Raw genomic sequence first — 71794 nt, 5'->3', positions numbered from 1 at the left:
ATCAGTCCTTCCAATGAACACCCAGGACTGATCTCCTTTAGGATGGACTCGTTGGATCTCCTTGTAGTCCAAGGGACTCTCAAGAGTCGTCTCCAACACCACAGTTCAAAAGCATCAATTCTTCAGCACTCAGCTTTCTTTATAGTCCAACTCTCACATCCATACATGACCACAGGAAAAACCATAGCCTCGACTAGACGGACCTTTGTTGGCAAAGTAATGTCTCTGCTTTTGAATATGCTATCTAGGTTGGTCATAACTTTCCTTCCAAGAAGTAAGCGTCTTTTAATTTCATGGCTGCAGTCACCATCTGCAGTGATTTTGGAGTCCCCAAAAATAAAGTCTGACACTGTTTCCCCATCTATTTGCCATGAAGTGATGGGACTGGATGCCATGATCTTCATTTTCTGAATGTTGAGCTTTAAGTCAACTTTTTCACTCTCCACTTTCACTTTCATCAAGAGGCTTTTGAGTTCCTCTTCACTTTCTGCCATAAGGGTGGTGTCATCTGCATATCTGAGGTTATTGACATTTCTCCCGGCAATCTTGATTCCAGCTTGTGTTTCTTCCAGTCCGGCATTTCTCATGATGTACTCTGCATCTAAGTTAAATAAGCAGGGTGACAATATACAGCCTTGACGTACTCCTTTTCCTATTTGGAACCAGTCTGTTGTTCCATGTCCAGTTCTAATTGTTGCTTCCTGACCTGCATACAGATTTCTCAAGAGGCAGGTCAGGTGGTCTGGTATTTCCATCTCCTTCAGAATTTTCCACAGTTTATTGTGAATCACATAGTCAGCTGTACTCCAATATAAAATAAAAAGTTTTCAAAAAATTTAAAAACAGATTTTATTCTAAATAGTTGTCATTAGATCACGAGGGTTACTTACAATTAGACAACCACCAGTGTTAAGTGTGTGTTGGAGGTCGGGGGCTGAAATGCTTTTTACATCTATGCTAGGGATCGAGATGCTACACTGCAGAGTACTTAAACATGATGAAATTTAGCTTGACATATGGGGAACAGTCCAAGAAATGGTTGCTGGTGCTTTAGTTGTTGTTTTGTAGTTTCTATTCCTACCATCTTTGGAGTTTGATATATGTGGGTCCAATTTAAGACTCTGCAACCTGCTACATGACCTTGGCGAAATTATATAACATCCCTGGGACTCAGTTTGCTCTTCGGTCAAAGGTTGACAAGACCACCACCTCAGGAAAGTGTTGTGAGGATGCTGTGGAATGGCTCAGGGACAGAGTCTGGCAGAGTCTTGTTGATGGGAGCTCAAAAAGGGCACTTGGGTTCCATTATCCTGAGCACCTCCCTTGAAGCTGAGCAGCTCCTCCTTGGGTAGGCCATGGTAAACCCTCCACTGCACCACCTCCAAGTCCAGCCCTCACCCAAAGATCAAAATCATTCTCAGGCTAGGAACTTGGAACTGCAAGTTTGTCTCTTCATCGCATTCAACAGCCATTCTCTGGAGTGAGTCATACCAACACCTCCCTCCCAGTGGGCCCGGCAGAATACAAGTATTTTGCTACCGAGTGGTTACAAATTCCATCCGGGTCAGCGAATTACAGGGATTTCATCTTAGGAAGAGGGCCCAGCTCCGCAAACTGCTCCGGGTTCCCCAGCATCTCCCAAAAAGAACCTCATCTCCAAAAACTCAAGGCTAGAGTCACGTGAATGCAGAGTTCCAAAGAATAGCAAGAAGAGATAAGAAAGCCTTCTTCAGCGATCAATGCAAAGAAATAGAGGAAAACAACAGAATGGGAATGACTAGAGATCTCTTCAAGAAAATTAGAGATACCAAGGGAACATTTCATGCAAAGATGAACTCAATAAAGGACAGAAATGGTATGGACCTAACAGAAGCAGAAGATATTAAGAAGAGATGGCAAGAATACACAGAAGAACTGTACAAAAAAGATCTTCACGACACAGATAATCACGATGGTGTGATCACTGACCTAGAGCCAGACATCCTGGAATGGGAAGTCAAGTGGGCCTTAGGAAGCATCACTACGAACAAAGCTAGTGGAGGTGATGGAATTCCAGTTGAGCTATTTCAAATCCTGAAAGAAGATGCTGTGAAAGTGCTGCACTCAATATGCCAGCAAATTTGGAAAACTCAGCAGTGGCCACAGGACTGGAAAAGGTCAGTTTTCATTCCAATCCCAAAGAAAGGCAATGCCAAAGAATGCTCGAACTACCGCACAATTGCACTCATCTCACACACTAGTAAAGTAATGCTCAAAATTCTCCAAGCCAGGCTTCAGCAATATGTGAACTGTGAACTTCCTGATGTTCAAGCTGGTTTTAGAAAAGGCAGAGGAACCAGAGATCAAATTGCCAACATCCGCTGGATCATGGAAAAAGCAAGAGAGTTCCAGAAAAATACCTATTTCAGCTTTATTGACTATGCCAAAGCCTTTGACTGTGTGGATCACAACAAACTGTGGAAAATTCTGAAAGAGATGGGAATACCAGACCACCTGACCTGCCTCTTGAGAAATCTGTATGCAGGTCAGGAAGCAACAATTAGAACTGGACATGGAACAACAGACTGGTTCCAAATAGGAAAAGGAGTACGTCAAGGCTGTATATTGTCACCCTGCTTATTTAACTTAGATGCAGAGTACATCATGAGAAATGCCGGACTGGAAGAAACACAAGCTGGAATCAAGATTGCCGGGAGAAATGTCAATAACCTCAGTTATGCAGATGACACCACCCTTATGGCAGAAAGTGAAGAGGAACTCAAAAGCCTCTTGATGAAAGTGAAAGTGGAGAGTGAAAAAGTTGGCTTAAAGCTCAACATTCAGAAAACGAAGATCATGGCATCCAGTCCCATCACTTCATGGGAAATAGATGGGGAAACAGTGTATCAGTGTCAGACTTTATTTTGGGGGGCTCCAAAATCACTGCAGATGGTGACTGCAGCCATGAAATTAAAAGACGCTTACTTCTTGGAAGGAAAGTTATGACCAACCTAGATAGCATATTCAAAAGCAGAGACATTACTTTGCCAACAAATGTCCGTCTAGTCAAGGCTATGGTTTTTCCTGTGGTCATGTATGGATGTGAGAGTTGGACTGTGAAGAAGGCTGAGCACCAAAGAATTGATGCTTTTGAACTGTGGTGTTGGAGAAGACTCTTGAGAGTCCCTTGGACTACAAGGAGGTCCAACCAGTCCATTCTGAAGATCAGCCCTGGGATTTCTTTGGAAGGAATGATGCTAAAGCTGAAACTCCAGTACTTTGGACACCTCATGCGAAGAGTTGACTCATTGGAAAAGACTCTGATGCTGGGAGGGATTGGGGGCAGGAGAAGAAGGGGACGACAGAGGATGAGATGGCTGGATGGCATCACTGACTCAATGGATGTGAGTCTGAATGAACTCCGGGAGTTGGTGATGGACAGGGAGGCCTGGCATGCTGCGATTCATGGGGTCGCAAAGAGTCGGACACGACTGAGCGAATGAACTAAACTGAACTGAGAGTCACGTGAGCTGGGCAGGCATGGGAACAAGGCCCCTTTGGAAAGGCAGTGCAGGCCGCAGCCCCGCATCCACGCCTCACGGCCGCCGTCTCCACACACCAGGTACCGGAGGCACAGGGGAGTGACGGACCGCGCGAGTCACTGTCACCCGCCAAAGGAGTCCTGCACGCTCAGTCTTCTCCTCAAGACTCAAGAGCGGCCGGGAGACGTTCCCGCGAGAGGGTCGCCAGCTTCCTGTCCTGCTTTCCCAGCTCCTCTCTCTAGGTTTCCCATCCTAATGAACTGCCAAGCCTCGGCGCCTTTTAACTCACTCACACGCCAAGAGCCAAAAACACGACGTGAGAAATCGCAGGGCAACGCACATCTCCACAACCAGGGGAGGAGTCCTCCCTAAAGCCCACTTTTGCTCCCGGACGCGTCAGGGTCCTGACTGGAAACACTCGAAGGAGTAACTGAAGAGAGTTTAACGAAAGGGCAACCAACGAATGAGGAAACAGCAGCGGCCTGAACCCACTCGGGAGGGGAGGAGAGATCACTCCCGGGCTAGCGACCGCGGGATTCCGGGACACCGCCCCCCCACCCCCGGCCTGAAGGGGCCGAGGGAGACAGCGGCCCTCGGGCTGACAGGACCTGTGGCGACAGGTGGAGGAAAACGACCATCCAACACCCTGGCGCACCGGGAGGAAGCCAGGAGATTAAAGACACCCACCTCAGGTCTCAGCCACTGCCTCCCAGGCCCAGAGCAGGAGGGGTCACCGGGAACATCCAGAACCATCTCTGACGGCCGGGAGTCCTGTGCCTCCGCCATCGTCCGGGCTGAGCCCTCTCTCCAAAGCCAGGCCTCTCCCGAGGGACCCCACTTGGGTGTGGATCCCAACTAGCTCTGAAGCTTGAGCAGCTCACGTTACACAGCAGAGCTTCACTTTCTCATCTGCAGATAGGATTAACAACACCTGCTACCTGGGGGTGGTCTTAAGGCTTATCCACGTGAAATGCAGACGGCACAGAGCAAATCCCGCGCACCTGTTCTCATCTTTCCCCGCTATTCCGACATATGCGCGCATGCACGTGCGCAGAAGTGCACATGCCTGCAGAGAAAGGCACGTGTGCTCAGAGAAAGCCACGTGCGCACCTGGAATCGCATGCACGCGTCCAGAAACGCACGTGGGTGCGAACACACACACACACACGCACACGCACACGCACACGCACACACCGAGGATAGCAGTAAATAGTACACCTACAGAAATTAAATGTGGATATGGTTCAGTCCTCCAGGACGGTAACTAGACACTTGTCCATGGTAAAGGCTGCTTCCCAAAGGACTCACCCAACTCCTGTAACTTAATGCTCCAAGAAGCGCTAAGAACTGAGGGGAGCAGAAGTATTTCTTTTTGAAAAGGGATACCAAACATCTTCACCCCCAAGAAATGGCAGAGAAGTAAATCTTTTAAACAGATCCAAGGATGAGGATGACAGAATGTAGTTTGTCAATACACTGCATGATAAATTACCACAAGCTTAGCAACTTAGAACAATCCTTATTTATCATCCTGCCACGTGGTTGTTGGCAGAATTCACTTCCTTACAGATATCGAACTCGTGGCAGCTCACTTTTTGAAAGCTAGTGGGTCAGAGGTAGAGATTTCCTGACTGCTGGCTCTGCCTGCGAAGGGCTCACCTGATTAGGTCAGGCCCACCCAGGAGACTCTCCCTATTAGAGACCTTAATTCCACCTGTAAAATCGCTTCACTTTGGCCACAAGACTCGGCAGAATCACAGGAGCAGAATCCCACAATCTTTGCCACATTCTGTTGGTTAGAAGGAAGTTACAAGCACCACCCACATTCATGGGGAGGGGACTATACATGGGCCAGGTAACCTGGCAGTAATTTAGAATTCTGCCCAGTACAGACATATATAAATGAATGTAAGGATATGCTTTGTAAGGTAAGAGGAATAAAGATGTTTAACCTCATTTTTGCAGGGACTCAGAGACTCTTAAATATATTACCCAAATCATAAGCTCGCCTCTGTGACGAAGCTGAAACACACAGTGAGATTTTCATATTCCTCCACTTTTCAAACTGGCAAAGAAGGGAAGTCTCTGTTGCACCATTAAGTGGGACACATAGCTGATGTTCAGAGCTTATTGATCACTTGATCCCAGTAAATGATAAATGAGTTGCAAGTGGCCTTGTGCACGATGGCAGCCACATGGCTTTTAGCAGAGCTAGAATCAAATGCAGGGCTCTGGACTCCTGACTCAGTGCTCCTTCACAATGGACAGATCTCATTGTGCCCTTCACTGTCCCTGTCAAAGACAGGCTTGAAGGCAAGAGAATTGCTGGGTCCAGGAATCATGTTTTCTTCTCATCCAAATGATTTGACCTCATAGGCAAAGCCTTTCTTGATCTAGGAGTCCATCCAAAAATCTGGAGAAAATTAGTTATTCTAAAATTAAAGTTACTATAAGAATGGCAGGAAAGAAATAAAAAAATTCAAGTTGTGAACAATCCACATATATATTGTACAAATGATGGGCCAAGCTGATACAATTAAAAGGTATTATGTGGTTCATGGTATGTTTATATCAATTAATACATATTAAAATATACTATGTGGTTCAGGGATTATTGATATCTACCTACTCTTAAGTGTTGGTTGTTTTTAATGAAAACAGTATGCTGAGAACAATCATAACCAAATAGAAGCCGTCACTCATGTATGTATATTAAAACAACTACAACTAAGCCGCGCTTGCAACACAGTAAAAACATCATCTTCCTGAGCCATGATGATTGTGGACTTTCTAAATTGGCATGAAACAAAGAGATCTGGGTTCAGGGTTTTGCTTGGCCTCATTTCTAGCTCTATGATCTTGAGGAAAGCACTCTCCCCTCCCAGCTCACTGCTTGAAACACACGTAGGATAGCAGACACTCAGCTGTGGGTCCCCCGCCCCTCGGCCTTGTTAGTTACCAACTGGATTTCTCTTAGAACCTCCTGGGTGTCCTTCTTGTGAGTTAACTAGTAAATCAGGTACTCGCACGCCCCTGCTTAAAACTCTGTGTAATACTCTGTCATATATGGTAGCCAGAGTCCACACAGAGCTTTTTTTTTTTTTTTCCTTTTTAACAGTTACTTTTATTTTTTTTTAATTTATTTATTTTAATTGGAGGCTAACTACTTTACAATATTGTAGTGGTTTTTGCCATACATTGACATGAATCAGCCATGGGTGTACATGTGTTTCCCATCTTGAACCCCCCTCCCCACACAGAGCTATTAAGCATCTGCTGTGTGACTGACCTCAGCTGAGATGTCCTGTAAGTATAAAACACACACCAGGTTTCAAAGATGTAGCATGAAAAAAAGAATGGAAAACATCTCAATAATATTTTATAGGGGCTTCCCTGATAGCTCAGTTGGTAAAGAATCCACCTGCAATGCAGGAGATTTGATTTCTGGGCTGGGAAGATCCTTTGGAGAAGGGATAGGCTACCCACTCCAGTATTCTAGGGCTTCCCTTGTAGCTCAGCTGGTAAAGAATCCACCTGCAATGTGGGTAGACCTGGGTTAGATCTTTGGGTTGGGAAGATCCCCTGGAGAAGGGAATGTTTTATAGCATGCACAGATGGATATAATACCACTTCAGATATACTGGGTTAAATAAAATATAAACAGATTACCTTTCTGTAAATGTTTTTAATGTGACTATTAGAAACTTTTAAATAGCATATGTGGCTCACGTTATATCTCAGAGGGAAAGCACTGATCTACAGTTTCTCACTGTCCTCAGAAAAGAATTTAAACTCCTTAGCAGTATCCAAGGTGATTTGGTCCCCCCCGGGTTTCCTCACAAATTCTCCTCGTCCCTCATTATTCTCCAACTGCAGTGGCCCTATGATCCCTCAGACACATCAAGCCCATGCCCACCTTAGGGTCTTTTCATGCATGACATCATCCTTCTGGAATGCTCCTTCCATGGTGCTCTACTCATTGCAATGCTGACTCAAACTCCCTGTTTCTATTTCATCTCACACATCACCTCAGCCAGGCCTTTCTGGACCACCTGATCTCAAGGAGTCACACATTCAGTGACTCACTCCTCATTTCCTCCAAGGCCCTCACCGCCATTCTTAGCTACCTCATATGATGATCTGTCTGTTCCGTGTCAGCCTCCCCCCAGGGGAACAGCAGCTGTGTGAGGGAAGGACGCTTTCTGGTCTCACTCAGTCAGTGTCGCATCTTCAGCTCAGGGCTCCACCAGTTATAGTTCTCAGCTCAGTGTTTGCTGAATGCATGAATGAACAGGGAAAAGAGCAAGAAACTCAGAGACAAAAATTCCACTTAGGACAAACCCAGTGACGTGGAGGATGACACCACCATCTCGCTCTGATTGCTGACTCTTATCCTGTAATCAATCCTCTACAGTCACTATAGGAGGCAGTGTAATAACTAAAAGGACACAGTCTGGAGCTAAAAGCCCTGAGTTTGAATTTCAACTCTGCTACTTGCTGGAGTGGGACCCTGCATGAAGCCCTTGACTGTCCTAAATCTCTATTTTCTCCCACAGGTATAATTAGAATTATTAAGAAATAATTAGAATCATATCATGGTTGTCTTGAAGATCAAGTAAGATGACAGTTGTCAGTCTAAGAGTTCCAGTGATATTTATCAGACCAAGACATTCTTGAAGGGGAAGCATTCTTTTATTTACGTGGGTGTCCTAAGCACCTAGAACAAGGACTGGTTTAAGGCAGACGCCCCAAAACTACTTGATGGATGAATAAAGTTTCTAAAAATCCCCAGCATCACAAAGCAATGACCTTGGGGAAATCAGATCTTTCCATTGTTCCAACCTGGAAAAGATACCCTATTTTCAGATACCCCATTTTCCTCCAAACAGAAGCAAAAGGATCCTAGCCATGGAGTGAGGCTTAAGATGTAATGGGTCGGCTCCGGCCATATCAGCCTGAAGGTGCCCGATCTCGTCTGATCTCGGAAGATGTAATGGGTCCTATTTCCTCCATCTTCCAGAAGACTCCCAATTATAAGAGTCTGTCCAGGTGTCCAGACAAAACTGACTATAGATCCCCTGAAACCTTTGGCTTGAGAGTAGGATTTAAAAAGTCAGAGTCAGCCTCTTCAGCTGGGGACAGAACAAGTTCCAGAGGAGCAGGGAGCAGCTTTCTGCCCATGACAGGTTCTTTACTAGGAAAAAGGAAAAAAAGACAAGGCCAGAGGGCTTCACAGATAAAGAATCCACCTGTCAATGCAGGAGACATAAGAGATAGGAGTTTGATTCCTGAGTCGGGAAGATCCCCTGGTAGAAGGCATGGCAATCCACTCCAGTATTCTTGCCTGGAGAATCCCATGGACAAAGGAACCTGGTGGGCTTTGGTCTATAGGGTTGCAAAGAATCAGACACGACTGAAGCAACTTAGCAGGTACAAAAGACAAGGCCATCCAAGCAGTAGCTTTTGATTCTTACATTCTCAGAAACAGCCACAATATCTGCCTCCTTGATTGAAACTGGGGCCAAGGATAAAAATAAGGAGAGGGGAAGAGGGTCTTATTTGGATTCGTTTTTAAAGCTCATAAAAGTCAAATTTTTCCATGAAATGATAATTTTTCAAGATGGGGCAAGGAGTGTGGCTGGGAAGAGAGTGGGAAATGACTTCACTGGGCAGGCTTCTGCCTAGTTCGCAAAGGATAAAGCTTGCCTTTGTTGTTCTCCTGGCTTCTGTTCCCCGTAGCTCTGAAGTATAAAGGCTTCTGGCAGAACATCCCAGTTTCAACACCATTGTTCCTAGGATTTGCCACTGAAAGGGCTATTCACATGGAAACCTCTCCCAGGCCAGGCTTCCGTTGGCTACCATTTACTTACACCCTGGCTTAATCATGCAGCCCACCTAGGAAGTTTGGACAAACCAGACCAGGGATGGCCCTTCGCCATCTCTCCTAGTCCCACCTTGCCAACTGACTGCTGATTAAAAGCCAGAAGCCAACCTCCATTCATTCCACTGACATGTTCTGAGCATTGCTCGTGTGCTAGGTGTCAGAGCTACAGGTAGGGGCAAGTGAGACAAACATTGACCATAGCAGAAATCCATGAAAGAAGAAAAAGATCATTCTTCATGTTGTAAAAGAGGAGTAATAAATAGAAAGCCCTTTCCAGAATGTGAAAAAGGAGCCACAATTAGGGATCATGGGATCCCAAAATCAGATTTGGGATCACTGAAGATGATGATGTGTTAAGATCCAATTAGAGGGCTTCCCTATTGGCTCAGTGGTAAAGAATTCGCCTGCCAATGCAGAAGATACAAGTTCCATCCCTGATTCGGGAAGATCCTACATGCCAATGAGCAACTAAGCCCATGAGCCACAACTATTGATAGAGCCTGTGCTCTGGAGTCTGGGAGCTGCAACTACAGAATTTCAAGTGCCTTAGAGTCCATACTCCCCAACAAGAGAAGCCACCACAGAGACCAGCCCCCGCTCACCACAACTAGAGAAAAACCCATGCAGCAGTGAAGACCCAGCACAGCCAAAAGAGAAAAAAAAGCAAAAGAAAAGAACCAGTGGAAGGTGTCTTTAAGGAAAGCACCTCCAAGAAGAGAAAAAGCCCTACGTAGTGACCTGCAGCTCCCCATTCCCTTCACATCAGGCCACACCATGCCTGTGAAGCCACTCTGCAGTCTCCTTGCTGCTGCTGCTGCTAAGTCGCTTCAGTCATGTCCGACTCTGTACGACCCCAGAGACGGCAGCCCACCAGGCTCCCCTGTCCCTGGGATTCTCCAGGCAAGAACACTGGAGTGGGTTGCCATTTCCTTCTCCAGTGCATGAAAGTGAAAAGTGAAAGTGAAGTCACTCAGTCGTGTCCGACTCCTAGCGACCCCATGGACTGCAGCCTACCAGGCTCCTCCATCCATGGGATTTTCCAGGCAGTCTCCTTACAACCCAGGTTTTAGTCCACTTGAGCCCTGGTTTCCAGCAAAGGGTGACAGGAAGAAAACTTCATGACAAACAGTATTCTGTCTGTGAAAAAAGGTGAAAAGGGACTGTGTTTAATCCTCTGTCTAGGCTAGGATAATGGCTCTAGGAACCCAGGTCTGTGGAACTGGCTTAATATCTGTGGGTTTATAGGCAGACAGCGTGGCACAGTGAGTCCTGGTAGATTTTGACTTATAGGACTTGTGAGATGTTGCAAGAGACTTCATCCCAAGGATATGAGAAAACTTGTTTGTCCAGACCTGCATGACCCAATTAATCTGCAAAAAAAAAATTAATTTCTTAGTTTATGGCTCATTATCCTGAGCACCTTCTACCCAGGTGAAATCTCAGCCTCCCTCTCCCTGGTTAAAGCCTCATTGAGAAGTCCAGCTTTGAAGCACTGACCCTCTCTGATCATATTCCCTCATCTCTTAAATGGGAGTGATCATCATCAACATCATCATGTTATAATAACACTTGTGATAATTATGAGATTGTCATGAGAAAATAGGACTCCAGGAGTGAAGATGTATATGTTGGCATTTATAAAATCAGGACAGTGTTCTCTCCCTCCCTGAATCGGGACGATTTACACGAAAGCAAGTTATAAAAGGCAGATGAATATTTTACAAACATTAATTTTAAAGAAATCATGATTCCTTAAAAAACTGGAAATAGAACTGCCTTATGATCCAGCAATCCCACTGCTGGGCATACACACTGAGGAAACCAGAAGGGAAAGAGACACGTGTACCCCAATGTTCATCACAGCACTGTTTATAATAGCCAGGACATGGAAGCAACCTAGATGCCCATCAGCAGATGAATGGATAAAGAAAGCAGTGGTACATATACACAATGGAGTATTACTCAGCCATTAAAAAGAATACATTTGAATCAGTTCTAATGAGATGGATGAAACTGGAACCTATTATACAGAGTGAAGTAAGCCAGAAAGAAAAACACCAATACAGTATACTAACGCATATATATGGAATTTAGAAAGATGGTAACAATAACCCTGTGTACGAGACAGCAAAAGAGACACTGATGTATAGATCAGTCTTACGGACTCTGTGGGAGAGGGAGAGGGTGGGGAGATTTGGGAGAATAGCATTGAAACATGTATAATATCATGTATGAAACGAGTCGCCAGTCCAGGTTCGATGCACGATACTGGATGCTTGGGGCTGGTGTACTGGGACTACCCAGAGGGAGGGTATGGGGAGGGAGGAGGGAGGAGGGTTCAGGAAGGGGAACACAGGTATACCTCTGGCGGATTCATTTCGATATTTGGCAAAACTAATACAATATTGTAAAGTTTAAAAATAAAATAAAATTTAAAAAAATAAAGAAATCACGACTCACTGGAATCTCACCTCCTCTCCGGTGATAGGCAAACTTGCCCAGGTTTGGGAAAAGCTAACCAGCTGAGTCAAGCTGCCGCCTACACCACCTGCCCACCCCCGCTCCCCTCACACCCTCCAGACGACAAGGCAGAAAGGGTGGGCAGGAGAACACAGCTCAGCATTTATTTTTGGACCCAGTTCACTAAAAATACCCCAAGCCTCCCTGTTTGATCACTCTCCCTTTTGACCTGAATGGATCGCAGGGCCCCGGCGGCCCGCCCCACCCTCAACCCGTTGTCCTTTAAAGGAGAAGGGCGTGGGGGAAGGATTCCTGCCGCTCAGGGACAGATGTGCGCCACCCGGACAGGCAGGGGCCGCGGCCTCACTGACGTCAGGGAAGCGCTCAATCAGCCGCAGCCTCCCGGCCGGGCCCGAACACCCGAAGGGTTGGGGGGGTACCCGCGAGCTGGGATTGGCTGGCCAAGTGCAAGCGCCCGCGCCGATTGGCTGGCGAGGTTTTAGAGGGAGTCCCGCTCTCCAATTAAAGGGCCCCGCCGCACCCGGCTGCTCACAGAGCTCTCCCTGGGCCAGCGATCTTAGCCATTCAAGCACAGCTGTCCCCACTGCACGCCCTCGCGCCTAAGCCTGAGCAGCCAGGCGCTGTCTGTCCGAAGAGGATGGCAAAGGTGGCCAAGGACCTCAACCCGAGAGTTCAGAAGGTGAGCTGAGATCTGTCTGTACTTGGGCAGATCCTTATTTTCCCATTTCCCTCTCCTGTTTGAAGAGGCTTTCGTAGATGAATGGAGAAAAAAGTTCACTAAATTCCAAGACTTTATAGAAAATAGAATCGTTGGGAATACAGGTTTGAGCTAACAGGCACATACCCCAAATGCTACTCTTAAAAGCCTTTGTGTAAAGTATTTGCAACAGATCTTGGTTCTTTGATGATGCTAATTAAAATTTAAATAAGGTAAAACTTTTTTCTTAAATGTTAACTCTGTGCTTTTGGAGGAGTGGGCAAGGAACCCTACCCTCCTCCTCCAGTGATTGAGGTGAAGGTGGGAAGGGGTGATACTTACTCACAAGGAATCTACCCCTGTGCTCTCATCCCAACATTTTCTGTTTTTCACACACACATACAAAGAAACCAGTTTCTTTAGTTGGTGTTGGCAGTGGCGACAGTTCCAGCACACGGGAACTAATTTCTGTCCCCAGGGTCTTCACTTTTCCCTTTCAAGAAGGGCTGGCTGGGAGCCCAGAAGGTCATGGGTGAATGACTGCCCGAGGGGCCTGCAGCTGTGCCCTTAGCTCCAATCCCTGATGGTTACTTACCTGCAAACCGTGGGGGGCGGGGGCGTGGAGGGGGGAGGTTGTCACAGGCTAGGGGCTAAGAGGACCTGTGAACTGGAAGGAAGCCCAGAGACAGCCTAGACCAGTGAAGAAACTGAGTCTCAGGGTCACAGAGAGTTGGTTCAGGGAGGCAGCGGAGCCTATGGGAAAGCCTTAGGCATGGAAACCCCAGTTGTGCCACTTTCTAGCTGTGCAACTTTCTAGCTGCACCACAATGACCAACCACGTCCATCACCTTTCTGAGCCTCAGTTCCCTTGTCTCCCATAGAGGGATGTTAGGCCCCGCCTCCCTCACAGCAGCAATAATAGCTATGGTACCCCGTAGTGTTCTCTCCCAAAGTAGTTATTTTTAAACTTAAACTCTGATTTCAGGGAAAATCAGAGTTTTGGTCTTTCAAGGCAAAGTCCCCTGTAAACATTTGCTATTACCTGGGCAAGGCGGGATAGAATGAGAGGGGGAAAGAAAAAGAAAAACTATGTCAGAATCAAAATGCAAGTCAGCCACTTAGAGGTGCAGGATTTACGTATCTAATTTACGACTGTACCCCTGCAAGGCTGACCTGCCCCAGACTCCCACACAGAGTCCATCAGACCTTCTGAATGTGTACACCAGGGCAGACTTCATCCAGAGAGCATCTCTCTGGAATGTTCCTGCCCCCCACCCCCACCCCCGCTTCACAGTTGCCAGACTGTTTGCAGAATCCAGTCATCTCTCCTTCTCTGGAATTCTCACAACATGTTAGACCTTGGTAAGCTACCTGTCCTGTTAATTTCTACCTACTAATGAGTCAGGCACACACTGCTCTTACTTTTCTGCCCATCTTTCTAAATCCCTTGAGGGACAAACCTTTCTTGCTCATCTCTGTTCCGACGCAGGCTGCCACGCACAGCATGACTCAATAAACTATGAGTGAACCAGCTAAGACCATAGTGTTCGCAGACAGTACAGTCTGTGTGTTACTGTTTTCTAACTTGTGGCAGCTCCAACATATTTGTGTGTCTGAACTGCCTCCCCAGATTCAGCCAAAGTAAAAGAGTTCAGAGCGAAAGGGGCAGTGTCTCATTGTCCAGTGGCACATCAGATGATTCAGGGTGGTTTTATTACAAGCTGATGGACAGTTAATGTGTGAAGGGAGACAGGAGACACGGAACCTCTCTCCTCAGCACAGCCCGGGTCCCCACTCGGAGGAAGCCTTGTTTTTATTTTCCTTTGCATGGGAGAGTATGATTATCCGGATTAGAGGTGGAACACAGTCTCCTACTTGTCACCCTCTAGTGCCAACTTCCTTGCCCTGCAAAGGGTTTATTTTCCATTTAGATCCAATTACAGGCTTAGTGAAAGAATGTGGTGGGTATAGATGAAAGGGCGGATATTTTTTACCCCTTGGGACTGTGACAATCAGGAGGAGGATCACCACATGGGTGATGAACCCAGGTCCTCCACTCAGAAAGCCGAGGGAAGGGAAGGGAATGGGGGGAAATCTCTCCTTGCTGAGGTGTGTATCGGCGGTTAAATGCTGGGTTGTATCAACAGCGCGCTGCAGAGCTTTTATGGCATATTTACTTTTTAAATCTGCAACAGTGGTGGATTTGCTAACATTTGGCTTCAGGAGGCATAATCACACATAGGCATTTTGAAGCAATTTCATAGACTCTTAGAGCTGCAAGGGACCGATTTACAAAATGAGAAATGGTTTCAAATGGCCTCCATGAGGACTCCGCTGCCCTGCACCCAAAGGGAGGGGGGCCACAGGGAATCCCAAGAGCTGGGAAGCCAGAAACAGTCTTTGAGAGAGAGAACATTAAAATCTCCAAGTTGGGGCAGCCTTTGAGATCATCTCCCCAATTCCAGGCAGACAGGGGGACTGGCCATGGGTCCCATCCTTAGTTCATGGCAGGGTATAGAAACAGTCCCTTCCCTCCTCCTATCTGCACTGAGCCAAATGCTCCCATTGGCTACTCTTGAGCCCTGGTTTGTTTTTCGACTGGGAAAAAAGTTTCCTAGCATGGAGATCTTGTTCCCTGAGAATCAGGAACTAGCCAACATTCCCTGGTAACAAAAAGCCTGGAAGATCAAATGCCATTTCTCTTGGTGGAATCAACCACCACTGTGGGTGTGTTCTTCTCTGGTTTATTAAGTCATCAGTATTCTTGTAACCAGCCTGGGGTTCAAATCCCAGCTCCACCACCTACTAGCTATGTGCCCCTGTGCAAGCTGATTAACTTCTGAGTCTGTGCCCTCATCTGAAAACTGAGGAGACACTAAAAGCATCTCTCTCCCAGTTCAGTTCAGTTTCTCAGTCGTGTCCAACTCTTTGCGACCCCATGAATCACAGCACGCCAGGCCTCCCTGTCCATCACCAATTCCCGGAGTTCACTCAAACTCAGGTCCATCGAGTCGGTGATGCCATCCAGCCATCTCATCCTCTGTCTTCCCCTTTTCCTCCTGCCCCCAATCCCTCCCAGCATCAGAGTCTTTTCCAATGAGTCAACTCTTCGCATGAGGTGGCCAAAGTACTTAACTTTCCTTCCAAGGGGCCCATAATCATTAAATGAGCTGACGTATACAAAGGGCTCAGCCCCTGAGTGCAAGTAGACTTGGCCGTTATTATTGTCGGTGGTGGTGGTTGTATATTTCAGTGAGCGTGTGATTGCTGAATGGAGTCTTTTGGTGAATGAGGACACACTTTTCTTCTTCAGATGACTGGCCCATCTGAAGAGCAACTGATTTTCACTCAACTGAACGAAAGCCAGCGGCCTTGATAACCTAGAACAAGGACTGATGACCTTGTCTTCATTCTAGCCTAACACATACAAAATCTGCTTACACAACAGAGATCATCAGTCAGTGAGCATTTCACTCTGGGGTCCTGGAATAGTTAGGCCTAGAAGGAGACATGGAGCTCTTCTCACTTTATAGATATAGGAACCGAGACCCAGAGTAGTCAGGTCCTTTCTCTGAGACTGCTAAGAAGGTGGGCCGGGGCCCAGTAGGCTCTGCAAGAATACAGGCTCTTGGCTGCCAAAGAACCATTTGCAGGAATTTAGAAAGGACTAGAACAAAGAGATCTGAGAGCATGTTCACTGCTGCCTGTGTGCCTGCCAGTGGACCGGCTCCAGAGGGTTCTATTTCTCACCCCTCAGCACAATGTCCGAGGAGCATGAAAGGATGGTTCATCCAAGTGCATTGCCAGGGTCAGCTGGGCGTCTCCCTCCACCCCTTCTCCACATCACGTCCCTCTTGGCTTTCCTGTCCTCCAGCTACGCCCTCCCCCCTGTACTCAGCCCTTCCTGCTTTCACCTCCAGTTCCTGCCGTGTGCAAAACTGCTGGCACGCCGCCTGGGTGAGCCGATCCAATGTCAACACGGCTCCTCGAGAATTGTCCTTGGCTCCCTCCATCTTAGAAATATATTAAGCTGTCATTTAAAGACTTTAATAGCCAAATCATTGGAGACATGCCCATAGGTGTATAAGCAACTTGGCCCAAAGAGAACCATATTAAAAAAGAAAGAAAGAAATTATCCAAGTCCTTAAAGCTCTCCCCAGACAGATGGCTGAAGCCATTACTTGTACACTGAGGATGTTTGTCATGTCGCACAGACGTATTCGAATATGTGGGGTTAGGGTTGACAATTGATTTGCACCAATACATCTGCCCCCTGAGGTGGTTGGGGGCAGGGAAAGGTATCTCGCAGGTCAGCTCTAGGCTTTATTCTAGCCATCTCAGCTCCAAGACCTTCTCCTGGCCCAGAGCTGACCAACAGTTCTACAAGCAGGACATGGAGTGACTTTGGCATTCCCCTCTGAAGATCCCACAGTTTGATCTCCTCTCCATGTTAACTGGCCAGAGGTGATGAGGGAGAAAAAGAATGAGCTGGATTCAGCAAAGGCTGGGGACCGGGAGGAGGGGCAAATGTGCAGACTCACATGAGCATCTTCCTTTCCCTCCGCTGCCCTGGCCACTTCCAGGGAGGGTTAGATCAGGAGCAGAGAAGTCAGGGAATAGTACCTCTTGTAACCCACCCTCTAGGGTCAGCTGGGCTCCAACAGAGAGATGCCATTTGCCTTTGCAAGGGAGAATCTTTCTTTTCAACTTCCACATTCAAAATAGTGTGTTTATAATAAAGTGGAAATCGGTCCTGAAAGCACAGACCTTGGCAGTCCTTATCTCCCCCATGTTCATCCAACACCACTGAAATATGTATGATAAGCAGAGTTTTCTGGCAAAGGGCCAAGCTGTCACAGTAACTGCAAGCATTTACTGGTGACTTTGGACAGGTCGCTTTTCCTCAGAAGGGGCTGACTTTGAATGACAGCTGGAAACTTCATTCCTCCTGCCGTCCACTGACCTTTTCTGGACCCCAGACTGTCTCCTAAATAACACATGATTATGGGAAAACAGGACACAAACGCCATTCCATTGAGAGCAGAACTGGGGAAGAGCTTTTTGAGACCTCCACAAGGAAGAGACAGCTGCTGCTCTCTACGTGCCTTCATTTGGAAATAGTCCCCTCTTCCCCTTCATTTGCTGATTAGGAAGATTTGGCTGGCAGCTGCTGCTGTGATCTCACCAGGTGCAGGGCCACCAACCACTTCCACTGGAGACCCTCAAGGTCGTACCATTTCCTTCATTTCCCATGCAACTTTCAGTCCTGAACCCATTCTTGGAGCTCTGTTGTTCAGTCCCTAAGTCATGTCCGATTCCTTGTGACCCCATGAACTGCAGCACGCCAGGCTTCCCTGTCCTTCACTATCTCCCTGAGTTTGCTCAAACTCATGTCCATTGAGTCAGTGATGCCATCCAACCATCTCATCCTCTGTTGCCCCCTTCTCCTCTTGCCCTCAGTTTTTCCCAGCATTAGTGTCTTTTCCAGTGAGTCAACTCTTCTCATCAGGTAGCCAAAGTATTGGAGCTTCAGCATCAGTCCTTCCAATGAATATTCAGGGTTTATTTCTTTTAGAATTGACTAGTTTGACCTCATTGTTGTCCAAGGGACTCTCAACATCTTCTCCAGCACCACAGTTCAAAAGTGTCAATTCTTTGGCGCTCAGCCTTTTATATAATCCAACTCTCACATCCATACATGACTACTGAAAAAAAACATAGCTTTGACTATACGGACCTTTGCCGGCAAAGTGATGTCTCTGCTTTTTAATACACTGTCTAGGTTTGTCATAGCTATTCTTCCAAGAAGGAAGCATCTTTAAATCTCAGAGCTTAGAGTATATCAATGGCCCAGATCTGCAGAAGCTCCAGAACTGCCTTCTATAAAGCTTTTCAAGAAACAGCGAAATAAGAAGTCTGGTCTCCTGTGTGGACCTAGACTGTTTTAGTGGCCTAAACTCGTTTTTGGTATTTAGGCCTAAATATTTGATGTGGAATTTCAGTTGGGCTTTCACAAAGGCAGAAATACTAGTACAATCACAAAGCTTTGGAAAAGCCCTAAATCAAGCCTTTGTTCACTGTCTGCTCTTCCATATGAGAAGTGCTTACCTGTGTTCTCAGGTTGTGCTGGTCTTACTTTCATGATCCATTTGGACTCTGGTGCCCCCGAGGATCTGCACAAAGATTCATCTGTTCTCTGCTAGGATGGACAAGTTTGGGGAAAGGCAAGGGAAAGGAAAAAAGAGAGACATCTTTTGAGTACACTCAGGACGCCTGATGTTTTCTCTCGCTTGTTTCATTTAGTCTTTAGGACTACATTGCAAACATAATGATGTCCTTTTTACACATGAGTAAATGAAGACTGAGGGTTTCAATGACTCACCTAAGATCTTATAATGACAGATTAAGAACTCACACCCATTTTTCTCGGACTCTAAAACTGAAGCCCTTTCCACTGCAGGAAGACACCAGAAGGCTTTTGTCAGAAGCAGAAGTCTGGTGGAGAAGGACTAGGATTACTACCTCAGGCTTCACACACAGATAAAGGTCAGCCCACTGCTGACGGTGATTCAGGGATGGCCCGGCATTTGCCAAAGGTTATCAGGCCTCTGTACCTCTCTGATGTTTCTTGGCCACAACCAGGTATATGCTGTCATCCACACCAAGTCAAAGCCATTTCCCAGGTAGAAAAGAAAGACTTCCTAGATCTGTTCCTTTGGTTTTCTAGAAGTCTGCTAGAACTGTCTAGAGAGGAGGCTGGTAGAGAGACAATCTAAGGGATCATATAATAGTATCCAAAAATTACTGAAGAAGCAAGGACACTGGACAAAAAAAAAAAAAAAAAATCCTAGAGATCCAAGCTCCAGAGCTTCCAGGAAATTCTATCCTGGGGATAAGCTTGGCCTCTGGAATGCGTATTCTCTACATGCCTGGTCAGCCTGACTCACGGTCTACCCAATAACACAGGAATCAGGACCAAGCAAAACACAGCCCGAGCCCCCACCAGGACATGCTTTAAAAGGAAATAAGATTGCTGAGGGAGAAGAAACCAAAGGCTCTATTTGGCAAGTCACTCTTTTTGTAGGACAAAGTTGGCGCCAGGGTCCAGCCCGTGGCAGTTGTTTTAAATCCATATGATATGTGTATGTATTGATTTTTTTTCCCCTCCTCCTATTTTAAAATATGGGTTCCTTTGTAAAATAAATCTTTGGAGAAAATGTGAAGGAATCATTAGATAAAAGAGCTGAGAAGAATCTACTGATCTGCTTGGTCAGTCCCTTCAGGTGGCAGAGGGGACATGGGGGCAAAATGTTATATCCAAAATTTGCATGTGACGTAGCAGAGAGGCACTGGCTCACAGCATCTTGAAAGAATGAAGAAAAGGGTATCTTCTCTGTTTCATCACTTCCATGCCCAGGGTCCCCTGACTTCATGTCACCCTCATACCCTCAAAGCTCAGAAGGTCAGGTGAACATTTTGGCTGTGAATGTAGCTTTGGCCACACAGTTTAAAGGCCATTTTGAGAAGCAGTTAAACATGCAACCTTTGCAAGCATGGAGATCTAGATGTGATGTGTAGTTCTGCCTTTTCATGGGTCTGCAACCCAGTTGCTTACTCCTCTCTGGACCTCTAGTTCCTCATCTGAGGAAGAGAGTTAATAATAGTTCTATATTTAAGCAATAGTCTAATGAGAAAGCATGTAAAGCACCTGGATGCATAGTATGTTCTCGAAATAACATTTCCTCCTGCTGCTATTCGTATCCTCTTCTCATCAGCCCCAGCACAGAAATCCTATAGGAAGTTAAGTGCTGGAACGTGGAAGACCAAGTTCATCTTACTGACATCACCGGTGGCTTCTGAGATATCAGATTGCAGGACCTTCTCTTTGTAGCTAAACTTAGACCTGGCCATAAATAGACCTGGGTCACAGCATCTGCAAAAATCAGGACAATGGCAACAATGTGCCTTGGGTGTCCGGTTGCTACACTTCTAAAAAGTAGTCCTCTTCACGGAGACCATTCGTTGGTCCCAGCTAGGTGATTTTACCCAGGCACTTAGACACGCCAAGCCTCGGATGTCTTGCTTTTTAAAACAGCTTAATAGTCACCATTTCTTGATTTAGCAGATATTTATTTAATACCTATTATATGCCAGGCACTCTGCTGAGCGCTCAGTACAAGACAATGAAAAAGAAAGTTCTAGTCCCTGCCTTGCAGACTTGAGTCCAGTGGACTGTGTTTCACATGAAAGTATGAGAAGAGGGAAGATCTCTGGAAAAGGGCATGGTAACCCCCTCCAGTATTCTTGCCTGGAGAATCCCCATGGACTGAGGAGCCTGGTGGGCTGCAGGCCATGGGCTCACAAAGAATCAGACACGACTGAAGCAACTTGGCACACATGGGAGGGAAGAGCCAAATAATGTCAGGTTCTATTACTCTGTGTTTTCCTTGACCTCCTCCATCTCAAAGACACAGAGACACACAGACACACCACTCTTTTTCTCCTCTTTTACTGTCTGCGCTCAGATTTGAGCGTTGCACACATCTGAGCCACTCCCAACCCCAGTTATCTCTACAGTATCACAGTGATGTACGTATGACAATTCTGCTCCCGGTTGTTGCATTTTAACAGGGCATTGAGTGAAGAGAAGTCTGGGAAAGGCGATGACCAGTGAACAGTGGCCTCTTCAGCCCCACTGCAGACACAAGGTGGTAGACCAGTTGTCTGTGTACAGCCCATGTCCTCCAAGGCAGCTCAGCACCCCAGGCTCTGTCCTTTCGGATGCTGGTGTCAGAGGCACCAAAGGGCAGGAACACAGGGTGAGAGCTCTTGGCTGACTAATGCCCCATAAGAAACCTGCCTTAGGAAGGTAGCAGCTATTTGGGTGGTGTGACTAAGAGGCATTTCCACGTACTGATTCACGGCTGACCACCAAGGTGACTGACCCAGCTAGTCCTCTGGCTAGAAGAGTTGGAGGGGAATGGAGCCCAGCCCTGCCCTCATCCTGGAGGACAGCCACCCACCTGCCGAGGGATACCTGTGCTCCCCACCCCCACTTTGGCCCTGTGGTCACCAGTGTCCTTGTTAAGGGGTCTGGCTCTGATGGGGGGAGGGGTCAGCATTTGAGGCTTATTTTAGAGAAAGTGTGGGAGGGAGATTTTGTTTTTACTCTTGTTAGTATCAACAGACAGAGGAGAGGGGTTTTTTAAAACAGGGATCTGTGGATAGAATTGATATTATCAAGGAACAGAAATGAAGAAAAATAGTGCATCCTTATATACCTAACCTCTAACCAAAATGAAACGTTTCTTTTTTTTCATTATAAATGAAAACAAAAGCCCTGGCAGTGTAGCATCCTCTGTGCCTTTTTTTTTTTTTTAAAGCAAATAAACCTATTGAATGTGACATTTAAGTTAGAAAAAGATAACTGGCTATAGGCCCTGTGTCCTTCATACTGACTGAAATCTGATATTTTCATATCCTATTACAGCCAAGAGAGATGCCAGGCATACTGCTCATACTCATCCTTGTTCTGAAATAACAGTAATTAAATCCATGACTGGTGTTGTTAATTAATTTAACAAAGGCATGTTATGTTACTAAATTACAGATTAGCTTTTACATATTGATATTATTTCAGTAATATTCATTTTCTTTGTAATCCTACATATTTTCATTTGTGCTTTTAGAACATGGTTCTGAGAAGGGACACTTTCATATCAGACAAAAGGACACAAACAGATTAAGACTTCAGTCAAAAAAAAGCTCTAACAATACATACACACACACAAATATTTGCATACATGCATATGTATACACACACGCACATGTGGGTTGAGTTCTGAGGCTCTGGGATGGAGTAGACACACTGAGTTCAAATCCCAGCTCTGTTACCTGCTTCCTATCTGGGGAATCCCATTACCTCTGAGCCTCAGTTTTTTCATCTATAGAATGGGCCTAAAAGTTGTCCTCATGACAATAACCTATAAAGTTCCTAACACAGCATTTGACGGCTCCTGAGTGTGTGTTTTTGAACTATGGTGTTGGAGAAGACTACTGAGAGTCCCTTGGACTGCAAGGAGATCCAACCAGTCCGTTCTGAAGGAGATCAGCTCTGGGATTTCTTTGGAAAGAATGATGCTAAAGCTGAAACTCCAGTACTTTGGCCACCTCATGCGAAGAGTTGACTCATTGGAAAAGACTCTGATGCTGGGAGGGATTGGGGGCAGGAGGAGAAGGGGACGACAGAGGATGAGATGGCTGGATGGTATCACTGACTCGATGGACGTGAGTCTGAGTGAACTCCGGGAGTTGGTGATGGACAGGGAGGCCTGGCGTGCTGCGATTCATGAGGTCGCAAAGAGTCGGACACGACTGAGCAACTGAACTGAACTGAGTGTGTGTTACACATGAGTTATCATCACTATTGAAAGACCCAATGAAAGTAAAATGTGCAAACATTATTCTGGTGAAACTCATCACCTCCCTCTGATTTGGCCAACTTTAGGAATTCATTCTGTGCAAACACATATTCCATGTAATTATTATAAGCCAGGGGCTGAGCTGGGAAGCAGAGAAGTAAAAAGGAAAGAAGTCCCAGAAGCTGATAGTTCGAGAGATGGAACAGCCAGCCCGGCCACCAGAGAATCAAAGCCTTGATCAGAGGTTCAAATGAGGGAGTGAGGGAGATCAGAGAGGAAGTACTTAACCCGACCTGGGGAGGTCAGGGAACGCTCACCAAGGAGGCGACATCTGAGCTGAATGTTGAAAGACAAGGATGAATGAATATTATGCTTGGGTCACAGGCCAGTGTTATGAGTTCCAAGTCTTGACACACATGTTCTCAGTTTTAGTTGACTTCTAACTTGAGAAATATCATCCATCTTCAACTACAGAGATACACACCTACATATCCATCCATCCATTAGGCACGTCTTGTAACTTTCTCATCTGAGAACTTGTCCCTCTCGCCTCTCAACCAACACCCTTGGGATGATAGGATAGCACAGCCTGCCAAGCTGGCATGCTTGAGACTCCCAAGCTCAGCAGAGAAGTTACAGCAAGCTCACCCCCACTCAGTTTGAATTTTTACAGGAAGATGTAGATTTGTGATTGAAGGGAAAAAAAAATAATAACTGAGGATATGCAACATATATGGAAAGAAAGAAACAGAGAGAGAGAAACACACACTCACACACACACACACACTCACACACCCTCTGTGAAATCCAGCATGCTCTGCCTGTGAGCAGAATGTGAAAACACAATTGTGAGGACCACAGGATGGCGTGTGCACCCCAAGGTTTATCCACCTTCCAATTCTGAAGTCATTCAGCTAGTAATTAGAGGAAAAGAAATTCCACAGAGAATTCCTTGGTAAACTGTGAGAAGGAAAATCAGGAAACCTGAGTAAGAATGATCCCTTGCATGAGAACAATTCCTTCAGGTTTCTGACTTGGTCTGAGACTGTGGGGCCCCTTCCTGCCATGATTCTGAGCAGGTGACGCAGCACAGTGAAAACCACATGGTTTGTATATCGAAATGCCACTGGAATAATTGTTGGCAGTTGATTTGTGTCAGTTGCAGATGGTATGTTAAACAGGTTGGGGTCGGAAGAAGACAAATGATTCCCTGCCAATTATCTGGAAAATGAAATTATGGGGACCGTCCCTGGGTTTGCAAGGATCTGACAAAGAGGTGAGGTTTGATGGAAAAGCTGGGTTTCCTCAAGTCTGCCCTCTTTCACAGCCCATAGGCGCAAACAGCCCACTGGGAGAACACACTCTGACCAAGATTCACACTAATCAGAAGGGCTGTTGCCACCTGCCCGGTACCTCCCTTGAACCCTACTAGGTCTCCCAGCAGGTAGGAAGTCACCCGAGAAACAGACGCTCTGACCTCAATCTTGACCAGTTTGTAGGACTTGGACAGTGAACCAGATATGAGAAAAAAGTGGCCACTGCATGCCTGAACTAAGGAAACAGAACCAATGGGCGAGAGGGAGGTGAGGTTCAGAGAGAGAGATTTTAGCTCGAAATAAGAAAGAGCTGTCTAATAATTAAAGGAATTAAAAAAAAAAAAAAAACTTGATCTTTTGACAAGGTCTCAGTGCTTATAAGTGGTTCTCACAGCATCTGGCCACGTGTTCCATCTCCCATTTAAGGTTGTGGGTGGGGTACTTGGACAAAATCATTTTTAAGTCTTTTTGAATCTGAAATGCTAAGACACCCTGAGTTCTAATCCTAGCTCTTCTACCAACGAGCTCTTTCCTGGCCATTTAACTCCTATCCCATGCCATCTTTCTTGTGTCTGCATCCTCCATTTGTGAGCTCCTTGAGAGCAGAGACCAGGCCTTACTTCTCTTTTGTGTCACCCCGGAAAGCCAGGCATACAGGAAGGGCTCAAAAATATGAATGGACTGAGAAGGAAATGAGATGGAATTGGGACACAGGAGAGAGAAGGAGAGGCATCAAAAGAAGTAAGAGCAAGTGGGTTTTCCTTCCTGGCAGAGACAAGGAATCCTGAGGGGTAGACAGGGAGACGGAGGAGCAGGGCAGAGGACACGGAGAGACATGGAGTAGAGTAGGCTGGACCAGCAACCTCTCCCAGAGCCCTACACACGCTGCTTAATCTAAAACCTTCTGATTCGTGGACCACGGTCAGAACTGGCAAGATGGGAAAGGGGCCAGAAGAGTGGGAGGAAGACTCCTAGAGAGTATTTAGGAAGGATCCTAAGATGAAAAGGAACTGAAAGTGAGGGGGGAAGCAGAAAGGCACCCTTCCAGAGCAGCCTGAATTTTCCATGTCTGGTGCCAAATTGTATCATCCTCCTTCAAACTCATCTACACAAGGGTGGACTTCAAGGTGGCAGATGAGCCAAGCCTTGACTTGCTTCCTGCCTTCAGACAGCTAACACAGACCTCCGTCTGAACCTTGAAGCGGGCCCCCTGTTTCTGGCGGGAAGCCTCTTGAGAACAAACTCCCATGATTTCCCTGGTCCGGGGAGACAGATTGGCTGGGATCTCTAAACAACAGCAGCCACATCTCAGAAGGGTTGGCCCTCCTGAGAGATAAGATACAGCAGGACGACTGAAAACTGGCTGAAATTTAGTCCAAAGCACTCATAGCTCACACCGATATCTACTTAAAGTTTCTAGTCCTTGATGAATATTTATACCAAAATAGGGCTAGTGGAAATGTTCCATCTGTGTGGATTTTTAAGAGTTTTGCCTTTCCTCAGCCACGTTGACCAAACTCAGGAAAGTGGTGGAATCGATGCCAAGTACATGCTCTTTGAAGTGCAAGAATAATTCTGAAAAGGCCCTGGACCCATCATATTTCTTCTTATCCTGCAGACTCAGAGTTGGCACTCCCTTCTTTAAAAATGCATAATATCAACACCTCTCAGTGCTTTATAATTTTGGCCAGTCTTTGACACCCTGCTGACCATGACCACTTTTTTGAAAGAGCGGATAAGCCTATTCAAAGTCCTGCTGGGTGAGATTGTTTTGTTGGTTGACATTTTCCCCATCTTTTGAAAATCTGAATGGCCCAGTTCATCACTTTAATTCTTTTTACTTTGCTCGCAGAGAAATGGCCCCAGATTTTCTCCTCAGTATTTTTAGTCATTCCATGCTCCTCAGAACCAAAACACCAGAAACTTGAACCAGTTATGCTCTTGGTATGAGGAGCAAAAATAGAAGCCTGCTGTACTTGGCATATGACCTGTACTTACCACAAATGGGCTGTGTGTCAGACATTGTGCTACATAGGGTTTTTCCCCTCCTCTTTACATAAATCCCATTTTACAGATGAGTAAACTAAGGTTCAGAGGGATGAAGTAAATTGTTACTGTGACAGAGCTAATGTGATGAATGGGAATTAAATGTAGACAGTTTAGTCCTCAGCAACCCTCTTCCCTCTAAACCATTTCTCATCTATACCAAACATGTTTCTAGGGTTCCACAATGTTGGGCCATGAACTTGTTGGTCACAAGATAAATGAAGTTGGTACCCAGACATGCATTAACAGTGTTGAACCATGTTAGTCAGAATTTGTCTCCATTTTCAGTTCTTGCACCTTTTGGATTATAACCAGGAGAAAGTCTCCACCTGGTGCTCATAGGGCCTTAACACCTGCATCACTTGCCCAGCGTCACTTGGAACAGATAGAGAGCAGTCCTCAGGCTCAGAGCTTTAAAACAAGAGATTAGCTAGAATTTAATGGTGTTGGTTCATATTTATTGTATTTTTATCATTACCTCTTATTTTTTTCAAAACAAGCAGCTTTTTAATGAAATATAGTTGATTTATAATGTATTAGTTTTGGGTGTACAGTGGTTCAGTTATACAATGTGTATGTGTGTGTGTGTGTATACTTTTCAGATTCTTCTCCATTATAGGGTATTACCATATTTTGAATATAGTTCCTTGTGCTATACAGTAGGTACTTGTTGTTTATCTCTTTTATATATAATGGTGTGCATGTGTTATTTCCAAACTCCTAATTTATCCCTCCCTGCCTTTGTTAACCAGAAGTTTGTTTTCTATGTCTGTGGCTTACCTCCTATTTTTCTAAAGTGTAAGGAAAAAGGGTTTTTCAAGAAATATGTTTTTAAAAAGTGATTTCTTTGAAGAAAAATTAAAAGTAAATAACCACAGAGATGGTATACTGAGGATAGGACTCAGGAAAGAGGAACGTGCTGCTGCTGCTGGTGCTGCTAAGTCGCTTCAGTCATGTCCGACTCTGTGTGACCCCATAGACGGCAGCCCACTAGGCTCCCCTGTCCCTGGAATTCCCCAGGTAAGAACACTAGAGTGGGTTGCCATTTCCTTCTCCAATGCATCAAAGTGAAAAGTGAAAGTGAAGTCACTCAGTCGTATCCGACTCTTCGCGACCCCATGGACCACAGCCTACCAGGCTCCTCCATCCATGGGATTTTCCAGGCAAGAGTACTGGAGTGGGGTGCCATTGCCTTCTCCAAAAGAGGAACGTAGGGCTTCATAAACTTCTAATACTTGATAATCCCTGATCTCTATAGCGCTTTACAATTTGCAACATCTCTTATATAAATGACCCCCACTGGATTCTTACCACAACCCCATGAAGCTGTTAGGGATTATGATCCATTTCAAAGATGAGCCGTTTAAAATATCAAGGTTCAGAGAGCAGAAATGGCTCCCCATGGTCACACAGACAGTGAAGAGGCACCCAGGGCTCAGGGTCAAGTCCAAGATCCAGTGTTCTGCCAGCACATCGTGTCAGGGCAGGAGGAAATAAAGGGGTACTCCAAGGCAAGTAACCAAGGCCCAAAATGCCAGAGAACGTCTGTTGAACTTGATGACCCCTTGACTGTCCTGAGTTTTATAAAGTTCCCAGTGATTGTGTACATTCTATTTCATGGACAAGCCTACAGTTGCTCCATTCTAGTTTTGCTAGAGAAGCCTGACTTTCTTTTGCTAGGGACTCACTTTTTAGACGGTTCCAAAGCTGGTTCTCCTGTCAGGAGAACATATCCAACTTTCTGGGGTACACTAAGAAAGGGATGACACAAACTATAAAAGAGGAAAAGCCAGCTTCTGCCCAGGAAGAAGGACATTTCTTCCAGCAGTTGACCAGGGTTCAGACTGCAGGGCCGGGTGACTGGATGGGCAGGGAGTCCATAAATGTGGGACAACCAGTGGGGTTGGATGACCAAGGAGGTGAGTTGGCATTTCCATCAGTCTATCCAGGAAGAGCTTGCAGGAGCGGAACACACTCCTGAGGATGATGCTGCTAGCCAGAGGGAAGAGTTTGAGCAGATTGATGCCTAAGACAGAAGCATTCTGAGAACCAAAGAGAGACCAGAGCCCAGCACTAGAACCTAGAAAAGGGGAGGGCAGCAAGTGAGGGAAGCACACAAGGGCTGGCCAGGCAGGTGGTTTGATCAGGGGAGGCTAGAATTCTGGAAACAACAGGAAACCAAGGTTGATCTTTCTTCTTCCAACTCAAACTACAGACATCAGCTTCAGGTGGAAGATCACTATTATGTGTTAGCTTTTAATGCACCAAAAAGCATTGTGCTGTGCATAGTTGCTCAGTCATGTCCAACTCTTTATGACCCCACGGACTGTAGCCCACCAGGCTTCTCTGTCCGTGGAGATTCTTCAGGCAAGTATACTGGAATGGGTTGTCATGCCCTCCTCCAGGGGATCTTCCCAACCCAGGGATTGGACCCAGGTCTCCCACATTGCAGGCAGAGTCTTTACTGTCTGAACCACCAGGGAAGCCCAAGAATACTGGAGTGGGTAGCCTATCCCTTCTCCAGGGGATCTTCCCGACCTAGGAATTGAACCAGGGTCTCCTGCATTGCCGGCAGGTTCTTTACCAGCTGAGCCACCTGGAAAGCACTGAAAAGCAGTGCTCAAAGGCAAAGCTGAAATTGTTGCAGAGGAAGCTATTGATACCCATGTTTACAGAGGCAATACCAGGCGCAAGGCACTACCGTAGGCACTGGTGATGGAGCATGAACTAGACACACAGGGACCTTGCCCCCAGAGAACTGACAGCCCAGCAGGAAAAAATGACATCAGAGTGTATATAATCATGGGTATACCATGATTAAATAATGATAATCACAATAGATACAACAAAGAAGTGCAAGATGCAGGCTTTTCTAAGACCCTAAATACCTGCCAGACAAGTAGAAGTTTGTTAGGTGAAGGGAGGAGAGAAGGAAGATGGTCCAAGCAGAGGGAAGTGCCTATGGGCTGGTTTAGAGGTATAGAGGAATTTAGCATCTTTTCTAGGGCATACAGTTACATGAGTAATTCTAAATTTACTCCAGAGATAATTTGCTGGCAGGGCACTTGGTTTCTGTATCTCTAATCCTACATTTTCATTCTGTTCCATGAGCTTCAAAGGTGGGACCTGGAAAGTGAATGACTTGCAAAATGAATGACATCTGCTAATTTCTGTTTCATAAACATGAAAAACTTGGCCTACCTCCCCTTTATGGTGTTTTCCTTTCTCAGAATCTGTGATTTTCTTGCCTCAGGTTTTCTTAAATGCTGCATTCAACTCTACAGAGTATGGACAACGAGTGCATTATGCAGGGTTGGAAAATCAAGGAAAGGATGAAATATTTGAAAGTGCATTGAATGTTAGTTTTAGAAACATATGATAGCAATAAAGACAGGAGAGGGAAGTCGTTTATAAGAAGGATCTTGTTTTAAACCAAGAAAATGTCCTGTGAAAGACACCACCCTAAAACACAAGTGCTTTTTTCCATCAAGGCCCCAGTGTTGGCTGAAGGAAACGTTTGTATCTCAATGCTTCCCTTGTCTTATACATTAACCGAGAGATTCCCGGCAGGAATCACTTATATAAGTAAAGCCTTCAGACTTTTAATAGCAGGGCTATACCTTTACACCACGTATTTCCTTTCAAGATATTAAGATTCAGATAGGCAAGATAAAAAAAATTCTCCAATATGAGTTGCTAAGTCCCCACCACCACATACACACATTTCCAAAATGAACTCCAATAAAAGTGTATTATCCTTGAAAAGCTCAGTGATGCTGCCATTTCAGGATTCAGATGCACACAATCACACACCCCAAGTTACATCCTTATAGAAGGCTGTTCTTTTTGATTTATTTTTGGCTGCCCAAGCAGCATAAGTGAAGTTAGTTCCCCCGCCAGGGATCAAACCCATGCCCCCTGCACTGGAAGCATGGAGTCTTAACCACTGGACTGCCAGGGAAGTCCTGGAATCTGTTCTTAAGACACCAGGCCTCTAAAGTGAGGAGTGCTTTAGTAAAACGGAGGAGAGATAATAAGTAAACATTGCCAGCCTCAAGCTTACAGTTTTATACTTGAGAAGGAGTCTTTTAAGGGTCCAAACCTAAGAACCATGTAACCAATGAGATCTTTACTTCCAAGTGTAACCTCAGGACACCAGGCTTGTTCTCCTTTAGAAGAGGGGAGTTGGTAGGGGGGTAAATACTCATTCAGGGACTTCATTTTCTTTGATTTTGACTCCACAAGCTACTTGGTAAACCTCTAGATAAGATTCCCAGGAGGACTGGATAACTCCTGGCTCTGAGCGAGACTGGTGGCTTTACTTCCATCTCCCCCAAAGCAGGCAGGGCCTTTCCAAGAAGGAAAAAAAGACAACTGCAAGGGGAAAAAAAAAAAATTGTTGGAGCTTCTGGAAACACTTAGTTGGAAAAGAAATGCCAGGTCAGCTCCTGCCCTGTGGAAATCCCTTTCACAGTGGATGAAATGGTGCCCATGTTCTGGGAACCTGAGTGTCTCAGAAGATCCATAAAAGTCTGGGGGTGGCAGAGCAGGAAGGCAGGAGGAACCTCTCCCCTCCACACACACTGATTAAGCAGGCGAGCAAGCTGCTCAGATGATGGGCAGGCTTTTCTAAAAGTGGGTGATTCTCAAAAACAGGAGAGAAGGGCTGTGCCCCCGGGCTGGTTTGACCTCTCTGTGCTTTGCGGTGCGCTCTTCACGGTCTCCCAGGCAGGTTCTGCAGTTGGTGCGAAGCGAGCCAGTGTCAAGGGGAAATAAGAATTCAGTCCAAAACAAACACCTATCACTTGAGTCCAGCTGGGTGCCTCATACTGGGTTGGCCAAAAAGTTCATTCAGCTTTTTCCATAAGATGCTACAGATGGAAAAACCCAAATGAACTTTTTGGCCGACCTAATACAAAGACTTGTGGACCTGCGTTGGATACAACGTCAGCTATCGACAAAAAGCTGGCCGCCCAAGAGGCTGGTTTGCTTTCCTCCCCGATCGTCATCATTGTCTCTCTGCCAACGGAATGTTAAACAAAGGAGTCAGAATCCTGGGTGGGGGCTGACAATGCCCTAGGTTTTCTGTAGCCATTAAGTAGATCCAGCTACCTAGCCATCGGTGGTTCAGTTTAGGAGATGGGACTTTTTGCCCCAGTGAGTACTCCTTTTTCTCAAAATGACCCCAAGCTCCATCTCCTTTGAAAGGTAAAAGATACTCTTCAAGTATTTCGAAGCTGCCCCCTTACCAGGGCTCTGGCAGTACCAGCTTGGAGAGGAGCCCGGCCACGCCAATTGCTTCTTAGCACTGCTTCAGCCATTCCATCCAAACGGCCCTCCTGTCAGGCCCTTCCATGAGCTGCCAACCCTTGGGAAAAAAATGTCCTAATTTCAGTCTTGTGGCCTCTCAGCTTCTTTTTTGACGAAAGTGCTAAAAATACAAAAGAGTCAATGTATAGAAAAGGCAGACAGAAAGAAGGAAAAGAAAAAAGGGGTAGATAATCCGCCACCATGGCTGTCCGAGCACTTGGTGTCCACTCTGTGCTGCCAAGTGATGATGTGGGACAGGCAGACGTTACACACAGACTCGGCCGAGCAGGCCAGATACCAGGCACCCACGGTGGCAATGTGTGCGTGCGTGCTCAGTCGCTCAGTTGTGTCCAACTCTGCGACCCCGTGGACTGTGGCCTGCCAGACTCCTCTGTTGGTGGAATTTTCCAGGCAAGGATACTGGAGTGGGTTGCCATTTCCTTCTCCACCGTGATGGCAATAAGACATTTTCAATCAGGGGAAAGCTCCAGGATGCAGCCGATTAAGCATGGGGTCAGCTGGGGTGCAGGGGCGGCGGGGCGGCTGCCGTATCATCAATAGAACCAGCCGCCCCAAAGGCAGGCGGTCTGGGCATTCCTGCTTTTCTGGAACCAACCTCAAATCAATGAGGCTTGTCTGACAAGGGTTGGGGCAGGGGAGGCAAAGGCTGGGCCTTAAACAGAGAAGGCTTTCATTTTATATTTCCCTGGCCACATATGGATTTGCTTTCCGACTTGGTTTTCCTAGACAGATTAACCCTTGTTCACACGTGATGTAAACCTTGGGAATCTCAAATCATGTCTTCCCCTGGAGGGGAACAGAACCATATAAGTTATTACAACTATTAAAAATGTGCCATAAAGGGTTATGTATGGTGGTTAGGAACTTAAGGGGGGCAGGAGGGAGGACCCAGTCTAGGAAAATCAAGAACCTCCCTGAGGAAGCGATAGGAGGAAATGGACGGTGGTTTCTAGAACTTTCTAGCTCATCGAGGAGCCTGAACAGATGACTGGGATGCACTTCAAGGACAGCTTATGGGGGAGACGCAGAAGCGACAGGCCCCTTCACCCCACAAAGGGTCTGGACCCACCAGGCTTTCTGCCTACCTTTCACGTACTTTAGAGCAGGGGTCCCCAACCTCCAGGCCTCAGACCGGTACCTCCTGTCAGATCAGCAGCAGCATTAGACAAGAAACAAAGTGCACAGTAAGTGTAATGCACTTAAATGATCCCCTAACCAAGCCCCCCACTCCCCTGGTCTGTGGAAAGACTGTCTTCCACAGAACTGGTCCCTGGTGCCAGGAAGGTTGGGGACTGCAGCTCTGGAGCATCTGTGAATTCAATTCTCCTTCCTGGCCACCCCGAGTTAAACTTAATTTTACCTGTTAAACATGATGTATTGAGAGAGAAAGGACAGTTCCAGAGCATATATCCACAGAAAACTCTAATGCAGAAAGATACATGGACCCCGATGTTTACAGAGCACTGGTTACAACAGCCAGGACATGGAAGCAACCTAAGTGTCCACTGACAGATGAATGGATAAGGAAGATGTGGCACATGTATGTGATGGAATATTACTCAGCCATAAAAAAGAAGGAAATAATGTCATTTGCAACAATGTGAATGGACCTAGAGATGATCATACTAAGTGAAGCAAATCAGAAAGACGTGATATCACTTATATAGGCAATCTAAAAATGATGCAAGTGAACTTATTTATAAAACAGAAACAGACTCACACATATAGAAAACAAACTGACCGTTACCAAAGGGGAAAGGGGAGGGGGATAAATTAGGAGTTTTGTTCCAGCAGATAAAAACTACTGTTTATAAAACAGATAACAACAAGGTACTTCTGTATAGCACAGGGAACTATATTCAGCTTTTTTAAAAAGAGGACAATAAAGGACAACATGGTATATTTTGCCCCAAACCCAAATTCTCCTAGAGCTGAACCCATACAAACTATCTGAATGGACAAAACCCAAATGAAACACCATTTCTCATAGAGAGTGAAAAGTACTCTTTAGGGGCATCTGTAAAACTATCTTTGGGACGCCAGACACTCCTAACATCCTAAACTAAAGCCATCAGACGAACTCTCCCAACCACAGCCAGTCCAAGGAATCAATTTCAACACACATATGTAATAGGAAAAATAATTGAGTCTTACCCCAGAATGCAAACTACTCAGCCACTTCTGCAATCAGCTCGTCACCCACCCAATGCTTCCCTTTACTGTCACTTTAAATAGGATTGCTCTTTATAATCAGAAAGAAAAAAGTTTTCCATGCACAGAATTCTAAGCACTAGATCAGTAGGGCTCATTTCAATTTGTTTAGTCTGTACATTTTTAGCCTCATTACACAATTTAGGAAAAGAGGGTCTAAACTCAAGAGATTTCTTCACATTTGTGCTTGTCCAGAGGAAGAGAAATTCTCAAGGAGCAAATGTGGGGGAGAAACAGTAGATTTCAATACACACATCCCCCTGGAGAACATCTCTGCCCCGAGATATGACCTCTAACGTAGACAAGGATGTTGCTTTAGCCTGGGGGGACTTTCTGTGGTTTTAGAAGGCACTTTATCCAAAGTTGTCTCCACGGTTGATACACACGTCATCGTAGAGAGTATGGGTGGGACGGCACAGGATGGAAATTTGGAAAAGGGAGCGGCTGCCAGCACTTGGTTCTGCACACTCTCTGCTGCTACCAAGGCGGAGGAGGGGATAAAAGACCCTGCCAGGGTCTGGGCTCCACATGCCCTGCCTTTCCTCTCCTATTTGGGGAAACAGGGTTCTCATGGCCAAGATCTGAAGCCACAGCCAGGCTGGGCTCCTCCATCTGGCACCGTCACCCGCTCCCCGCTTTGGCCCCAGGGTGGGGTAAGGGGAGGACCACCCCTGACCTCAGGCCTGGCAGAGGGTCTCAGGATCCCTAAGAGCCCCTGAGGGGCGTTGGGCCGCCAGTGAAATTTAAAGGAAGAGGAAGGGTGTGGTTTCCCTTCTGTCTGGCTGTTAAGAATGTTACCACTTTTGGCACAGGAGTCTGTGAGGCAGGCCTGTACCGGGGCAGATGGGACCAAAATGAAGGGACAACAAAAGTCAGGCAGCCCGTAAAACCTCACCCTGGAGGAGTGGTGGTCTGCAAGGGGAGTACAGGATAAGAATACATTAAGCCAAGGAGCTGAGAGCCTTCAAGTCCAAGTTGGAATGGCCAAGGGCCCAGTCCTGAGGCCCGGTTGTTCCCAACTTGTCTTCATGTTAAAATCCCCTGGGGAACCCTCCAAAATGTCTACAGCTTGTGGCCCATCCCCCAAGATTGGAGCTAAGTTGCTCTGGGATTCAGCCTAGGCTTCAGAAGTTTGAAAAGATCTCTAGGTGATTCTAGGGGCTTCCTTGGTGGCTCAGATGGAAAGAATCCATGGTGCAGGAGACACGGATTTGATCCCTGGGCTGGGAAGATCCACTGGAAGAGGAAATGGCAACCCACTCCAATATTCTTGCCTGGAAAATCCCATGGACAGAGGAGCCTGGTGGGCTACAGTCCAAGGGGTCACAAAGAATCAGACACAACTGAGCAACTAACACTTTCATTTCATTACTAGGTGATTGTAATATGCACTCAGGTTTGGGAACCACTGATGTGGCCCCTGGCTACTCAAAGTGTGGCCCCCAGACCAGCAGCACTGGCCTCCTCTGGGAGGTTGGGAGTACCATGGAATATCAGGCTCACTCCAGATCTGCTAGACAAGAATCTGCACACTGGCCAGATCTCAGGGGATCTTTGTGCTAATCAGAGAGTCGGGTAACTTGAGAAGCGCTGGTCCACGAGACAAAGCCAAATCGTCTTCCTCGAGTACAATCTTGTGGCACATGCCTTTCCTCCTTCCTGGCGTTGACTGCACTTGTAATTGTAGCAGTGTAGTCAGGTGAGTTATTACAGAAGTCAGTGTCGTCGTTCAGTCACTAAGTCATGTCCAACTTTTTGGGACCTCCATGGGCTGCAGCACACAAGGCTTCCCTGTCCTTCACTTTCACCCAGAGTTTGTTCAAACTCATGTCCATTGAGTCAGTGATGCATCCAACCATCTCACCCTCTTTTGTCCCCTTGTCCTCCTGCCCTCAATCTCTCCCAGCATCAGGGTCTTTTCCAATGAGTCGGCTCTTCACAGCAGGTGGCCAAAGTATTGGAGCTTCAGCTCATGTGTGTGAGTTATTACCAGTCAGTGTAAGGGCCCCAGAATACCTAGAGATAGTTTCTTGACACTGCCTAGAGTGTATGGGTTAAATTGAAATGTAAACTAGAGTCACAGCATAAGCACCAGCTCCCTGGCCTGGTCCTATCCATTTGTGACCTGTAGTCATTTCAGGCTTCCAGGACAGGGCAGATAAACTGGGGGAAGCCAGTGCCCAGTGCTTCACTCACACAGGCACTGCCCATGGTTCTCATCCAGTTTCTCCTCTGGCTGCCACCTCTTCCACTGAAGCCTGTCTGATACCCTGAGCATCTACACTTTATTTCGCAGAACAAGGTTGGCTGGTAGAAATCCTGGGACCAGGGTGATCATGACCTTGTCCTACCACCCCCCGCCCCAACCCTTCCAGGACATCCCACCCCTACAGAAATGCTGTCCACCTCTCTGGACCCACATAGTCCAAGGCCCTGAGTCAAGGCGAGACTCGCGGGAGGCTGTCTGGGGTCTGGAGACACCTGGTGTGGTTGGAAGCCGCAGGATCTGAATCCAAAGACATGAGTGTGGATCATGCTCTGAGTGGTGTATCCTAACAGTTCTGGGAGCTTGTTTTGCTCATGAGCCAAATGCTAAATCTTGACATCATAGGCTGGTTGTGAAAACCAAGTGAGAGAAGGGATGTGAATACACTTTGTAACCTGTAAAGTGCTGTGCCTGTGCCATAGAACATGAGATGAGAGCATAGTCAAGAAGTCAGACCTGCCTGGCTTCATGTCCAAGCTCCACCACTTACTGACTGTTGGATTTTGAAGGGGAGGCGAAACCTCTCTTAGCTTGTTTCCTCACCTGAAAACAAGGTTACTCAAAGTGCCTCCTGTGGGTTCATCAAGAAGCTTAAATTAAATATTATGCAAATACTTGGCATATGCCCCCACATAAGGTATACTCAATAAATGCTAGCTATAATCATACTCATTAGGAAATATAAAACAGCTTTTTTTTAAGGTATATATCTTTTTTTTCTTTTTTTTTTTTTTGGCCATGCCACATGGCATGTGAGATCTTAGTTCCCCAACCAGGGATCAAACCCACATCCCCTGCATTGGAAGCACAGAGTCTTAACCACTGGACCACAAGGGGAGTCCCGGAAAAATAAAACAGTTTAGCTTAAAGTTGTAATACAAATAAAGATCAACTAAGGACACCCTTCCCCAGAGGGGCATTCTGAATGGGCACGGTGCTTCTCCTCTCAGACTCACGGCCCTACCATCACCTGATGACTGGGAATATGACTGTCCCCCACAGGGCTGTCATCATTATTGAGGAAGACAGTGGTTTCATAGGGAAATCACTCTGTGGACTGTCGAGCTACTTTTATTTGGGGGTTGTTGAGGGTACTGGAGTAACTCTCTGATCATGTTTCTGTTTATGATCTCAGTCTCTGGACCTTCTCATAACTTCACCTTTTCCCCACTCATCTCCATCCTCTCTCCACCTCCTCTCCTGGGTCCTGGGACCCTGGGGGAAAGGGATGTTTTTAAGTCACAAAGCACGTTGACCAGTAATGTTTTATAACAACACAGGTATGCTTATAGAGCTTACCTGTAAAAGACAAGTCAGAGGAGTTGCTTTGGAATAGAATTTAGTACCAGTTCAGAACATCCCTGCTCAAAGAGCAAGCCCACAGATAGTCAGGAGGGCACGTGATCGTGTTAAGACATAGTTTTCAAAAAGGTAAGGTCAGCATTCTTGTGCAACTATAAAATGAAACTTAGCAAAGATTATACTCAACTCATGATATAGGGAAGGAACCAGTAAGATATTTAGAGCCGTCCAAAAAGCATTTGAGGAGCTCGGGGTTCATGAGCAATTTAATGTCAGGACAAGATTGATAGGTGTAGAACTAGTTGATATCCTACATGACAATGAACCATAACCTTTGGGGTTGTCTTTTTCAAAATGACAAAAACTATCTGCATGGGTGTCACTACTGGACAAAAATCCACAAGTTAACATGGAACTTGGCCAAGCGTAAGAAGAGCACAGAGGGAACTTCCCCAGACCCTCGCAGGGACGGGATGGAGTGGGGAACACCGTCACGCTGCCACATGTGACATGAAGGCTGTGCCACCCCCGTTTCTGCCTTACATCCAAGTTTTGGGTTTCTTTTTTTTTCCAACAATTTCGGTAAATACTTATTTCACTTCACTTACGTGATGCTTATAGTGGCCCTGTTGGGGCAAAAAGGTCAAGGAAAACCCATTTCCAGAGGAGAAAACTGAGTTAGTTCCACAAGGAGAGAGAGAAGCTGGGCTAGGAGGAGAATCCTGCTTCCTACTTCTGAGCCTGGCGCTCGTCCCGAAACTCCGTCTCCCACTTGGCCTTCTCAGAGCACTCTCATCTCAGCCCCGCATTGCTCTCAGTGGCATTTGTCTCTTTTCAGACTTCCCTTGGGCTTCACTAAAGGTAAAGGAGGGAGGGAGGGAGGTACCCGCGGCCCCCACCCTTTACATCCCAGAGGCCTCCTGGTCTCATCCCAGTCCTTTTAAGTTCCCGACACGATTCAGTGGCACAGCATCAGGTGAACCACATCCTGCTATCCTGAGCCAAAGAAAATTGTCCAGACACTTTATCCCCTGCTCCGGAAAAAGGACAGAAAGAAGGCCGCATTCCAAGAACCCATTTTTTTAAGTGGTGGCTCCTTTCAAGCTCTTCTCTTCTCAGCTACTGTGAGCCACTTTGCCATCTTTCATCTGCAACTGCATCCACATCAGAGAAACCTACTGTTTACAAACCAGAATGTCTCATTTGAAACACTTGTTCTGGTTGATGTTTGTCCCCCATGTCAACAAACAGGAGAATCATTTTCTGTGTTGGGGGTGAGCTGGATCTGTCTGGCCCCTGGCTGGATGGCATGCCTGCCCTGGACAAATGACTGCTCGTTGTGTGGAACAGGCAGCCAGGAAACTGGCAGTGAGTGTGGTCCAATGGCCCAAATTGGTTTCTTCCTTGCAAGGCCATTTATTTTTCTCACCCACGGATTTCTGTTGCCATAGAAACCATCTCACTAGCAGGACGGAGACGCAGGCCAACCCTGCTTTCTGCACCATCAGAGAGGCAACGTTTATAATCATGAAACAAAGGAGGGAGTAAGAAAGTGTATGGGGTGGGGGCTTCCCTGGCGATCCAGTGGTTAAGACTCCACACTTCCAATACCAGGGGTGTGGGTTCGATCCCTGGTTGGGGAACCGAGATGCCACATGCTACACAGCGAGGCAAAAAAAAAAAAAAAAAGGCAACAATACTCCAATAAAAATTAATTTGAGAAAAAGAAACTAGATGAGGTGTGCAGTTTAAAAAGTAGTTCCTCTAAAGTTCCCGAGAACTCTGAAGCAGGTAAAAAAATTTTTTGAGAATGTCTGATTCAGAGAACATTTATACAAGGTGTACTGACAACAGCAAACATTCAGAGTATAATAAGTGCGTGTTAAGCCCTTGAGTGCACAGCCCATTTAACCCTCTCAGTGACTCCACACACCTGGGGGGTTCTTACTGTCCCCGTGACACAGACAAAGAAGCAGACTCCGCAATGCAGTCACTGGCCCAAGTCCAGCAGAAGAAAGGGACAGAACTGGGATCAAAACCAGCCCTCTGACCCCAAAGCCTGGACCTCCTGACTTGAAACAGCTGCCTTCTCTTCATCTCTCTTCATGTCTCTGTTGTAGAGACATGTTGTAGCCTTGCTCCTCAAAGGTGCTGGACACCACTGTCCATCCAGCGTCCGCCATTTTTGTTTGATTTTTTAATCCTTTTTGCCTCCAGCCATAAGCCCCTCTCTAACATCCCACACAATGAGGGTTCCACAGAACAGGATACAGGCCACTCCGATCCAGGCCAGTTTTCTCATCTCACAGAGGACTAATGTGGGCTGGGCAGGGAATAAGTCGCCTCTAGCTGCACAGCTAATAAATGTCAGAGTTGGCACCAGAGGGCCAGCCCCTTGCCCTGCAGGCCAGAACCCGGCTGCACTGAGCTGCCTTACACCACTGTTTCTAAACCAGACCCTGAGCCAGCAGTTAGCTCTCCTGGCCAAGCATTAGGACTAATCCCCTTGTAGGATGGCTGTTAAACCAGCCAGAATAACAGCAGTGCTCAAGCGGGCAGGGTAATTCACCAGAGAGGAAACACTCCCACAGAGCTCTCCTGTTTCAGGCTTTGTTGCCTTGGGGGTCGATCTGAAACCATCCAGTGATGAAGCCTGATCCAGAAATTGTTTACCTCTGCCCAAAACTTCGAATGACTTAAATATTAAGTGTAAGGGGACCACTGTATTTCAACTAGTAGAATCCAATGGGTCAGAAATGAGAGGCAAGGTTTTCTATGCCAGCAGCTTTAGGGAGCAAAGTTCCACCCATGAATCAAAGTACCCTGGCTCAGACAATGAGATGGCCGTGAGCATCGTCTTGGTTTTCCATTTTAACATGAATCTAACACCAAATAGGCACAGACATGAGCATGCAACCCTCCAAATACACGCCACATGACTCTTCCTCCCCAAGTTGTGAAGATCTGTTAGAACAGCATAGCGTGTGAAGACGTGGTGTGTCAAGTCACCAAGCAGGTGGCATGGAGCTGGGTATTATCATGAGACGAACTGGTGGGGGAGCAGAGAAATAATGTGAAGAGTAACTGTTTCTTTCCATGTCCGTCTTTGAATTCCAACACTAGCAATGATGGTAGCCTCACAGCTTGTCTTTTTCCCACTTAGAAGCAGAGAGGGTAGAGGCATCATGCCCTAAAGAGCATGCTCAGACTGTGACACCCTACCATCCAGCCCTTTTGTACCCTTCTGCCCTTTCACACCTCCTCCTTCTGCTAGGAGTTCTCTTCTTTCTCCTGCCTGCATACATTGCACAACCTCAATTCTGAGCCACCTCCTCCGAGAAGCCTCCCTGATTTCCCACTCAGGTTAACCTTCCTCTGCGCTCCTGAAGTCTATGTGCAAAATAATAGCAGCTACCATCTGTAGTGCCTAAGGTGTTTGTGGACATCACATGCATTATCTCTGTACCCATTTGACAGGTAAGGAAACTGAGGCTTAGTTTGTCCAAAGTCACACAGCTGCTAAATCATGAACCTGAGTTTGAAATCCAGGTCTCTCAGGCTCCAAAGTCCATGTGTTTCTACCACACAATAGACAGCTGCCCTTACCTCAGACTTACCCCTTCCAGGAAGTGTGTGTTTCTTCCCACTAGACTGTGTGTTCCTCCAGGGCACCACAAGTCTCACAATGTATCCCTGTGCCTGGCACATAGCAGATGCTAAATAAATGCTTCAGTGAGTCAACAGTTTGTGGAATGAGCAGCTTATCCCTTTATCTCACTGGTTGATGGAGCTATGCTTCTATAAAATCCTAGTACACATGGTACCCACCCCCAAGGCAGTCCCCATCCCCAGCACAGAATCAAGTCAGTTTCTCAGCTGGCAGATCCATTTGCTAACCCACTGCTTCTCCAAGTTTCACCTCCTGTGAACCTCCTGGAAATTTCCTTCCAATACAGATTCTGATTCAAAAGGACTAAGACCCTCAGAGGTGGGGCATTTCCTGCAAGCTTCTGGTGATGCAAGATCCCATTTTGGAGTCGAAATGCATCAGCCAATAGCAGTCAATGCACTTTGGTTACCTTTGGCTGATAATGAACAATAAAACCTGTCTCCCACTTTGTTCCCTTTCCAAAGGATAACCAGATTTCAAATGCTTCTGACTGTCCATGATTTAGCAAAATATTTAAGTTATGCTTTGAGCTATAAACATTTGGCAGCTTGAACATTTGTTTGTGCCTGTAGCTTTGGTTTAATCACACCCTATCAATAAATCACAAATAAATGAGAGAGAAGAAACACTCACTGGAAGATTCCATTCCAGTGACAAGTGGATCAGGGGAGTGGGTGAGGGTGGGAGAAAGAAGCCGATGAACCCCCAGTGCATTTTTATGGGAAGGACTCCACCCTTCCACACCTGCCTACCCTGTGGCCACTTTCCCGGCTGGTCTCCTCTGTTCCTGGTAAACAGTAAAGCCATGGCTTATTCATCTCGAGCCCTTTGAACCCCACACAATTGCTTTACCAGCATGCCAAGTCTTTAGAGGTCAAGCATCTCCGGTCCAAGACGTTTGGAAGGAAAACACCCTCTTTTCTGTCTCCTTTTCCAGATGTCGCTGGGCCAGCAGCAGTCAGCAAGAGGTGTGCCTTGTCTGAGATGCAAGGGGACGTGTTCGGGCTTCGAGCCACATTCATGGAGGTAACGGAGTTTGTCAGGAAAGGCTCTGCCTGCCTTCATTTCTTGGCTGTCCTTTCTGGGAACCCTGGGACTGCTTAGGGTGCATGGGTTGTTGGCTGACTGGCTCGGGAGTGAACGCATTCTTGCTTGGCCTAATTCAGAAATGACAGAAAAGCCCTTGAGGAGCCAAGACGAAGAAGGAGTTCAGGCTTTATAAACCATTTCCAGGTGGAGGCGAGGATGCTTGGGGAAGCGGTGGGCAGTTGTTAGCTGCTGCCTGGTCCAGGCTGGGTAGACCAGTCTGTCCTGGGGTTTGGTGTGTGGGCTTCATCCTCCCCTCCTGCACCATCAGCCCCCCAGGATTCTGATCTCAAAGTGCCCCAGGGACCAAAATAAAAGTCCCTGTGTCAGCAGCACTTGAAAGCCAGGGCCTGGTTTCACGTCCACGCGGGAGGGCGGTGATATCTGGCTTGGACTTGGATTCGCGGATTGTTCTTTTGTTTTGTTTCATCTTTTTTTTTTTTTTCACAACAAGAGGTATTGCTGCCATTCTACACAAGCCTCAGGCACTGTTCACATCAGCATCTGTGTAGCTGGCACCCCTGGAGGTATGCAGGGCACAGTCTGAGGGGGCCATCCCCCTAGCCCTGGGGGAGAGAGGCTAAGCTCTGTAGGGCATGACAACTTAAAAGGAGGTTTTGTCTCCACTGCCAGAGGGTGGCCTTGGGCACTCAGAGAGGGAACCCATCTCAGGAGGTGTTTGTCTCAGAGAAGTTGATTTCCACCATGAGATGGCAGTAACAAAATTATACACTGAGCAGAGCTAAATCTCTTCTACTTGAATGTTGAAGTAACCCTGAGCAGGAGGTGTTAGTATGTCCATTTTACAGATCAGGAAACTGAGGGTGGGTAACGAGAGCCTGGCAACTGTGGAGCAGACTTCAAACTCAGGTCTGTGAGTAAAGCCCCATGCCATGCTGCCAGCCATTCTGCACAGAGTCCTGATGTCCAAGATTGTTCCTGACTCTACTCCCAGACACTCCCCACTTCAGAGGAGCTCATATGGGCTTCCAGATGCCAGGGACCGTCAAGGTCATCCAATCCCAACTCCCATCCCCTGCACCAATTCCCCCCCACAGCTAGGACGTCCTCTCCCCACACATCTGTTTTGGCCATGTGAGCTCTTTCTGGCCTTGAAGAGGATCTGCCTGCCCATCGTCTCACCGTGCCAGTCCTGACGCTGCCATCAGGGTGTCAGAGGATGAGGCTGGCTCTTCATCAGTTCTCCCTGAAGTCAAGAGATGGTGCCTCCCTTTCAGAGTTCTTGGGCCCAGGGGATCATGTTCCCTAAATGTACACGTGGAGTCAGTGCCCCAATGCTCCCTTCTCTCAAGGTGCACAGGCCCACGCTGCCTGTTCCCGGGCCTCTGAGAATGGGTGTTCGGTGTATTCTCTCTGGTTTCCTAGTTGTTTATAGCAGGAGGGCAGTTCTGTACACTGTTCCTCTTGGCTGGGAGCGGAAGCCTCTCATCATCGTTTCCATCCTGACATTTTCTCATCATCCTACCGGTTCCCAGAACATCAAGTGAACTTTAATTGAGAAATACAGACTTCAGCCTGTAGGTCCTGCCTGTCCAGGACACAAGCCACATGGCCTCCCATGACAACTATTTGACTTGGCCCTGGAGACAATCTGTCATGAATGAATGTCATTGTGTTCCAGTAAATCTTTATTGAGGGCCACTGAAATTCAACTTTCTCACCATGTTCATGTGTCCCCAAGTAATCACCTTCTTCCAAATCTTTTTCAACTGTATAAAAACTGTTCATAGGCCATATGGAAGGAGGTGATGGACTGAATTTGCCCAGTGGGCTATACTTTGCCAACCCCTGAGGTAGACAAAGCCTGATATTACAGATAAGAAACTTGACAGGAGCCTGTGGTAGGCTTGTGTTCAGGCTGAGATTATATCCCAATGTCATGCCTCTTCCACAATTTCGAGTTGCCTGGGACAGCCTGAAGAAATGGCCATTGTGGCACTACCGAGGATCTCTCTAGATGTGTGTATGTCCTCTGCAATCTGGGTGCCTGGAAAGAGCAGGAATGGGACCGAGGAGGTGTGTTCCTCATCTATAAAGTCCCAGAAATGAGTCTGGCAACAAAAACAGCACAAATAAAGGAGAAATAATGTTGACACAATCAAAGGACATCTCATATTTCTCAGCATTTTCTGTTTCAAAGTATTCTGCATCCCAACACCTCTCATAGCATCCTGAGCATCTACATGAACCAAAACTGCCAAAGGGCAGCTTCCTCCCCCAGATTCAAGTACGGAAGCTTTGCGGATGTCAGAGGACCCCATGGAACTCTGGGCTTCCCTTCCTTTCCTTCCTCTTCCTCTTCTCTCCACTTCCAGCTCTGCTGCCGCCTCACCCCCATAAACCAAAAGTGCCCTCACCAGTCTCCTTAAAGAAGGAGTCTCTGCCATGCGTGGCTCACAGAGAACACCATTGGTCATGCATGTGCATGTATGCTCAGTCGCTCGTCATGCTCGAGTCTTCATGGCTCCGTGGACTGTAGCCCGCCAGGCTCCTCTGCCCATGGGATTTCCCAGGCAGGAACACTGGCGTGGGTTGCCATTTCCTTCTCCAGGGGATTTTCCTGACTCAGGCATCTAACCCACATCTCCTGCATCACTTGCATTGGCAGGTGGATTCTTTACCACTGAGCCACCTGGGAAGCCCATTGGTCATGAATAAAATGTTCCAATTACATAAAACAAGAAACCCCTTCTCATAAGAATGAAAAGAAAAGCCTTCTTGCATTTGCTACCTACCATCTTTAGGGTGCTAATTTATCTTTAGAGATTATTTCCCTAAAGTTATCATTGAGCGTGTCGATTTTAACATGTCCCAAATGACATGCAAAATCCCGGGCTGGATGAAGCACAAGCTGGAATCAAGATTCCCAGGAGAAATATCAATAACCTCAGATATGCAAATAACACCACTTTAAAGTGAAGAGGAACTAAAGAGCCTCTTGATAAAAGTGAAAGAGGACAGTGAAAAAGCTGGCTTAAAACTCAACATTCAAAAAACTAAGATCATGGCATCTGGTCCTATCACTTCATGGCAAATAGATGGGGAAACAATGGAAAGAGTGACAGATTTTATTTTCTTGGGCTCCAAAATCACTGCAGATGGTGATTGCTGCCATGAAATTAAAAGACACTGGCTCCTTGGAAGAAAAGCTATGACAAACCTAGACAGCATATTAAAAAGCAGAGACGTTACTTTGCTAACAAAGGTCTGTATAGTCAAAGCTATGGTTTTTTTCTGTAGTCATGTATGGATGTGAGAATTGGACCATAAAGAAAGCTGAGCGCCAAAGATGTGTTGCTTTTGAACTGTGGTGTTGGAGAAGACTCTTGAGAGTCCCTTGGACTGCAAGGAAATCAAACCAGTCAATCCTAAAGGAAAACAGTCCTGAATATTCATTGGAAGGACTGATGCTGAAGGTGAAGTTCCAGTACTTTGGCCACCTGATGTGAAGAGTCGAGTCACTGGAAAACACCCTGATGCTGGAAAGACTGAAGGCAGGAGGAGAAGGGGATGACAGAGGATAAGATGGTTGGATGGCATCACTGACTCGATGGACACAAGTCTGAGCAAGGTCCAGGAGTTGGTGATGAACAGGGAAGCCTGGCATGCTACAGTCCATGGGGTCGCAAAGAGTCGGGCATGACTGAGTGACTGAACTGAACTGACTGAAATGGCAGCCCACTGAATGCAAACTGGAAGCTTCTCCCCAAATAATGCTTAAAAGGCTTCCTTCTCTTCTCCTGAACACCACACTGCACACCATGCATTAAAAACAAGAAGCAAGCCTTGCACTGAAGAAATGTGTTTAACCTTCTATAGCCCACTGTCCTCCAAACTCATCACCGATGAGCACTTTTCCATGTGCCACATCCTGACTTCTTGAGGGAACTGGTCCAGGCAGCAGAACCACCTCAGAGTGTATGCAACTTGCATGGCCCAACCTGATTCTACCTTACGTTACAGTTTCCACCTGATCTTCTCTCTCTCTCCCATCCCCACTGCAGTCTCCTTGAAGGCTGCGATGGGGCCTCCTTCTCTTCATATCAGGCTAGGGGTTCTCCACCTCAGCACTACCAACAGTAGGGGCTGGATGGTTGTCTGCTGTGGAGGGAGCTGTCCTGTGTATTGTAAGATGTTTAGCAGTAACCCAGACACCAGAGCCCCCCAGTGGGACAATCAAAAATGTCTCCATGGTTTAGTCGCTGAGTCATGTCTGACTCTTCCAACCCCATGGACTGTAGCCTGCCAGGCTCCTCTGTCCACAGGATTCTCCAGGCAAGAACACTGGAGTGGGTTACCATTTCCTTCTCCAGAATGTCTCCATGCTCAGCCATAAAAAAGAACAAAATAATGCCATCTGCAGCAACATGGACGGACCTAGAGATTGTTGTACTGAATGAAGTAAACCAGACAGAGAAAGGCAAATATCATATGATGTTGCTTATATGTGGAACCTAAAGAAAAAGGTACAAATGAACTTATTTACAAAACACAAATAGAGTCACGGATGTAGAAAATAAACTATGATTACCTGGGGATAAGGTTGGGGGAGGGATAAATTGGGATACTAGGACTGATATATACACACTATGATGTATAAAATAAATAACTAATAAGAACCTGCTGTATAGCACAGGGAACTCTACTCAGTACTCTGTAATGGCCTATATGAGAAAAGAATCTAAAAGAATCTTTAAAAAAAAAAAAGAGTGGATATATGCCCATCCATATGTATAACTGATTCACTTTGCCATACAGCAGAAACACAACAGTGTAAATTAACTATACTCCAATAATTAAAAAAAAAAAAAAAAGTGTCTCCAGATATTGCCAAATGCCCCCTGGGGACAGTTCTGACCGTGGTTGCAGTCAGATGCTGATGTAGAGCATCAAGGTAAGCTTCCCAGAGCCCCACAATCAAAATTTGTGCTAACTGATTAAATACATCAATCTCCTGCATTTCGAAGAGAAAGGGAGGCTTCCTCTGAGCACGCCTGGCTGTGAAGCGCTCAGGCAACTGCCCTGACATCTCCCCACTGAGCCCCGCCCCGCCCCACCGAGGTTGTGATGCAGCTCACTTGACCTAACAAGCTCTACATCGCGTGTGTTCCGGCATCTGAGATGCAGCCTGCCTAAGGGGACCGGGCCAGGAAGGGAGGGGAGCGCTTTTCCTCTCACTCTGGGAATTCTGGATAGCTAAACCTTAACAGCATGACACAAAGCTGCCAACTGCTTTTGTTTTTAATTGTCAGAGGGAAGCATCAGGCTTTCAAGTCAGCCTATGAAGCCTCCCCAGGACGCTTTTCTTCTTCCAACCCCAAGACGAAGCCTTGCCAATAGATGTCAATCTCTCCAGCCCGAGGGGTTTAAGCTCATCCTCTTTCCCCCCAAGTCCTGTCCACCAGTTTCTTGAAGAAAACTTCCAGCTGTATTTTAACTTCAGGATGAGTGCTAAAGTGTTTACAAATTGCTGAAGCTCTGAGACTCATGAATCTTGGGAGACAATTTCAATAATTCTTTACAGCAAGAATCAGCAGACTTTTTAAAATAAAGAGCCAGATAGCAGATATTTTAGGCTCTGCAGGCCTCTGATCTCTTTTGTAATTACTCACTTGCTGCTGCCACCCAAACGCAGCCACAGACCACAGTAAATGAATAGGCATGGCTGTGTTCCAATAAAACTTTATTTACAGAAGCAAGTTGTGGGCCAGGTTCAGCCCACAGGCTGTGAAGATTCCTGACCTAGAACATCTCCAATGATGAACCAGCCTTTGCCACCCCAATGTGGTGGAAAATTTCTCAAGAGAAAAATTGTGCTGTTCTTTTTACCAACAAAAGTCATACCAAATTCCCCAGAGACAGATTGAGGTGCTGATTCCAAAGGCCTTTTGGTCTCCAGTTACCATTTGTCTGCTGCTAACCTTTTCAAGTTACTAAAGTTAAACTTTGTGCTTGCTTTCCAAAGCGTAGATGCTGCCAGCAGGAGACTCTGCCTCTCTTTTCTGGAGGTTGATCTCACTTGTCCCCATCCCACCCCTCAGGAAAATATGCAAGTCATGCAAATGCAGCCAAGAGGACCACTGCTTGAGCTCTGACCTGGAAGACGATCGGAAAATTGGCCGCTTGCTGATGGACTCCAAGTATTCCACACTCACAGCCCGGGTGAAAGGCGGGGACGGCATCCGGATTTACAAGAGGAACCGGATGATCATGACCAACCCCATTGCCACAGGGAAAGATCCCACCTTTGACACCATCACCTACGAGTGGGCTCCCCCTGGAGTCACCCAGAAACTGGTAAGACAGCTTCCTGCAACCAAGTGGTTATTTCCCTTCTCTTGTAAATAGGAGTCATGCCATGGGTTCCTGAATGTCAAAGACAAGGGAACACAGGTGCAAGGTTATAAGAATGGTAGGAATAGCTATGGTTTCATAGCTGCTCCTACCTCTGGGATCTTGAAGTGAAAACTATCTGGGCCTCATTTTTCCTCATCCATGAAATGGGTAGAGGTGTTCATGGGAATTCCAGCTGCAGTACACAGCTGCTTATGGTTCCCTTTGGGCTCTCTGCTTCTGAATAGAGGATGCTTTATCCTTCAGAATTCTCAGAGTGCTTTTCTTCATCCGCAAGTTGTTCATTTTCCCTCAAAGTGATCTGGGATGTGCCTTTTGCAAGCCTAGGGGAGAACACAGGAACCCTCCTCTCTTCTCCCTAACTCCTGGGCTTAGAAGGGAGTTATGCCAGTTTACTTTACATAACTCTGGGGAAATGGCACCCAGAGAAGGACAAAGCCTAGAGAGAGCAGGTGATTTGCACAAGTCACCCCCCTTCAGCTTCCAACTAAAAGGACCCAAGGAAGGTCCCCGTGAACAAGCCTTACCCCAGACAATTAAGTTGGGAAGCTCCAGACAGCAGGGTCAGAATCATCAGACGTGAGAATTTAAATGAAGCCCCAGGTAGCATCCCATGCAGGCCCCTTCAAGACCCAGAGCAGTGGACTAGTGCCCCTCAAATTTCCACAAGTGCAGAAACTATCTGGAGAGCTTGCAGAAACACATCCAGCAGGCTCAGGGATGGCGTGCCAAGCTCCCAGGTCATGCTGAGGCTGCCAGCTCCTAGACCACATCTGAAATAGCAAGGACCTAGGTGATTTCTACAGGTTAATGAGATTTTAAAAAGCCCTACAAGGTTAGCAATGCAGACCTGCCATTGAATCCCATCCCTCCTGGGAGAAAAGAAGTGCCTTTCCAGTCCTGTGCGGCCCTGGCCCTGCAGGCTCCTCCCGCAGCTCCTGCCTTGCACCCTCACTCAGTACCGGGCAGTGCGCTGACCTCCTGCCTTCCTGCCCTGGACCACTCTAGGCTCTTGCCCTCCTCAGGGTTTGCACATGCTGTTTCCTCTACTTGAAACATCCTTTCCTGGCTCTCTGTATAGCTGGGTCCTTCTGTCAATCAAGCCTCAGACGGGCCTCACCACACTACCCCATCTACAGTTGACGTCACTCATCCCACTAGAATTTTTTCTCTCTCCATTCTCCATGGTCTCCTTAGAAGCTCTTTTATTTATTTATTTTTTATTGAGGGATAATTGCTTTACAGAATTTTGCTGTTTCTGTCAAACCTCAACATGAACAGCCATAGGTATATCCTTAGAAGCTCTTATTTCAAGCTGTCCTTGCCTCATGCAATCCTGTGCTTCATTATCACCCAGAGCATGCGCACACGTGTCCTGTGCATGGTGCATCCTTCGTCTCACACTGTGCAGAGTGTGCAGCGGGCTTGATGAGTGTTTGTGCCCACGTGACCTCCCAGCCAGTGACCCACCACGTGTGGTCAGTGAGCGGGCTGGACCTGCTCCGTAAAAACCCTTGTGACTGGCCCACAAACAGAAGCGCAGGAATTGAGAATAAATATCGGGAACCTCTGTGGCAACTGACACCCAAGTGCGTGATGGCCAAACAAAGCTCTTGTGTGCACAGCCTCCCGTGGCCTGAGAACCATCTCACCAGGCACAGTGAGCCCACAGATTGTCCTGCAATCCAAACCACCCAACAGAACCCCAAAACAAACCTTGATTCTTTACCATAGAAGGTTCAAGCCTGTAGTTTAAGGGAGGAGGGGTGCAGAAATCCCTTCTAGATAAAGCAAAGAGAGACAAAGTTTTGTTTTGTTTTTTTAAGCTTTGCTTTTTGAGAAGCATACTTTCAAAGAACATTTCAGCATGCATGAGGTGCCTGAGCTTAGCCACCCGGTGAGGTAGGGGTCAGTTTACCTGTGAGGGGACACAGAATGGTTCACTGCCCTTTGCCAGCATGAGGGGGTATGCAGGGGCAGGTCGGGGGCCACAGAGGGAGGCATTGAACAACAGCAGTGCCGGGTTCCGGTGGTTCTGAAAACAGATCTGCCTCCAGCGCCTGGGCCTGGGTGAACCATCACTGGGTCTTCAAGATGTTAGTGGAAACTAAAGCAAGAAGCTCATAAAAGAACCGGCTGTGGGCGACAGGAACTGGCTGCTGAAAACCTCAAATGCTTCAGCCCCAGCCTAATCAGAGGAAGGCATCGTCGGGCCGTGATTAATGCCGGCTCATAAAACCGCACGGGATAAAGGCCCTTCTGTCTGCCCTGTGTCTGGCCTGCCTGAGCAAGTCACATTTCTGAGATTGGATGACTTTCCTCCCACTCACCCTTCCGACTTTTCCTTAAATTACCAAGTGATCGGGACAGATTACATTTTGGAAATGGCCTGAATCTTGCTCTTTATCACCCTTCCCAACCAGAATAAAAACCAGAGAAATGCTTGAGCTTTTAAAGACTAAAGTCATGATAAACCTAATTGCTAGTATTTATTGAGTACATACTGTGAGCCAGGCGCTATGCTAAGAGCTATACATGCACGGAAAGTGTTAGTCGCTCAGTTGTGTCTGACTCTTTGCAACCCCATGGACTGTGGCCCGCCAGGGTCCTCTGGATAGAAGAACCCGGGTCTCCAGCATTGGCAGGCGGATTCCTTACCATCTGAGCCATCTGGGGGAGGGGGTGCATTACTGCTCGCATTTTACAGAGGAGCAAACAGAGCCTGGGGGGGAGTCCATGCAGGCCTGGCAGTCTCGTGTGCATCGTCTGCCCCTGAACCCAGGGCAGACACCACTGCTCAGCCTCCCACTGATCCATTTCCCACTGAGCCCTATTGGACTTCAGCATCCTTCTCAACACCGCACTCTAGGCTGCCAGGACTGACCAGGATTTGCATGGAATGTGAAGCCCATTTACTGTCCTTGTCTGACAGCTGGAGAAGATCAGGAAAAGCAAAATCGGGACTGGGCCTTCTGACCTCAGAGTCCGTGTGTCTCCTCCTGCCCAACCCTGGGAAAGAGCACCTTTATCCTCCACTTTTCTCTCTGATCTTTGATTTGTCTCCTGGTAAAGCCTGATTCTGGGAACCTCTTCCCCAAGAATTCTCCACCAGAGGGCAAAGCACCAAATGATTCAGAAAAGTCATCCAGTCTTACACCAAAGATTGGTTTAGGACCTAAAGCAGTCTTCCCAACTGATCTGAGAAAAGGCCTCTTGCTAAAGGTTTTGGGAACATGACCTTGGTTGGCTTCCTAGAGAGATTGCTGATTCTGACCCAATCTCTCTTTCCATCGCCCCCTTCCCAAGTCCATGCCAATGATGGCAACTGTCTGAGAGCTATGCTGAGGTGGGTTCTGACACCCTCATTGGGGTTGATTATTAATGTCTGCCATGTGTGAGTGAGTAGGGAGTGGTAGCATAGGCCTCAAGCCAGCCAGGATCACAAAACACACACCAGCAGCAACCAGAGGCTGGGGCCTTGTCAGTGCAAAGGCAGAGAGCTGGTACCCAGCTGGGGCTTTAAGCTGCAACAGGAAAAGTAGGTCTGTGTCTCCAGGATGCCAGCCAGGCACCCCTTAGCTCTGCAGGTCACACACATGGTCTCAACCACAGGGTTGATTTATAAAGTCAAGCAGGGAGGGGTGCAGGCCCTAGAAGGTGGGAGCCACACAGAAATCCAGGGCCTGGGCATCCTGGCACCAGTCAATGCTTCCACAGAAGGCAGCAGCCACGGGCCATGGGCATCAGGCCATCCGGCGGGAGGGTTAGGGTCAGGGTTGGGCACAGAGGTGGGAAACAGTAGCAGAGTATAAACAATTTGCATTTCACACTTTCTCAAGCTGTGTGGCCTTGACCTTTATCTCCCCATACCTGGGACCCACCTGAGTGTAAGATTTCTACTCATTTTAAAGAAAAGCAAGCCAGCAAACTAATGAAAGGCCAATCGGACGGTTATCCATGGCCATATATATAGTCAGATAGTCTACCATCTATCCCAGCTGTATCAGTGTGGAAATGTTATTGACTTGAGACCTTGTCGATTCTACTATTAGAAGGGGCCTTTGCATATTTTAAAATTAATAAACCATGAAATGCCTTCTGCCTATAAGGATTTAATTATACTTTGCTAAGAAAAGCGATTTTAAATGAGATTTTTTTTTTTTTTAATGAGAAGCATTGCCATGAGGTAAACGAGGTAAAAATCTTCAGTTTTTAAGGAAACAAAATCCATGTTGCAGAGCCGGCAGATCTAAAATGAAAGTCTACTGAAATTATCCCATTCTCATCAAGCATGTGAAGCTGTGTTTACGACTTGGGGGAGAGTGGAAGCTTGTTCAGGCCTCCCTTGGGGGTTCCCCAAAGATTCACCCCTTTTCTTCCTTGAGACTAATCCTTGGGTTTTCCAGAAACCTGCAGGAAACCACAGGTCTTGCCAGGGCTTAGATCTCCCATGCCCGGGTGCATGGGAATCACGGTGCTGGGTCTCCCCCTCTCCAGGGCCTGCAGTACATGGAGCTCATCCCCAAGGAGAAGCAGCCGGTGACCGGCACCGAGGGCGCCCTCTACCGCCGGCGCCAGCTCATGCACCAGCTCCCCATCTACGACCAGGACCCCTCTCGCTGCCGCGGACTTTTGGAGAACGAGCTGAAAGTGATGGAAGAGTTTGTGAAGCAATATAAGAGTGAGGCCCTAGGTGTGGGCGAGGTGGCCCTCCCCGGGCAGGGCGGCTTGCCCAAGGAGGAGGGGAAGCAGCAGGAGAAGCCTGAGGGAGCCGAGACCGCACCCCCGACCACCAACGGCAGCATCGGTGACCCGTCCAAGGAATACGTAAGTCTCTCCCACCCCTCCGTCCATCCATCCATTCATGCCTCGGGTCTGGATGAAAATGCCCAGGTCAGGGCTGCAGGGTTAGGGCCCCAGCTCCAGGCCCTGTTCCTTCATTCCTGCATCCATCTATGGTCATGGTCCAGAGGCGGTCACAGACAAGCAGACCCCACCAGCTCAGAGAAAGGGCATCTCTCCTTGCTCAATGGTGAGGGTGGGCTTGGGGGAGGAGGGGAGGCCCCCTCTGGCCTTGCAAGAGTCACTAGGAGTCCCCCAGGCCTTTGGGCTCTTCAGGGGATGCCTGTGTTGCCTTCAAGAGGTGAGCATGCCCTAAAAGAGGTGAGAGTCTCAGAGCACAGCACAGTCAAAGGACTGAATGAAGTGCCAGGTGGCTGATGGTGTGGTACTGGGGGGCTGGCAAGATCAGCAGAGGCACATTTCCTGAAGAGTCATGCACTCCATCCATCCATCACTCAAGGATCCATTAGCCTGTACTGTCTGCTGAGATCCAGGAAATTAAACAAGCAGAGGACCCTGTCCCCATACTGGGATGTCATAGACTTAGGACTTTACTCCAAGGGCCATAGAGAACAGTGGTGGGCTTGAGACTGGGGGCCACGTGGGGCTATCTGCTAAGTTTCATGGGACCCCCAACCCCAACCCCCATCAGTCAAGAGGCCCTGTGACTCTACGTGACATTTGGAAATATGAGTCCCAATCCATCAAGCAAATCACCTGCCTTGCTGGCAACAGGCAAGAGTCACCCACGTTAGCCAGGAACCCCAGGGAAATGCCCACCCAAATGATGCTGTCACTACATCAAGAAGGGGTTTCTCTTCTCTGTAACTCACACTTGCTATCCGAAACCTGCGTCCTGCATTTCCAACGCCCACCCCATGGGCACATTCATTTGGGATTGCCATCCGATGAACTTGAAGACAAAAGAATGAAACTAATTTTCCTTAGCACAAATTAGTGCTGGTGTTGAAAAGACCTGTTTCTCAGGAAGAATTCACAACCCAGGAATTGATTTTTAAAAATTACATGCAGTGACCATGTTTTCAGACACCAGCCCCCTACCCAGCCCTGCTCTCTATCCACTCTCCAGTAGCCATCGCCTCTTAACAACTAAGTACTGTGGAATTCCAAATTGGAAGGCAGCTTCTTTAAGTCTGTGACATCTCCCAGTTGCCATTCCCAGGAGAGAAATGCTGATCTGAGAACGTATTTCATCCTGGATTCCACATGTTTGGACAGCGTGGAAGTAGGGCAGAGGCAGCCTAAGATCCCAGGTCCTTGGCAACAGCCAGCTCTAGGAAATGGCTCTGACACTTTAGAAGCATTTAAACAAGACCAGACAGTAAATAGGGAATGCACAGGAAGGTGATATTGGTGGGTTGAGCTGGTTAGGGAAGACAGACTTTTCCTTCCCTTGTAGTTGTTGTTCAGTCGCTAAGTCGTGTCCAGCTCCTTGTAACCCCATGGACTGCAGCACGCCAGACTTCCCTGTCCTTCACTGTCTCCCAGAGTTTGTTCAAATTCGTGTCCATTGAGTCGATGATGCCATCCAACCATCTCATCCTCTGTCTCCCCATCTTCCTCCTCCCCTCTATCTTTCCCAGCATCAGGGTCTTTTCCAATGAGTCAGTTCTTCGCATCAGGTGGCCAAAGTATTGGAGCTTCAGCATCAGTCCTTCCAATGAATATTCAGGATTTATTTCCTTTAGGATTAACTGGTTTGATCTCCTTGCAGTCCAAGGGACTCTCAAGAGTCTTCTCCAGCACCATAGCCCCTTCCTTTTCCTAAACCTGATCTTCATTAGATAACTAATTGTGTCACTACTGGACTCACATCCGTTACCCCCTCTAGACACTGAGGTCCTGTCTTGTCTGTCTCTGTAACCGAGGGCTACAAATCAAACCACCCCATCTCTGCAGCAGGTACCACTGATATAATATACAGAGAAGGTGCTTGATAATTATGTGATGCATGAATGAATGAATGTTGAAACTAAATTGATCCTCTAAAGATGGGGACCACTTGGGTGGCTGTTTTGCTTGAGAGGACAATGAGATTTCAAGTTTACATGCCTTGATCATCTTCTGTGTGCTACATGCTACGTTCACCACTTTCATGTCTCGGATTAATTCAGACCGTTACCTGGTGGGTGGATTTCACAACCCTGTATTATAGGTGGGACTTCCCAGGTGTCGCAAGTGGTGAAGACTCCACCTGCCAATGTAGGAGAGGCAAGAGAGGCGGGTTCAATCCCTGGGTCAGGAAGATCCCCTGGAGGAGGGCATGGCAACCCACTCCAGTATTCTTGCCTGGAGAATCGGACATGGACAGAGGAGCCTGGTGGGCTATAGTCCACGACATTGCAAAGAGTCAGACATGCATGACTCTTTGCACACATGTGTTGCAGGTGAGGACTCAGGGATTCAGAGAAGATAGGTAGCTTGTCTGAGGCCCCATCGTTTCTGGGGGAGAGTGGGGTGGTCAGACTCCGGATCTGATACTCTTTCTACTGTGTGATGCTGAATATAGAACCCTGCCTGTTACCTGTATTTAACTCAGTGTTTATCTCCTCAAAGCCAGGGAGCAAATTCTATTAAGGTAACTAATAGGCTGTAGACTGTGTGTCCCTGGCAGCCCCAACCCAGGGGGCAGCATATCAAGGAGACGTGGGTGCTGGCCGGCCTGTGTGCTGGGCTCCCCTTGTTCTCATAAAAGGGCAGCAGGACAGCCTCCAAAGCCAAATGTCAGGCACAAATCTGACTTTAGCTCCCCTGAGGAGGGAAATGAACTTGGCTAGAATCCATCGGGGCATTCAACCTAAGAACCTGGGTACAGGGAGGAAGCATAGAACTGACATTCCAAATCAGTGATGTGTGAAAGAGGAGGCAAAAAGAAGGACATGTGACATGCAGTACACTGGAGCTACGACTGTAACACACCACGCTTCGTCATCCTGATGGTGAGCGTCAGTGCTGTTGCTGGCCTTTGCTGAACCAAGGAGAGTGCTAAGCAGGGAGCATCTGATGTAGAGCTCCCAGCCACAGGAGGTGAGGCTGTGGGGTTCAAACCAACCTCTGTCAGCCCCCAAGCCCATCTTCCTGTTTCCCAAAGCTTATTGCCCAGAAAGCTCATGGATATGAAGCTATTAAAGGGCCACATGGCCGTGTAAAGGGGACATCAGGGTTTCTTTCAGGCTGGACTTCTCAGAGCCTTCAGAAGACTATGGCAATGTCTAAAAGCACCTGGCACCCTGGCTAAAATCCAGCAGGCTGGGTCCCACCCCAGACTGGTGGGTGCAGGTGGGGCCTAAGACTCAGCATTTCCAACAAGTCTCCAGTCTGATGCCAATGCTGGGCTGGGGGCCACCCTTTGAGAACCACTGCTATAGAGGGTTGAAAATGACCTGATGTATAAGCTCGGCCAAAACGATATCGCCAATGAGGGTCCGTGAGATGCTAACATGGGCGTGTTCTAGACGTGTGTGGCCTCCCCCTGCCCGGCTTCAGGCGTCCAGCTTTGAGAACACTGTCAGCACTCTCGAATTCTTTGAACTGCCCACGGGGAGTTCAGGGAACACTTGCAGATAATACAGCCCCCCACTCTCTCCCGGCCCTGATCGCCCCAGCCGGGAGCTCACAACACTCTGCTCTCAGCAGCCAGAGGCCAGGAGCCCCACCCTCGGAGCCTCCACAGCCTGCACCCCATGGTGGTCCTCCCCGGCGCTCACTCGGCTCCATCCTGAGGCTGGGTAGCCTGTTACCTTGGAAACCTTGGGAGGAGCCTGGACCACAGTGACCCCAGGGTCGGACTGCCGACTCCTCCCTCCACCAGACTGACCAGACCAGAGGAGCATTCCTGCCAAAGCCTGTTCGGAGTCATCCGTATGGAATCCCTGCCCACGGGCTGAGTGCTGGGTGAAGCCGGAGAGCGGCGGCATGGCAGGAGCAGCGGGTCCCTGGAAGTGCCACTCTGACTCTGTGCTTAGGAGAGGTGGCAGCATGGGAAATGACCATAAGAGTCAGCCCTCTTCGTGAGGAAAAGTCACAAAGGAAAATCCCAGGTACCAGCTTGTCAGCTGTCACTCTGAAAGCAGGCCCTTTAAATCACTGAGGCCAAGTAAACCCCCCAATATTCAGCCTCCCTCTCTCTCCCTGAGTTGTGCGTGGAGTGAGGAAGGGGGCTGGCATTGCACAGCAGTCTCATTCATCTCTTTGAATCACCCGAACAACTGGTGAGAGAGGGTGGGGTTGTTATACCCATTTTACAGATGTGGAGTCTGAGGCACGGAGAGGTTAACTGGTTTGCTAGTGAGATTCCAGCCCAGGTCCTTCTGCATCACTAGCCCTGGGGGGTCTCGGCAGAGTGAGGACAAAGCAAAGGCGCGGGGACTTCTGTTTGTTGGGGTGAGAGGCGATGTGTGGACTCACAGCCCAGACAGCAAAGAATCTGGGGGCAAGTCAGGAACAAGGGAAGAGCTTGTCTGCCCCACTCCAATCCCACCTGCCATGGGTTCCCAGGGGTCTTGGGGACTTTGAAGCATCCCATGGTCAGGAAGCTGCCCACCCCAGCAGCCTGGACTACTCCACAGCCGCACGGCAGGGCCCCGCATCCAGCTCCCAACCCCTCCCACCTGGATGGATCCCACAGACACCGGACCTTGATGCACTGACCGTGAACGGCTCTACCAGACCATTGCCCTGCGTTTACAGAGCCTACTGGATATGTTCTCAGAAATTAAATATACAGATTTCCTGGGCATGGTCATCCTGCCCAGGAATTTCCTCCCTTCTCTACACCCCAAACTTGTAACCGAAGAAAGAAGCAAGCAAGCCAGGACATAGCATTTAATGTCATCTCCGCCCTTCCGTATTTTTCATTCCTGCCAGGAGCCCCCCAGCTCCTGCCTCACAGGCCAGGCCACGGCCCCAGAGAAGATTAAAAGGAGAACAGACTGAAAGAAGCGAAGACATTTCTGGAAGTCGTAAAGATGTGTTCCTCAGGTCCCAAATGACAGTGGACCTCCCCCGACCCCGTTTCCCCACAAGAATGCACAGAGGAGGGACCGGAGGCCTGGGTCCCCTCCCTCCCGTGAGCCGGCCTCGCAGATGGAAACTTACAGCAGCTGGCAGCTCAGCCCAACTCCAGGCCTGACGGGGACATATTTGTGGGCAAGGGACTTCCAAAGCTTGGTCAGAGCAGATGTTTGGCTTGTGGGCTGGCAGGAGAGCCAGTCTCTCTCTGCACACTTGAAACCACCACCCCATGCCTAAGAGCCCCATCTGAGCTGAGGACCGAGGGTCAAAGGCCCAAGAGGCAGCCCTCCCAGTTGCCATGGTTACCAGGCTCCTCCACATCCGCCTGCCTCCTCCTTTACGGCGGAGATATTTTAATGACATTAAAGGAGATTTTCTTTTCCACAGAAAATTCCTTTCATCCCACTTTTGATACTATAAATACTTCTCCGTGTTGCCACATAAGGCTTCACAATTATCTTGCCCCGCCCTGCCCCCCTTGAAGTGGGCCGCGTAATAGTCCATTGACTAAAACAGGGCTTTTATTTTCCTGTTGGAGGTTACTCCGTGACAATGATGACATGGAGGGTGGTGTCGTCTGCCACTCACTGACGACCTATGTCGTGCCAAGCACCACGCCAGGGGCTTCTCATGGCTGTTTTATTCAATTCTAAGAATTACTCGACAAAATAGACCCTCCCCTAGCTAGTCGTCTAACTGGTGAGTGCTGAAGCCAGAACTGGAACGCGGGCCAGCCTCACCCCAAACCCCGCACGGACTCCAAACAATGGGAGCTCCCCGACTTCCAGAGCTCCCAGGGGGCCTGGGCACCATGTGAGGCTGCTGCAGTGGAGATGGCCACACATGAGCCTTGTCCCTACTCTCCCTCTGTAAGGACACGCTTGTCAAAGGGGGACCAAGAACACCCCAGGCCGACAGTCTCTCTTCCAAGTGTAGCATTTAAGAAGACTTTGTGGCTCCCACCTCCCCCTTCAGCAGACCACCAGTGAGGGAGACTTGGTTACACACCTGACATTCTACCTCGCTTGGCAGAGCGCCCCCTGCCCAAGGACCTGGGCTGAGAAGACGTGGGAGGCAAAGCACGGGGTGGCTAAGCACTTGCCAGCATCAGTGCCCGCCTTGTGTCACAGAGGAGGACACTGAGGCTCAGACAGGCAGCCGAGTCATCCAAGGTGCCCCCAAGAGGAAGCAATGCTGGGACTCTGTACAAAAGCCCAGGACCCTGACCACTGCGCCTGCACCATCCCATGCAGTCTGCACCTGAAGGAGCCGGGGAAGATGCCGGTGTCGGGGCCCGGAGCACAGGGGGCGGAAGATGCCCGCCACAACACCGGGCCAGGAAAGAGCAGAGAGACGGGGCAGGGAACCAAACTACTCTGGGATGCACGAGGTTGCAAAGCCAAGATGGTGAGTAATCACCATAAGAGGAAACGGGGAGATGCTGTTTATGAATAAATTGTTGAGTATTTGTGTTGGAGGGAAGCCAGCGCCTGGATTCAAGGCCCTTGTGTTAATATTTACTGTGTTATAGTGGTGAGCTTTTCACGAGGTAATCTGAGTTTAGACTGGGGAGACCTTTGGATAAGAGCCTTCCAGAAGGGAAGGGCATGATTGGGACAGAACTGCTGGCCACCCTGACGGAGAGGCTGTGGCTGGTTTGCAAGGTTCTCGGGGCCTGCAGACTTGTCTCTGAAGGCTAGCATGTCTCGTCCCTGGAGGTAGTTCTCTGGCCGTGGGACCTGGGGCCACTGGCCTGGACCTGCTGTTTCCTGAAACGCGGTGTGTTGGTTACTTCCACTTCGGAAGCCTGAATGACTCTGCGTGCCCGCATGCGCTGGACCTGTTACCTAGGGCCACGCAGCAAACCACCCCAGGATGCAGCAGCTCAGAGCACTGATGTCTGTGTTGCTCACAAATCAGCAGTTCGGGTAGGGCTCAGCGGGCTAGCCTGTCTCCGGCCATGATGCTGGGAAGACGGAGAAGGCTGGGGCTGAACCATAGCAGGGGCCTTGGCCTCTCCCTCTATCTCTGTGTTTTCTCTGCGTAGTTGCCCTAGAAAGGGGGCCTCAGGATTTTTTCCCAGTCCCCCGTCTCCGCCCCCACCAAAACTCACAAAGAAGAGTTGGTGGAAGCTGAGCTGCCTTTTATGATCTGCCTCTGGAATCGACAGCATCAAGTCTGCCACATTCGGTTCTACAGAAATGAGTCACTAAGGCAGGACCCATGTGAACAAAGGAATCAGACACCCACTGGTGGGAGGAAGGTCCACAGAGCTGCCAGCATCATTTCCACACATCACAGTGGGCGGAACCCAGCCCTACAGGGTCTGAGCTTTCGAGGCAACTGAACCTAGCATGCTCCTCCGCTTTCTCAAAGCAGGTGTTTACAAAGACCCGAAGTACGGGATAGACAAAAGCCTCTCATTTAGACCCTTGCTTTCACCGTTTGAACAGGGACAGGGCGAACCTTCAGCGTGAAGAGACGTTCACGGGAGAAATGTCACGTATGTTCTACTTATGACAGGTCTGGGGACTTCCCTGGTGGTCCGGGGGCTAAGAATCCATGCTCCCAGTGCAGAGCGCCTGGGTTTGATCCCTGGTCAGGGAACTAGATCCCACATGCTGCAACTAAGACCCAGAGTAACCAAATAAATAAATATTTAAAAAAAAAAAAGAAAAGAAAGGTCTGTGCGACAGCTCCTCTCCCCAAGGGACGACAGTCTGAAAACTAGGTCACATGGCAACCAGTACATGGACGGATTCCCATGAGGAAGCTCTGATTATAGCCAGTTGGAAGTCTGAATGAGAACCCACTGACATGCCAATGATCAATGTTCTTCTCTGCTCCTTTTAACCCAGTCCCAAAGGACTTCTACTGGACCACGCTGTCTCCTCCAGAGGGGACATCGCCTGGGAACGACTATATTGAGCTTTCTTCAGAACAGTATAGAACTGAAGCATCCCAGGAATTCAAATTGACTTTTGCGCCAACTGAACCTAACTGGTGATGTCATTTTTGCTGAGTTTATATATATAAGGTCATGTTTAAATGCTCTATGACAGTGGTTCGTGAACTGTGGTCCCCTGATTACCCCAGCATCCCCTAGGAGTCTGCAAATTCCTTCCCCACCCCCAGATCTACTCATCAGACCCTGCAGGGTTGGGGAGGTGCTGTACCTCCCTGTCTGGAACCGGAGAGCATGGTCTTAGAGGGGGTACGATGGGAGAAGGAGACGAGCAGGCCTGCCAAGCCAGGGACTGGTTGTAGCCGAGTCTGGGGTAGTGACAGGATGGAAGTCGCCTGACTTAATTCTCTGGCCTTGTACAGAGAGAGAGAACAGACATGGAAAAACAACAGAGCCCGCGGGTGGGAGGAATGACCTCCTCACACTCCACATGCCCTTGGTCCTACTGAAAGGAACCCAAGCCTCCAAACCAGAAGCAGATCCTGCCTGAGACATCGTTGTCATCTTAGGCAATGGATTTAGCTCCTCTAAGCCTCAGCTTTTTATAAATAGGGCTGGGTAGGGATGACAGTAGATTTTAGCTAATTAGTACTGAACCGTTATAAAGTTCGTTATTCTAGGATCTCACTTAATCCATGTACCAGGCCTATGATGTTCTGAGTATCTTTAGTAGTATTTTCCATTTGACAGATGGAAACTACTAAGGCACAGAGAGGTTGGTTAACTTGCCCAAGGTCACACAGCTAGCCCCCTCCCCCCTCAAGCATTCACTGCAGTTTAGAAACTGTAATCCTCAGTACTGAGGATGATAGAATAAGTTTATGGAAAGAAAGGCAGCCCCCGGATCACGGGACCCAGGCAGGCTGGGCCTTTGGACTCCTGGTTGCCAGGATGCCCCTGGTGGCTGAGGGGCCGCCAGATTGATAGAACCAGGACACTATCAGATCTCTAATCCTTTGAGACCACAGGGAAGGGGGCATGGAAAACAGTTCAGAGGCAAGAAGAAATTGGTTCCTGACGCATGTTGACGGGACTTACTAATCAAATATCATGTTTTCGTAAAATGGCAGTGACGCTGTTTTCTTTAAAAAGGATCGGCTTAAAAGAAAAAGGACTGGCTACTGGTAGTAATGGGGTGCAGAGCAGGAATGCTGGGGGACAATGAGGGAAAAGACACTCCCCAAAGAGGCCCTGACAGAGCCCTTTCAGACAGTGCTCCCAGAATTCTCCCACGGCATGAACCAGAACTCGGCACTCTTGGCTTCCAGAACCAGCACAGGCTCCCCATTACCTCCAGAGTGAGGTCCCAACCCACAGTTCAGAGTCACCCGTGATCACCCCAGACTGCCTCTCTGCCTCTCTGAGGCACCCCTCACATCCCCCTGCTTCCTTCTGTGGGTCGCAGGCACCTGCCAGCACCACCACTCCCCCCACCCCGCCCACCCCGCCCCAGGCACACCCAGGTGATTTACATCCCTTCCTTTTCCCACCTCTGTGTTAGAAAAACAGCTGGAAATTTGAAGTTGGGAGCCCCACTGCTGTTGCCTGGTGATACCTGACCAGGCATGATGGATGGCCAGAAAGCCCTTCTGTGTGGGAGAACAGGGGCTGGAAACTTCATTCTGTGAAATATGGAAAGACAGATGGATAGGAAACTCACTTGGTTCTCAAACAGCCCTCGCCAGACAGCTGACACTTTGCAGCTATGCTTAAGAGATGTGACAATCAATGAATGTGGATGCGTTATCTGTTTTTCCCATAAGGCTTCACAGGTGGCTCAGTGGTAAAGAATCCACCTGCCAATGCAGGAAATGCAGGTGCAATTCCTGGGTGGGGAAGATCCCCTGGAGGAGGAAATGGCAACCCACTCCAGTGTTCTTGCCTGGAGAATCCCATGGACAGAGAAGCCTGGCGGGCTACCGTCTGTGGGGTCGCACAGTTGGACATGACGGAGCAGGCATACACAGGCAGGCTCTGATGAGTTCCAGGTGAGCTGGGGCTCAGTCATGTGCAAAGGGACAGGGTTTCGCTCTGGGGAGGAACTCACACACATCATTCTTGTGGGCGTAAATGAAACCACAAATCCAGTATGGTCCAGGGCACGTCGTCAGGCAGCCAGGACTAATTAATCAAACGCATTCCTATCTGGGCATGCGCTCAGCCACGGCTGTGCTTAGGGACCACTCTCAGTACATGGGCTTATTTTGTCACTTGGTTTTCTTTCCCTGATTATCACCATTTTAATTGTATTTCTTCATTTAAAAGAATATATTAAGTATGCAATTAAAGTATATAAATAAGACAAAGTGTTTAGGCTTTGACTATATGCCTACTCATCTTTACATAGCAAAACAATAAATATCTCTATTTGGGCTGACATATAATTAGTGCTTAGTAAGACAGTATGTTCATTTCAAGCCATGCGTCAACAAGCATTTCTATAGAGGCCAGGTAATCAATTAATTAGGTGTTATGGGCCAAGAGTTAAAATCAGTGATATCACATAAGAACTTTCTGTGGCAAAAGAGAAAATAAATGTCTACAACTTTTTGAAATTCAAAATAAAGTAGGATAATTAAGACAGGCTTTTACAGTACATGTTGTACTAGTCAACTCGGGCTGCCATAAAGAATATCATAGACCAGGGGGCTTAAACAACAGAAATGTGCGTTTTTACAGTTCTGGAGGATAAAAGTTCAAGCTCAAGGTGCTGGCATGATTGGGTTCTGGGGAGACCCCTCATTCTGGCTTGTAGAGGGCCCCCTTCTCAGTGTTTCCTCACATGGCTTTCCCTGTGAGTACACCCAGAGAGAACAGCAGAAGGAGCCAACCATCTCTGGTCTCTCTCCTTCTAAGGACACAAGTCCTGTCTGATTAGAACCCCACCCTAATGACCTCAGTTAACCTTAATGAACTCCTTAAAGGCCCTATCTCCAAATACAGTCACACTTTAGGGCTACAACATATTAATTGGGGGAGGTGAACCATTCAGTCTGTAACACAGGCCTGCTCGTGAAAAATGGAATTCTTTGGGGGCAGAAAAACATGCCAGTAAACTGGAGTTCAAACGTAAGATGCATTTGAAGCTGATGGTTCCTACAAGAACAGGCAGAAGCTGTGTTTGCCACAGCTGTGCCAGCACTGATGGAAAGACCACCCAGTGGAGTAGAAAGAACCTCGGCTTTGGGGTCAGGCTGGGCCCGTGTTGAAATCCCAGCTTTGCTTCCTGTCAACGGTTGCTACTCGACAGTGACTGAATCTCTGTGAACCTGGGTTCTGCCCTGTTTGGGGGGTGAGGGGGAGGGGGAGGGAGGGAGCAGGACATACAGGTCTCCCTAAAAGGAAAATAACTCGAGAAGGGAAAGTAACTCTCTTGGGTTTCCATAAGGGTATCAGTCAGGAGTGAAACGGAGAAGGCAATGGCACCCCACTCCAGTGCTCTTGCCTGGAAAATCCCATGGACAGAGGAGCCTGGATGGCTGCAGTCCATGGGCTCGCTGAGGGTCGGACACGACTAAGCGACTTCACTTTCACTTTTCACTTTCATGCATTGGAGAAGGAAATGGCAACCCACTCCAGTGCTCTTGCCTGGAGAATCCCAGGGACGGGGGAGCCTGGTGGGCTGCCGTCTATGGGGTCGCACAGAATCGGACACAACTAAAGTGACTTAGCAGCCGCAGCAGCAGGAGTAAAAACACCCACGCATAATACTGGATATACACCTGCCCCTGGGAGATGACAACCAGTATCACCTTCACCACTGGAGTTCTGGGGAGGGGGCGAGAACTCCAGAACAACTGGAAAGATTTTACAGATTGAGGATGCCGTCTGGATAGGATGTGATGAGAACAGCCATTTACCTCTGTGGTAAATACCAAATATTTGACCAGAACCCCTCCACGGTTATTAAAAACAAGGCAAGTCTGAGAAACTATCATAGCCCAGAGGAGCCTGAGGAGACATGGTCGCTATCTGTAATGCAGGATCCTGGATGGGATCCCAGAAGAGGAAAGGGACATTAGGTAAAATCTAAGCACATTTAGAGAAAGTTTGGACTTTAGTTAATAATAACATATCAGTACTGGTTACTTGATTGTGACAAGTGCACCATATTCATGTAAGATGCCAAGCAAACAGGACGGTGGGTGTGGGGTCTGCAAGATGCAAGAATCCTCTGCACTAGCTGTACAATTTTTTCTGCAAATCGAAAACTTCTAAAATTTTAAGTTTATTAAAAGGCAAACCCTGCACAGGTAAAAGATTCATTCAAAGTGCAAGTGGACCAGTGGGTTTTACTGTGTTGAAAACAGGGATGAGAGGCTGGTTGGTATGGTTTCAGACTCTGCATTAACTTGCTTCTGAGAAACTGCCACATGTCAAATTTTGATTAATAGCAAAGAAAAATAGTTCAATTATCTGGAAGGGCTATCTAAAAATGCCTTTTTCAATTCCTCAGAAAACCCCTTAATGCAAAAGATGAAAAGCTAAAGCAGTCACAGGAAGTGAGAAATTCTCTACTGAGCCAGTCATTAGAGGTCTGCAAAAATGTAAACAAGTCCACACTCTGACTCAATGTTCCTGTTTTGGAAAACACAGTTATTTACAATTACAAATATTTATATTGACATGTTGTTGGTTTTCTATTTTTAATGAATTAATAAGTAGTTATTTAACTTTTTCCTAAGTTATGATTTCTCATATGGTAAAAACCATGAGCTATTAACCCATATGAACAGAAACTCTTGGAGGTTCTCAATAATTTTTTAAGAGTCTAAAGGCCCTGAGAACAAAATGTGTGAGAATCACTGTCCTAAACAAATACTTCAGTCCTCACAACTCCCTGCTAGGTAGGTAGTAGTATTATTCCACGTTGCACGTGAGAAAACTGAAGGACAGAGAGGTACCGTAGCTTGCTCAAGATCACTCAGGAAGCAGAGGACTGGAGTTAACACTGGGACCCGGGTCATGATGCACTCCTGACGACCTGTGTCCTGGGGCTCCGCCCCCACCCTTCCTTCCAGGTCTGTGAGCTCTGCAAGGGCGTGGCCCCCGCCGACAGCCCTGTGGTCTACTCAGACAGGGCAGGCTACAGCAAGCAGTGGCACCCTGCCTGCTTCGTGTGCGCCAAGTGCTCCGAGCCGCTGGTGGACCTCATTTACTTCTGGAAGGACGGGGCGCCCTGGTGTGGCCGTCATTACTGCGAGAGCCTGCGGCCCCGGTGCTCCGGCTGTGATGAGGTGAGGACCTGTGTGGGTGGACGGTGGGGCAGGAGTGCCTCTGACTGCAGGAGAGGACCCTGAGGCCCAGGAGGGTGTGGTTTCGCCAATGATGTGATCCACAGGTAGGAAAACTGGGGCTCAGAGCCCCCTTCACACTCTCGGCCTCTGTTTTCCCATCTGCAAAATGGACAGAAATTAGTTCCTGCCCCCAGGTCTGTTGGGATAGGTGGGACACAGAGCACCTGTCAAATCTTATCCTTATCCAGGCAAGAGGCCCGGCACTTAATGAGTGCTCAGAACATCATGGGGTGCGCCCGGAGGCAGACAGAACACGGTCACACCTGGCTCTGCATATGGGTCCCTAACTCCTGTGTCACAGTTTTATCACCTACAAAATGGGAGGGTAACAGTGCCCACCCCATGCAGTTGCTGTGAGGACAAACGAGATCATGCCCGAAAATGCTTTGCATGAGCCCGACCTAGTGACTAAAAAAATAGAAGCTGCCATGACTCTTAGAATCAGGTAATACACGATGAGACAACAGTATTATTGTAACATGTAGCATCAACATAACACAAGCCAACAGTTAGAGATGCTAGGAAAGGGGCACAGCTCTCCAATATGGGTTTAGACTAGAGGCACTCATAGGTGTGTGAATAGTGACAGTAATAGTTACGGCAGTAGCAACTACTGTCTGCATGCCCTTGGTGACGGGAAACTCGCTACCTTCACGTTTGGCACACATGAGGGTTAGAAATGCCTTCTTCACTTTGAGCTAGGATCTTCCCCTCCCACCTTCCACATGTTGCTCTCTGTGAGAAGTTCAGTTCAGTTCAGTCACTCAGTTGTCTCCGACTCTTTGTGACCTCATGAATCGCAGCACACCAGGCCTCCCTGTCCATCACCAACTCCCGGAGTTCACTCAAACTCACGTCCATCAAGCCAGTGATACCATCCAGCCATCTCATCCTCTGTCGTCCCCTTCTCCTCCTGCCCCCAATCCCTCCCAGCATCAGAGTCTTTTCCAATGAGTCAACTCTTCGCATGAGGTGGCCAAAGTACTGGAGTTTCAGCTTTAGCATCAGTCCTTCCAATGAACACCCAGGACTGATCTTCTTTAGAATGGACTGGTTGGATCTCCTTGCAGTCCAAGGGACTCTCAAGAGTCTTCTCCAACACTGTGAGAAGTTAAGACCCTGTAATCCTCCTACATCGCAACTGTGTGAGCAAGAGCATTAAGAAGGGAAAAGGGCTGTGAGCAGGCCTAGGCCCCAGCTTACATTTTAAGGACCACAGTATGCTTGCGGTAACCCCTCCTCGTCCTAATGTGCTGTAGACTTTTCCGTGATGTGCCGTTTACATCTTACAACAGCCCTTTGAGGGGAAGGATTCACTATCTCCATTTGACATCTGAGAAAAGTGTAGCTCAGAGGGGTCAGTGCTAATCACACAGCCTTGACTTTATCTCCGTTACCATTCCGAGTACTCCATCTGCATCAACCCTTGGAACACAACCCCTGGGCTGGGTGGTATTTATATCCCCATCCTACAGATGTGGAAACTGAGGCACAGGGAGGTTGAGAAATTTGCCCCTAGTCATGCAGCTGTTAAGTATGTAAATGAACATTCACACTTGATCCCTGTTTGACCTCGAGATGAGAAGTCACATTTAACCAGTTTGCTGTTCCGCTCTCTGGCTCCTCATCAGATCGCACAGATGTTCCAAAGTTTACTTTGTTCCAAGCCCAAGTAACGCTGGGTGTGCCTCGTCTTGCAGACTGGCCATTGGCCACTTGGCTGTAGTGAGGCGGTCTTCACCAGCTCAGAGCACAACTGGGCTTTGGATTTGACCCACAGAGCATCACAGATGCCAGATTCATAAAACCTGCCAATAGCGGAGGGTTGTGTGTGTGTGTTTTTTTTTTCCATCCGAGATGCTAAGATGCAACCATGATCTTCATCAAATACCGCACTTAACTGCCTGACACTTATGTCAGCTTTCTCCATTGAAGCATTTAAAGGACAAAACAAGAATGGGGGAGGAGGGACCACCATCTCACATGCCCCGTCTCCTCGAGATAGAACCTGAGTTGTACGTGTCTTCTGCTCCCCTCCCCAGATAATCTTCTCAGAGGACTACCAGCGTGTGGAAGACCTGGCCTGGCACCGAAAGCACTTCGTGTGCGAGGGCTGCGAGCAGCAGCTGGGTGGCCGGGCGTACATTGTCACCAAGGGTCAGCTCCTGTGCCCGACATGCAGCAAGTCCAAACGCTCCTGAAGGGCTGACTGCCCACGGCCGGAACCCACAGGATCCTGCTGAGGAGGGGAGCCCAGTGCGCCAAGGCCATCCTAAGGGTCTGGTGAGACAGCCAGCAACAAGAACAGTCATCTTTTTTTCAGTGGGAATATATATATACACATATATTCTAGGTTGGGTGGTGATGGATCCTTCAGGGTCAATAGTTTCGAAGCCAAAGATGTGCTGAGAAGTCTTAGGATGCAGTTGTTTTGTTGTTGTTGTTTCCCTGCTACCAATGAAAGGCATCCTGCCAGGGCTCTCTAGGAGGAGCTTCCCAGAATGCAACTCTGAGTGATCAAATCCTGTAGCTGTAGGGTGTGCGTGCTTTCTCGTGAGTGTGGAGGCTCCTCCAGGAGCAGCCTGGGATCCCAAGGATCTTTTGTTTCCTCCTTTTCAAATGGAATTTGAATTTTAAATAAAAAAAATAATGTTGGCATGATAAATACACCAATAAAAGTTTTATGAAGTGCGCATACACTTTGATCTTATTATTTCCACGTGGCCAGCATTTCAGGGCATCTGTTTTGCCCCAAGACCCTGAATGCTGGCGCTGGTGGCAGAAGGCCCCAGAAATGCTGGTGTGCCTCTTCTTCAGCCGTGTCTCGTCAGACTTCTTTGGGGACTGTAGGTCCTCAGGGCAGGACCCCCATGGCCCAGTTCCAGGTAGCCCCAGGGCATTGATGGAAATGAGAGTGCTGTGTTTCACGGGAACCTAAAAGCAGCCTCTTAGAAACTTAGGAGCAGCAATTCAGTGCTCTCAGAGCTGAGGCAGGTGATGAGTGAGCCCCTCTGGGAGTGAGACCAGGTAGAGTGTTCAGAAAGGGCCACCTAAGCTCACCTGATGGGTGCCACGTGGGATATGGTGACCAGTGCAGGCTGACCTGAGTTATAGGGACTTCATGAGAAATCACTCCCTGTTGTAAATGTTGCCAACCAAACAGACCAGCTCATTGGCTAGTCTCTCTTTTATGACCTCAGTGCACTTACAGCCTCCAAATTCATTTCCTTCCCACAGTTTCAGGAAAAAAAAGACATTTCCCTCTCTACTGGGGATTTAAGTGTAAAAAGACCCGAGTCTTAGTAGCTCACAGTCCAGTCAACCATGGCCTCTCTTTCTTAAACTGCCCATCTGTTGCCCATTTTCTTTACCTTTACCACCCAACTTCCACTCACATCATCTTGTCTACAATAGCCCCGTTCACGTGCTTTGCAAGCTCGATGAAGCTATGGCCACGCCCTTCCCAGGTGGTCCTCTGTGTCCAGCTCCTCTCTCCAGCCACCCTGCTTCTCTTCCATGTCCACCTTTTCAAAGAGAAGCTTCTAGATGCATTCTTCCTGCCTCCCAGTTGCCTCTCAAGAACAAAGTCCTCACCCTGACATGTAAATCCCTCCAACACTTGGCTTAACTGTCTTTCTGGTCTTAAAACCTTTCTTTCTCTAGATTTTAATTTCCTTATTTCTCTTAAACATTCAGAAACTCCTCTGGATCAAGACCTCCCATTCTCCCCACATCCCTTTTCTGTGCTGGTTCCTTGAAGGCCACTCCTCCCCACTGAAAGTCTGTTCTAGAAGGTGCTTCTGAAACATAACCTTCTCAGCCCTTCCTGTAGCACCAGTGGAATATTCACTCATACATTCCCTCATTCATTCATTCACAAATATTCACTGAGCACTAAAGAGTTCCAGTTCCTCTGCTGAGTACAGGTGGGGATGGTGCTCACAGAAAGAACAACGCCCCTGGACTTTACAGTCTGTGCAGGAAATGGGCCTTGGGCAAATATTCCCACAAGTAGATTTAAAATTACTGCTACTATAGATGCTATAGCTTCAAAAGTGGCTCAGTGGTAAAGAATCTGCCTGCCAATGCAGGAGTCACAGGAGGTGCAGATTCCATCCCTGGGTCAGGAAGATTCCCTGGAGGAGGAAATGGCAACCCACTCCAGTATTCTTGCCTGAGAATTCCATGGACAGAGCAGCCTGGCAGGCTACAGTTCATGAGATGGCCGAAGAGTCAGACACGACTTAGCAACTGAGCACGCGTGCATGTACACATGGATGCTATAAAGGCGGTGGTGGGGAAACGTGTCTCTATAAAGCAAATGAAAGAGATTGGGCCTAATCAGGGATGTCTGGAAAGGTGTTCCTGGAAAAGTGACATGTGAACTGAGATCTGAAGAGGGAAAGGAAGATGTTAAAGATGGATGCCTGGGTGGCATGTGCAAAGGCCCTGTGGCTGAAGCAGCACCTATTTATTGCTGTTGGAGACACAGTGACCACGGTCCATGGACAGGTGTGGCAAGTCCAGAGAGGGAACATGGATGCTGAGGCACAAGGGGGTCGTCAGCTTTGTGGGCAGCAGACAAGACCGGTCTCTGTCCTAAAAGCAATAGGAAGCCTGCAAAGAGTTTTCAGCAGGGGTTGGTGATGGCTGGACAGAGAGACCACAGGATACATGAAGCCCCAGAGTGATGCCTGCCTGAGTTTGTTCTGGTGCCTCTGTCCACACTATTGTGGACAGGAGTGATGCCCCCCACAGACCCTGGTGGACACCACCCAGAGCATGCTCCTGCCTTCCCAGTGTCCACTAACGATACCGACCTTGCACTTGGAATACCCGAATCCCCTCTGACACCCCCTTCTGATGGGCACTCAATGCAGCCCTCTCTCCCATCGCCTCTTCCTTCCATCCCCAAGGCTGTACTTCACCTTGTGTGTTTTCTGCCCAGATTGACAATGGTCTCCTAGTGAGTCTTCCTGCCACAAACTCACCCTGTCCACACACTGCTCAGCTAGACCTTTCAGAAACACAGCCTCGCCGTGCAGTCTC

The 71794-nt window shown here is 47.8% G+C and overlaps 1 protein-coding gene across 1 annotated transcript; it reads left to right on the top strand.

Moving 5' to 3' along the window:
- Positions 1-12407: 12407 nt before the first annotated feature.
- LMCD1 (LIM and cysteine rich domains 1) lies at positions 12408-69442 on the top strand. The gene is made up of 6 exons (XM_061396346.1): positions 12408-12565; positions 42084-42172; positions 48295-48550; positions 53105-53434; positions 66470-66685; positions 68788-69442. Exons 1-6 carry the CDS (start codon positions 12524-12526, stop codon positions 68944-68946), a joined length of 1092 nt encoding a protein of 363 aa, XP_061252330.1. The 5' UTR covers positions 12408-12523; the 3' UTR covers positions 68947-69442.
- The last annotated feature ends 2352 nt before the right edge of the window (positions 69443-71794 follow it).

This window comes from Bos javanicus, chromosome 22, assembly GCF_032452875.1.
Source record: "Bos javanicus breed banteng chromosome 22, ARS-OSU_banteng_1.0, whole genome shotgun sequence".
Classification (NCBI taxonomy): Eukaryota; Metazoa; Chordata; class Mammalia; order Artiodactyla; family Bovidae; genus Bos; species Bos javanicus.
This window is presented reverse-complemented; position numbering and strand designations above follow the sequence as displayed.

Excerpts from the sequence above, each read along its gene's own strand:
- LMCD1 (XM_061396346.1), top strand. The coding sequence starts at position 12,524 with ATGGCAAAGGTGGCCAAGGACCTCAACCCGAGAGTTCAGAAG. Across the intron at positions 12,566-42,083 it reads TCAACCCGAGAGTTCAGAAG|ATGTCGCTGGGCCAGCAGCA; the intron begins GTGAGCTGAGAT and ends CTCCTTTTCCAG. Across the intron at positions 42,173-48,294 it reads TTCGAGCCACATTCATGGAG|GAAAATATGCAAGTCATGCA; the intron begins GTAACGGAGTTT and ends CCCACCCCTCAG.